The 72,089-nt window shown below is 39.5% G+C and overlaps 2 protein-coding genes across 5 annotated transcripts in view; one reads left to right on the top strand and one right to left on the bottom strand.

Annotated features, from left to right (window-relative positions):
• Positions 1-18,179: 18,179 nt before the first annotated feature.
• Positions 18,180-36,414, bottom strand: LOC110893318. The gene is made up of 4 exons (XM_022140431.1): positions 36,151-36,414; positions 35,292-36,048; positions 35,044-35,165; positions 18,180-18,260 (listed from the first exon to the last, which is right to left on the bottom strand). Exons 1-4 carry the CDS (start codon positions 36,412-36,414, stop codon positions 18,180-18,182), a joined length of 1,224 nt encoding a protein of 407 aa, XP_021996123.1.
• A 31,436-nt stretch (positions 36,415-67,850) lies between these two features.
• LOC110895636 (DAZ-associated protein 1) overlaps positions 67,851-72,089 on the top strand; it is a 4,391-nt gene continuing 152 nt past the window's right edge. The window contains exons 1-14 of one of the 4 annotated variants that reach the window (XM_022142953.2): positions 67,851-68,011; positions 68,147-68,263; positions 68,360-68,449; positions 69,584-69,649; positions 69,814-69,879; positions 69,985-70,070; positions 70,152-70,197; positions 70,319-70,373; positions 70,446-70,522; positions 70,644-70,788; positions 70,872-70,999; positions 71,503-71,607; positions 71,701-71,850; positions 71,926-72,089. The exon at positions 71,926-72,089 is cut by the window's right edge and continues 152 nt beyond it. In XM_022142953.2, the coding sequence (XP_021998645.1) occupies positions 68,243-68,263; positions 68,360-68,449; positions 69,584-69,649; positions 69,814-69,879; positions 69,985-70,070; positions 70,152-70,197; positions 70,319-70,373; positions 70,446-70,522; positions 70,644-70,788; positions 70,872-70,999; positions 71,503-71,607; positions 71,701-71,850; positions 71,926-72,089 (1,199 nt within the window). In that variant the 5' untranslated portion in view covers positions 67,851-68,011; positions 68,147-68,242. Of the gene's footprint in view, positions 68,066-68,146; positions 68,264-68,359; positions 68,450-69,583; positions 69,650-69,813; positions 69,880-69,984; positions 70,071-70,151; positions 70,198-70,318; positions 70,374-70,445; positions 70,523-70,643; positions 70,789-70,871; positions 71,000-71,502; positions 71,608-71,700; positions 71,851-71,925 lie in introns of all 4 variants that reach the window. The other 3 variants (XM_022142951.2, XM_022142952.2, XM_022142954.2) reach the window with 3 other exon arrangements.

Raw genomic sequence — 72,089 nt, forward strand, 5'->3', positions numbered from 1 at the left:
GCCGATCCCTCTGTGGAAGTGGGAGAGTATAGCTATGGATTTCATAACTAAGCTTCTACACACGTCATCAGGTCACGACAGCATCTGGGTTGTTGTTGACCGTTTGACCAAATCAGCCCACTTTTTGCCAATACGAGAAGACTACAAGGTAGAACGATTAGCCCGAATCTACACCGATGAGATCATTTTTAATCATGGTATGCCTCGCGACGTCATCTCTGACCGTGATGCTCGATTTACCTCATGATTGTGGGAAATGTTTCAAGCGGCTCTTGGTACTACGCTTAACCTAAGTACCGCATTCCATCCTCAAACCGACGGTCAGACAGAAAGAACGATCCGTACTCTTGAAGACATGCTCCGTTCATGTGTCATAGATTTCGGTGGTAATTGGGATAAATACCTGTCGTTAGTCGAATTCCCATATAACAACAGTTATCATACCAATATACAAATGGCACCATTCGAGGCTTTATACGGAAGAAGATGTCGATCGCCTATTGTATGGCACGAGATCGGTCACTCGCAATTAACCGGTCCTGAGCTATTACAAGAAACGACTGACAAAGTCCTCCAAATTCGAAACAATTTGTTGAAAGCTCGAAGTAGACAGAAAAGTTACGCCGATAGACGACGCAAGCCCCTTGAATTTGACGTTGGCGACTACGTACTCCTAAAGGTATCACCTTGGAAGAGTGTGGTCAGATTCGGCAAGAAAGGGAAACTAGCGCCTCGATATGTTGGACCTTTTAAGATTCTGGAAAGGATCGGAAAAGTCGCCTACAGACTCGAACTACCGGAGGAACTTAGTAATGTCCACCCGACTTTTCATGTGTCAAACCTCCAAAAGTGCCTAGCTGAGCATGATTTAATTGTACCTCTCGACGACCTCCAATTAAATGAAACACTACACTTCGTGGAGAAGCCTGTCAAAATCATGGATCGCCAAACCAAGCAGCTCAGACGCTCGCGCATTCCTATTGTGAAAGTCCGATGGGAAGGCAAACGAGGCGCAGAGTTCACTTGGGAACTCGAAAGCGACATGAAGGCGAAGTACCCGCAGTTGTTAGTCACGGCTTCGACCTAATTTCGGGATGGAATTCCCTAAACAAGGGGAGGCTGTAACACCCTGTGTTTCGAAAGTCAAAGTCAAAGTCAAAGTCATGATTGAAGGCAAAGGAAGAAAAGATCGCTAATTGCAATCTGTCACTCCTTGCTCTAATCCTGTTTTGACTTCTTTGACTTAAAGTAGTCTAATTTACCGCTTACGTTAGTTGTATTATGTGGAGTATCTATTAATAATCGAATTTTATTTGCTATATTTATCGCTAATTATCGCATGGCTAAACGCTTTATCGCTTATCGCAATCGCGCTCGCAACTCGAAATACGCATATTGGTTACTGTTATACGTGTGTGTGTGCTTTATGTGTTACTTGTGCATGTTTATTTATGTTATGTGTGGTAATCAATCGAAACGTAATCAAATCGCAATCAAAACGCAATCGAACTCAATCGAAATCAAATTATGATAATTAGTGGAGAAGAGACAGCGCACGATATGAATAGTTGGGATTAAAAGTAATTTGAATAGGAAACTCTATCGTATTCACATCGCTCGAAATCTAAATATCAAAAATCGTCGCGCCGCATACTCGAACCAGATGCCAGCCGGCCGGATTGCCATCCGGTCGAGATGCCATCCGACCGGAACGCCACCCGGGTGAGATGTCATCCGACCGACCCATCCCTTTCCTCTTTTGGAATCCTATAAATACCCATGTCACTTTCATCCTTTCTACTTTTGGAAATTCTCTGACCAAACAACCCGTGCTCCTCACCTTTTCTTCGATTTCTCTCAAATCCGGTAAGATCTCGTCCTAAATCTTACTTCCTTAACCTACACGCACTCCTACACTTTCTATCTTTTAAATCTTAACTTTTAACCGTGAAATCACTAGATTTGAAGTGTTCTAGGATGATGTCATCATGGTGTTCTTGGGAACTTCATGTTTTAGCTTCAATCCACCAAGAACAACTTAGATCTAGTCGATTTCCACACAAACAAACAAAGATCTTGCATAGATCTGAACATATTCATGGTGAAAAAGGATTGAAAGATGGTTTCTAACTTTCTTTCAACTCTTTTACACTCAAGGCACTCAAAACCGATAGAATCGGATCTCGTTCTAACCTCTACTTGTTCTTAGTGATGTGTTGGCTCAAGATCTGGATTCTATCCATGAGACCACCGATTTCGGGTTAATCAAGAATGACCGTCTTGAACCAGTTAACTGGTGGAACTTGGGTGATTCCTGTTTGGTCAGGTTACCGGGGTCGAGATGGGGTTCTGTTGGTTACCATGTTGTCAAAGCGTCTCGATAAAACGTCAAGCAATCAAAACGGCTAAGTGAAAGACGAACAGAATGACCAGCACGGAGTGCTATCCGACCGGACTACTGTCCGAATGGACAGCCATCCGAGCGAATGGCCATCCGAACGGCTGACACTTTAGGTCCCACACTTAATAAATTTTATCTGAAGTTGAGTATTGAACGAATTGCTATCCGACCGGACCACCATTCGACCGGATTACTCTTCGGATCATGAGATACTTGACTTTAACAATTAAACGATTTTCAAACTTGTTCAATGCACTAAGGATGCCACCCGACCGGACTGTTGTCCGATCGAGTGACAACCTGCTGTGACCTTGTTCTCACTGAAGTGTCAACCTGACGGATTGCTGTCCGATCGACCGACCTGAAGGGTAAAGATACTTCAATGTTTTCAAATGCTACAACAAAAACTTCAAAAGTCAAGCCATCATACACGAACACATCTTTCTCAAAGGAAGAAACAATCCACTTGAACAGTCATCCGACCGGACTACCATCCGATCGGATCACTGTCCGACCGGATTGTCACTACACGATCGGTTGTCCGACCGGATTACCATCCGACCAAACAGCTATCTGACCCACAAACACTTACATCGTTTTACGCGTCTCTTATCGTTATGCTATCGTCCTGATCAGGCTAACCCTACTCTCAAGCGCTCCCTTCAATCCATCAACCGCTGTGAGTATACTCGATCCCTTTTTGATTTACGCACTTTTGGGTGTTACATACGTTACTTAATCTAAATCACAATCAAACACACTACACAATACTTTTAAACGCTAACCGTTACCGCATGTTATACGTGATTTAATGAATGCTTGTTTGTTATGTTTACACATGGAATGTTGTCTACCTGCCTTAACGACGATAGTACTATAGTTTGGACTCAGCACCCGTTCACACGGGGGTTGTTAAGGAGAATTATTTGCATGGATTACAGTGGTGATCATGTATTACGAGCTGCCTTGGGCAGTCAACCCGCAGTCATTGGTATCGATAGGTTCATGTCGATAACTAACATGCTTTGTTTTCCTCTGTGTACGTGCTGGTTATGCGTAAACTATTTCGAACTCTATATGCTATTATCAAACTTGTATACCCGCCTTTACACTATGTGTATTGACTTAATTTTAACGTATGTGACAGGTGTTTAGGATGCTTATCTGCTAGGAAAGCGAGGCTAGAATAAGGTCCTAGAGGCCAACAAATAGTTGTCTGTACTTATTAAAATCTGAGTTATCGGAACATGTTATTGTTTTTTAGATGTCAAAGTCTGTAATAACTTTGTCACTTGATGGGTTACGGTATGGGACGTGATATTTAAACTATCTGGTAAATTAGTTGTTATGGAATTTCTCTTGAACAATCTGTTTCGCTCAGTGTCGCGCCCCTGTGTTTCCGCCATCGGTTGGGGTGGGACAATGACCTCCTTTTTCTCCATAGATGGTGACGTGTTTTCCGCTCGGAGATGTTAACTTTATCTCCTTACGAAAACACACGACCTTTGCGTGGTGCTGAGATAGCCAATCCATCCCAACAACTACTTGAAACTCCCCCATCGACATAGGGATTAGATCTATCAAGTATTCCTCATCATCGATGCTTAATTTGCAGCCTCGACAAACATCACAAACTATAAAACTTTTGTTGTCCCCTATTTCAACTTCTAAGGGCACAGATAATTTCGTCAATACAAATGAAGGATGTCGAATAAATCCATGTGAAATGAAGGATTTATTCGCACCCGTATCAAATAATACACGTGCAGGAATTGAGTTTATTGCGAATATACCTGAGACCACAACGGGTTTTGTTTTCACTTCAGCCGCTGTAAGTTGGAAGGACCTAGCCTTCGCCTTCAGAGCTTCTGTTGGAGATTCTTTAGCGTCTTTCTTTCCAACTAAGTCTGGGCATTCAGACTTTTTGTGGCCGGGCTGATAACATTTATAGCAAACGGAAACCTTTCCTGGACATAATGATGCGGTGTGTCCCGTCTTCCCACATATAGGACACGACTTGTCTTTGAAGCGGCACTCACCCTTGTGCCCCTTTCCACACACCTTGCAACTCGGCAACCCGCCTTTCACATCCGCCTTCTTTCCCGATTCAACAATTCGAGCTTTCTTTGTTGGTCTTGGATTCACATCTTGTGCCCTTCGCTCGCCCCTCTCAATTTGTTTCTTCAACTCAATTTCCCGCTCCAGGGCGGTGTTGATAATTTCCGTGAGGGTTTCATACTTTGAGGGATTCATGAACTCCCGGTATTCAACACTCAGCATGTTGTAATAGTAGTATATCTTCTGCTCTTCCGTGGTGACTAACTCGTCACAGAATCTCAGCTTATCTATAAAGATACCCGTGATCTTATCGATTGTTTCACCCTTTTGTCTTAGCTGGATGAATTCTTCCTTGCTCCTGTTAATAACCGCTTTGGGACTATGGTGTTTAAGGAACGGCATCTTAAACTCATCCCAAGTCATAACCCTCGCCGCTTCGGCTCCTGTTTCCTTCTTTTTATTGTCCCACCAATCTTTGGCTTGACCCCTCAACTAACCCGTTCCGTAAGCAACAAAGTCATTTATGTCACAATGAGTCCTTTCAAACACTCCTTCAACATCGCTTAACCATCTCTGGCATATTATCGGGTCGACCTCCCCGTTGTAGATTGGCGGTTTACACGCCATGAATTCTTTGTACGAACATCCTTTGCGTTCTCCCGATTTCTCTTTCATAAGGTTGACACTATCTTCCAACCTTTTGACTCGTTCTTCGACTAGTGACAACACCGTGTTTTGTATTTTGTCTATAGACCCGGATAGACTACCTTCAATTGCCTTCCCCACTTCTTCGGCACTTATCTCTTTCATTTGTTCGGTGCTTGTCGGCACCGGATCATCATCGTTTCTTTCCGTCATCTTGAAACTGAAATGTTTACATTAATCATTAAACATTTCATTTATAACATAGCTTTATTTGCTTTGGTTTAGCCAAGTTCGTAACTTTCTTTAACCGTTCACAATTGGTGCACTTTCTGGGTTTGAGTGTGTTAACACGCTCTTCCCATGCACATTTATTCGCATCTCATTTCTTACATCAGATAGGATCTACTAAAATAATTAATTAATTCTTACCGGATGATTGATCAAGCTTGAACCGAACACTTTGTTGACAACCTTGAGCTCTGATTACCAACTTCTAATAACCGTCTAATTTCATATGAATTTAATATAATAAACATGATTCTTTCATAAAACAAGTGTGTTCATACATCACAAGATCAAAATCAAAGTTTAAGGCGATTACATATTAGCCCTTTACCAACTAGATTGTAGATTTCAAAACATGATTAATAAAACCAGTTTACATCACAAACATTGTCTAAACATAGTAATATTAACGCGGAAGCTTGCAAATTAGTGTTCGGTTCTTCAAAAACTCACTTGACCGCCATCCGGAAAGGCCCCTTGTCACCTAAGGTTTTAAGATGTTAGTTTTGACATTTATATGGAGTGTATAAACAAGTTCCAACCTCAAATCATGAAAAATAAAATAAAATTTCAGTTTCTGTCCTGTCGCGTGTCGCGAAGGACCTTCGTGTGGCGCGGCGTTCCTCGCGTGTCGCGCCAGACCCTAGCGGTCATGTCGCGTTGCGCGGGGGAAACGGTTTTCCAGCAGATGCAGGTTTTTGACCTGCATTTCCTGCCAGCTCCGGAAATTCAGTTTGTTGACTTCAATTAACCATAACTTTTGACTCGTAAGTCCGTTTTGAGTGATTCTTTTTCCTATACGTTTGTAAATTCATTACCGACGTACCTATAATGATTATCATACCGAAAATTTGATTTAAGGGCCGAACGACTAAAAATCACAATGCAAATATTCGACCCACTCTAGCTTCTCTCAGTTTGCTACCGTTTTACTAGTAAGCCCATGGCGCCTTATACCCAACATCCGGGGCTTATCATCACCCGCATTTCCTTACCAATCCCATGGCTTTATGCTATTGTGATCGGTATCGCCATCACTAAATATTAAAACGCTAACACTACAATTTACACCATTATTCGACCCGTTGGCTCATCTTATGGAATCCTCCAATGTAATGACTACCAGACGGTTTCTCATCAATTCTTAATCTACTTATCCAAATAACGAACATAGTCGCTACAATCAACACAACTTCTATTCTACAATATGACCTTACATAATTTAACAACAATTCACTTAATGTAACGAGTCAAGTTACATACCTTTAAAGCAAGCCCTTCAAACGCAAGTCACCACCGGCTTATCCGCTCGACGCTCCGGTATCCTTTCCTATAGAGTTCAACCATGGCATGTTTAGAACTCTTTTCAAATCATATATCGCATAATTTGCCGAAACATAACAATTATGCGGTTTAACTTTAAATTTCAGTTTTAAGCCTTCTTTGAGGCAATTATACAAACACTTTAAGGGCGGCAATTTACATGATGTATTAGCAAGTGCATCACTTGTCATATAGCCCTATATTTTCATTAATCAACTACCTTACATGAATATTAGCCTCTAGGATTCTGAAATTGCTTCATACATGTCAAATTTCACTAGAACCACCCCCAGTTTCCTAGGGTTTATCAAGTTCTACTCCATCCACTAACCACCTATAATGGTGTTTATGAACTTTGTTAGAATTAAGTATGATTTCAACATATATTTGTCTAGGGTTTACTCCTAGACACTTCAATGTTCCTATTTCATCTACATATCATTCATGCATCTACAGATTTCGAATTCCCTAAATTCATGAGAATTTCAAGTAGAGAATTTTTATCAAAATTTGCATACCTTATGATCTCCTTGCAATGGGGATCACTAATCTATGCTCGATTTTCATTTTGGACTTGATTTGAACCTTCAAATCTGGGGTTTTGACAAGAACTAGGGTTTTGGGGAGCTTGGGATCGCCCCCTGCTTCTGATCGATTTCCAGAACAAAACACAAGTGTGTGTTTTGTTTTTAATAAATTGATTTTATTATAATTAATTTCCAATTAGACACTTTTAGTCCCCCTAATTTCTATTAGTTCATATTTAAGTGTTTCTAACCCACTTTTAAGTTAACACAAGACTTATAACTAACTGGGTTATTTCGTCCTAGTTAGTTTGTTCTTGTTTATTTAATACTTTATAATTTTAATATAAAGTTTTATATTTTCGGGATGTTACACGAAAGTATCACGAAAAGCCAAAAAGAGTACGTTCTCTTAAATTAAATCTACAAGTAGATTTAAATAACCAGATTAGAAAAGCACAAGAATCAGTAATCAAGGATGATACTGAGAAATTAAAAGGAATGATCAAGGAATTAGAACAAGGAACAAATGGAATATGGAGATTCCATAAGAAAAGAATGTGGATACCTAAATTAGGAAACCTACGCCACCGTATATTAGAAGAAGCCCATAATTCTAAATATACGATGCATCCTGGAAGTGATAAGATGTATCAGGATTTAAGAAAGAATTTTGGGTGGAAAGGAATGAAAAAAGGATTTAGCAGCTTATGTTGCCAAGTGTCTAACCTGTTCACATATTAAAGCTGAACATCAGAAACCCTCAGGTTTGCTGTAGCAGTTAGAAATGCTAGTTTGGAAATGGGAATTGATAACAATGGATTTTGTAACCAAATTACCCAAAACAAGAAAAGGTAACGATACAATCTGGGTGATTGTAGACAGGCTAACTAAGTCAGCTCATTTCCTACCGATGAAGGAAACTTTCAGTATGGAACAGTTAGCTAAGTTATATGTAAATGAAATAGTTTCATTACATGGAATTCTTTTATCAATTGTTTCTGATAGAGATAGTCGTTTTACTTCTCATTTTTGGACAAGTTTCTAAAAAGCGATGGGAACCAAGCTAAATCTAAGCACCGCTTATCATCCTCAAATGGACGGACAAAGCGAAAGGACAATTCAGACAATGGAAGATATGCTTAGAGCTTGTGTAATTGATTTCGGAGGAAATTGGGACGATCACTTACCATTGATAGAGATTTCCTACAACAACAACTATCATACCAGCATCAATGCTGCACCATTCGAAGCACTTTATGGACGAAAGTGCCGAACTCCAGTATGTTGGGCAGAAATTGGAGAAAAACAATTATCTGGACCAGAAATAGTACAAGAAACAACGGACAAGATTATTCAAGTCAAGGAAAGACTGAAAGCAGCACGCGATCGACAGAAAAGTTATGCCGATAACAAACGAAAGCCATTGGAATTTCATGTAGGAGATAAAGTGTTATTAAAGGTCTCTCCTTGGAAAGGAGTGGTAAGATTCATCAAAAGGGGAAAGCTAAGCCCTAGGTATGTTGGACCTTTTGAGATTATTAGAAGAATAGGACCTGTAGCCTATCAGCTACAACTGCCAGAGGAAATGGCAGGAATACATGATGTATTTCATGTATGTAATCTCAAAAAGTGCTTAGCTGATGAATCACTAGTAGTGCCTCTTAAAGACATAGAGGTGAGCGAAAAGCTTAAGTTTGTAGAGAGGCCTCTACAAATTGAAGACAAGAAAGTCAAGAATCTCAAACATAAGAGATTGGCTCTAGTCAAAGTGAAATGGGATTCTAAGAGAGGACCAGAATACACGTGGGAGCTTGAATCAGAGATGCAGCGGAAATATCCACACGTGTTCCAGTAGACCTCGAGGACGAGTTCTAAAACAAGGTGAGGAGGATATAATAACCCTCCTAAAATATTTTCGACATCCCTAAAATATTTAGAGTGCCCCTATACGTCCTAAAATACACCCCGTATACGAAACCGGTCCCGAATTCCTTTATATAATTAAAAATAAAATAAAAATCAAGTTTTATTGGGCGCTCGCGGGCCGCGAAGACGTTGTCTTCGGGCTACGCTGGGCGCGACAGCTAGTCCATCAAGCGAGTTCCGGAGCTACCACGTGGCAGCATCGTGTCAAAACTAGGATCGACGAATCAGCAAGCCTATAGCCTACACCCCTACATCGCGGCCCGCAGAGGCAAAGCCTTTGGCTTACGCGGGGCGCGACGAAGTACCTAATCAACCCTATAAATGGATTCGATCGGCCTCAGTCCCAACTCGCTCGCTCAACTTTTCAATTCTCTCTCTAATTTCTGTAGTGTAGCCACTATACCCAGGCATTATACCCCCCTAATTAACGAAGTTCTGCCTCGTTGTAAGTATCATAACCCCCGGTTACGTATTAGATACGCTGCCCGATTGATCTAGTGCTCCGTAATGGCTGTCGAGGTTCTGCCCGACGTAGTCGTTGGAGTTCTGTCTCGGGAAGGGTATAACTAATGTAAATATTGGGTTATTAGACTAACGCGTGTACATTGTTTAATTAATAGATTATAACCAGGAAAATCACAGGAAAAACCCTAAAGTTGCAATGTGGGTAATCTCCTTTTTGAAAACCTTTTTGCAAACTGTTTTTATAAACCTCAAATGTTTACATTATATTAAACAGTGATTGAGTATTTGTATTCTACGGTATGACTAATTTTTGTCAAGTGTTTTATTTATAACATTTTTCATTTTAACCCCTCTATCTTTCAAAACATGGCATTTATTTCATTTTACATACTAACTTGGTTACTTCATGTGCACATATGCTTTAAACTTTCCATAGTTTATAAAACTTTAATAATGGTAGAAATCTATGTTTATTGTGACAACTCGAACTTTTGACTTTCACTTTGTATTTAATGCACGTTGACCTTGACCGTTAACTTTGACTGTGTAGTTGTTTGACTGATTGACTGGTAATCATGCATGCTATGTTTTATTGAAACATGTTATGATTGTGCACATATGTGGCTTATTGTTATGAGAATAACATGGATTATTGTAAAACACTTAGAGCGTTTCACCAACAAACATCTCAACGAATCAGAATTTTGATTCGCCAAGAACCATTCGACGAAACAGGAAACCTGTTTCGCCAATCCTGTTTCGCCAGCCCACTTTTAACGAAACAAAGCTTGTTTCGCCGGCCCATCTGATTCGCCAAAGCCCATTACGGGCCCAAATCGTCTGTATGTGTTTAAAACGTGGAACGACTTCCTGTTTCACAACTTTGGCAAAACTGAAACCCTAGAGCTCCTGTGCACTGACGGCAATTGGTTTTTAGAGACCTCCTAGCGATTAACCCGTCTTTCTCTCCACTCGGTTAGTCGTTTATGTGTTCATGATTTCTTGATTCATGTTATATCTATGCTTGGTTCCTGGATCATATATGAATATATGTTTATGGTAATCCCGGATTAGTAACGTATGATTTATCGGTTACAACCTATGTATATGTATATTGTTAATGATGAACTAGATTTCATGATGCTTAGGAACAATATTTGAATGTTGTTTGTGTTATGATAATCGATTTGTGGTACACGTAAGTTAGGGTTCATGCTAGACATTAAAACCGTGATGAGTACGTTATTGATTTGATAATGATCGTTGAATGAATTCTCTAAGATCCGTGCATAACAATCTGTGGTTAGTGTTGATCCGTTGATGGCATGACGGCTGCTAGAATAATTAGGGTTTTCTGTGATGATTGCGTAACTGACATGTTGACCTAACTGCTGCTTAACGAATGTGAATGTTTGACGAATTGGAAGTCTTGGCGAAACAGAATGTGTTTCGCCAAGGATGTCGACGAATTAGAAGTTGTGTTTCGCCAAAAGATGTTTGGCAAATTAGAAGTTGTGTTTCGCCAAAGGACGGTCAACGAAATAGAACCCCTATTTCGCCAAAGGGTAGTTGACGAAACACAAGTGTTTCGTCAAACCTGTGTTTCGCCAATTAATGTGTTTCGCCAACCTCTGTTTCGCCAACTTGGAAAACCTGCACAGTAAACTGATTTAATTCTGTTAAGTGTTGAGTGAGTTAACTAACTGATGTTAAACACTATGCATGACTTGTGTGATGTTGATTAGTGATGTGTACTACTTGGTGATCATTGATTATGCTTATACGTGAACTGTATGAATTCAAACTGATTGTGTACATGCATACTCTAGGACGTGATTGATTTACTTTGAGCACTTACTTAGCATACCGAGCAAACCAAGGTGAGTTCACACAGCCAAGGCATGGGATTCCCGGGTTGGGAATTGGGTTGGATTATTTGAAATGGATGATTACTCGTACCTACGCTATTGCTAGACTATAGACCATCGTCCTCAGGATAGTCAGGACACTTACGTAAAACCTACGTAAACTAGTATCTACCATTGTCTCCCGGGTCGGGAGGACACTTACGTAAAACCTACGTAAACTAATACCTACTACTGTCTTCCGGGTCGGAAGGACACTTACGTAAATCCTACGTAAACCCCACGCGTACCACTGTCCTCGGGGAAGGGCACTCACGTAAATCCTACGTGACCTTGTACGTATTCCTGTTCTCGGATTAAGAAGAACACATGGTTGCAAATAGTCTAGTAAGTACCATAATGAGAAACCCTCAATAGTAAAGATAAACGTGGGAATCCCCCACTAGTAATATTTATATACAAGGCAATGGGAAACCCCCACCATTAGTACATACATGTATGGGAAGCCCCCAACTAGATGAACATACTCATTACTATTACGAACTTATTTTCTGTGAACTCGCTCAACTAGTTGTTGACTCTCTGTTGCATGCCTTGCAGGACCTTAGGAATCATATGGAGCTTGCACAAGGAGGAGCGGGTCGTTGTGGAGTACAGATCATGAACACTATGTTTAACGTTTCGAATATTCGAACTTATGATTTACTTTGGATTTACATTATATGCTTCCGCTATTGATACTATGTTTGATTTAGAACATCAATTATATTGATTTGGGTTTTACGAACTATCCTATTTATATTATGCTATGTTCAATATGATTGATGGCTTGATCCTGGTCATGTCACGCCTCCAAGCGGTGGTACTCCGTGTGTGGGATTTTGGGGGTGTGACATTTATCATTTCTTTTCGTCAAATATTGCGATTAAAACATTGTAATATATCTTACAAAATTTGGGGTGTTACAAGTCTACCCCCCTTAAAGAAGGTGTCGTCCCCGAAACCTTTCTCATCCTTAGTAGACCAATACTACTCTTACCTTTCCATCTGTTCATTCACGATGCTCACTACAACATGAATACATTCGGGATCTTGGTCAAAAGTTTGTTTCATAGCTAAGCATGATTGTATGCATTGTCCTCACGTTCTTAAATTATGTAAGTTACTTTCATAATCACATAAAACTCAGAATCTGACCCAGAGCTCTTATTAGTGTCATTCTCATTGTATGATGCTAGATCCTAGCAAACATCCTTACTAGCGATTCATTCATTGAATTCATTCAATATGCATACTAATGCAAAACCGTACTCGAGGTTATATCCAGGTTTTTACTCGCACAAACCTAAATTTACGGTTCGTTTCTATCTTTCAAATTTAGCATAATACATTCATACATTTACTAATCATACTAAATCGATTTATTCCATTTTACTCATACCTCATATATGATCTTTCATTTTGTTCACTATGAGCCATCCTAAACATTCCATTACTATCATTACTTCTGATTACTTTTAAGCTCATAGGAGGGGTCGATATATTACCATATGCGTACTATAATCATTCAAGGACTTATTATTACAACTAAAATCACCCTTCTTAAACTTACTTATCCATACTTAAATCACGAAGACTAAGCATTATTTCCATGGTTACTATTGTTATTTATGCCATGCGTATCTTTTCTACAATGTCTTGTTCAAATGAACATGGCCAACAAGCCGAGCATCAAAGTTAGCATTTCTTAACGATACTTGCCGTCTCTTATATTTTATCAGAATTTCCACAGTTACGAGCATTCAAGTTTAATACCACCCGACGATCATTACGAACATCTTGAAATTCACTCCACATTTTGCATTACGGTTTGTATATATACATTCTATTCTAACACATCCATCTCCAGTCGAGTCATAACCTCCTATTAAAGTTACAACCCTTTTTATACATACCTGACGGAAGTAGATTCCATTGATCGTTATCCATACCTTACGATGATCATTCCTTTCCGATTAGTGACTTTGCGTGTCCATTCATCAAACTCACCTATGAGTATAAACTTAACAAATCAACACATTAACTATCGAGTCCAAATAGCGATCGCCATCTGACCCGTATGACCCATTTATGCCTTCGACCATTCTTGTATGCAACACATTTGCATAATTATATTCATACATACATATATGAAAGTTTAAACGTAATTTGGATCATACCACTTAAGGAATATTTACTTGTTTGGTCCGTAATTACTTATGTATTCGAATATTTTCATTCTCATCATTCTTTCGTTCATTTGCCTTACATTTACTTATATGACTTGTTTGACGCAAGCATGGTCAAGCTATCGACTTATTCTATGTAGACTGGTTTCGTCTTTTATATCTTAAATCTGTTTCGTGGATTCGAACACATTATTCATACCTTTCGTACCTTCTATGTTTTGAATCCGTCTCGCGGATTCAAACATTGCATTCATATCTTTCATTCATTGAATCCGTCTCGCGGATTCAAACATTTCATTCATGCCTTTCATTCCTTGAATCTGTCTCACTGATTCAAGCATTGCATTCATATCTTTCATTCCTTGAATCCGTCTCGCGGATTCAAACATTTCATTCAGACATTGTTGATCCATACTTTCTTACAGATTCAACATTCCTCATTCTTATCACTCACATTTTTCACTCTTACATAGTACTCTTAATCTCCCGAGAGTCTTACTACCCATTTCACCCACACGTCTACCTGCTACCTAATTCTATCGAACATACCTGTAACAATTATCACGGTCTCACGAACGTCATACGTTTCTTGTGTACTGGCCAGGTACACATTCCACTTACTAGTTTCGTATCTTCGCGTAATCGCCACCTTATGTCCGAAGAATTTAGTTTCGGCACGTGTAACATTTTCAAAACTTATTTACCATGTCGTTATTATATTTCGTTTAAAAATTTTCTTTCACTTGCTTAATTATACCATTTCACACGCCCACACGTTAGGTTTACGTACCTGGGGTCAATGTGACAACCCTCACAATTACAGGTACTGTACAAATTAATCAATTCTAATTATGTGCTTAATGATTGTTCTTGATTACAACTGACACTTTAAACTACTTACTGATTTATGTTACATACATACATGTGCATCACTTTACATACAGTCGCTCCATTTATCTCATACAGACTCATAGTGACAAACCTGATGCACAAAGCATAGTTAGCACAGTGAGTGGATAACTCAGTCACACGCTGACAATACCAGCACATAGACAGACACTATATTGAGGCCAGTATGGGCCAGGGATAAAGTACTACACCAGTACGGAGTGTAGGGAAGTGAGGACCATAGGACTGTGTCACTAGGTGATAGATTGAGTGCCGGAAAGTGCCTAAAACTCATTTTAAGTACAGAATTATGCATTTTCAGTAACAATTCAGCTTTTAACACACTCATATTATACAGAGTATTGACTAAATGGTCCTGAACACTTTCCTAAGTGTTGGAATTAATTTCGTTACAAAAAGATGCATAAAAGACACTATGTGGTACAATTAAACGCTTTAACGGAACGATACGTAACCGAACAACCAGACATTACCCAGGACACCAAAATATTGTCAGAAATATTATTTTATCATTCTTAATTATTTACGGTCACAAAAATCCCCACACACTATAGAAACATGGCATACACCCACTATTCTTGAAAATACCCTTAACCTTCTAATTAATTACCTACTAATTACCAAAATTTTTCATTTTACCCCCCCCCCAACCGAAATCAGCCCCAAGGGACCCACCCACATGCTTCAAATCTCCAAATTGATTTAATCCATTATTTTATGAGATCTTGCTTGTTGAGATAACCAAGATGTGTAAGAGCATCTATATATGTATGGCCACTTAAGATCTCTCATCATTACAAATCCTACACTCTCTCACATGCTCTCTCTCTCTCCCTATTTCGGTTCCCCCTAGCTGATTTCACCATCACCACCACTTAATCACCTTCATCTTCTTCATACTCAAGTTCCATTCAAGCTACAAAGGTGATTCAAGGAGGTTGCATCTTGTGGAACTTCAAAAGGGCTTTGTTCTTGCTTGTTCATCATCTTTTTCTCATTATCTTCTTCAATTAGATTCATCCCTAGCTTTAAGCTAGTAGTAAGTCCTTGCTAAACCTTTGATCATCTTGTTTTGTAGTTTGATGTGTAGTATAATGCTATTTACAAGAACATTGAATGGAGTAAAACAATAAATAAACATGCTGATTCACATTTTCAGCCGACTTCAACAGGCTGTAACTGGACCGTTTTAAATCAAAAAACTGATTTTCTAAAGCCTAATATATGCATTTTGGAATAACCGAACAAATGGCACTGGAATCATAATTTTTCGAGGTCGTTTACTATTTTTAAAGATTGTTTTTGGACAGCAGCTCAAGCTACATTTTTACTGCAGAAAAAGTGTGTTGTTTTCGGAGTAATAACTTGAAACCTGAGTAGAATCAACTCATGGAATTTTTACAGGAGATGGTCACCGTTGTCAGGATGATCCTCCAACTGGAATTTCATCAATTGGACTTACGGTTAATTTTTAGTGAATTATTCCGTAAACTGCAATTAGAAAGTAACAAATCTGATTGCAGTCAGGTAAATAAATTTCTATAAAATATTGGTAACAAACTGGACCATGATATTTTTACACAATAAAATTTGGATCGTATGAGTCATTCTGTAAAAATTTGGGAATTTTTGGAAAAGGCTAACTATTTTATAAAAATCCTTGAAAACAGTCCAGTTTTGGGTGATGAAGCTGAAATAAAGTAAGTAATGCTTTGTATGTCTATATGTCGGTTTGATTATTGAAAATGAACTACGGGATATACGTAAAAGAAAATGATATGCTATGAAGCATGGACACCCCTATTTACAAAGGAGACTATGACGAAATTTTCCGAAAATCCTAACACTTAATAAATATTTTTGAGACGGGTGTTTACTAGTATACTTTAGATTTTGTTTTCAAAGATAAAACTCGTCATAATAGTTATCACAAAATACAAAGTATCGGAGGTTGGTTTCATACATGAATATGGTTAAATATATATTCTCTAAAAGGGACTTAAAAATATATTTCCGGCATCCCATCCTTGGGAAGGAAACGCGTATATAAGATACTTTAGAAGTATTGATACTAGAATATGGAATGAACAAATATTCTAACACGACATATGATTAAGTTGAAATATTAATTATTTTGACAAATAATTATCACTCGAAATAATATAAGAAACGTAACTCAAAAACATAAATACTGAGACAAGGCACGACCCGTTCGTCTAATAGACGTTAGACCATTGTAGGTAGTCGTGTTTGATGAGGATATTTGGGTTACAAGTACCGAAGACACAATACAGTGAGTTCATGTCCCCCTTTTCTCTTAACTATTTTCAGTTTTACACCTCGGGGGTGAAATACATGTTACAGACATTTACAGACATTTATTTACATGGTATGGTTAGCTTAAGGAGGGTTTTTATTACGCGAACATGTGAGTGGTGGGCATGACACTTAAGGCCATTAATCCTCGTTGTAGGACCGAGGGACATTAGTGATAGATCTATTTGGGTGTAGCGAGCCCCACTCCTGAGTCCGCTGAGTGGACCATGAGATGACTAAGTGCCCGACGCATAAATCTGCTAGGTTTGAGTCTTCCTGCATCACTTCACACTTATCATTGGCTTTGCAACCCAATGGTGGTTTCTTTTTCCTTATTGCTACATACCAGGGATTTTCATACATACAGACACATTACAAAGGTTTATACATACTCAATTACACATGAACTCACTCAACTTTTGTTGATTTTTCAAACTACATGTATTTCAGGGAATTAGTAAATGGATCTGGCGGGCGTTGGAGTTTTTAAGCTGCGTTGTGAATAAAGATGTCATCCAAGTCATTAGGGCTTAGGAGGCGTATCTTAATCCTGGACGAGATACGTGGTCCTAAACTCGGGGTTGTTTTAAAATCTTTTGTTGAGTCTTTTTGAACTCCTTAAAACATGTTATGGTTTGTAACTTGAATTTGGTCTCGTCATTTCAGACAATTATGTTGTACTACTTTTAAACTTAAATTAATGGATGTACACCTACTAGTTTTATCATATAGTGTTTTTATGATCATATGCAATGGTATTAAGAAGTCACACCAATAATCACGCTTCCGCAAAAGTCAGGGTGTGACAGTCAATTCGTCTCATTACTTGCCTTGAGGCCGGTCCTAGACCGCATTCACGGATCATCCCTTCCAAACAATCGCGCTTACCCTTCACATAACATACTATTAGTTTCCTTCAAATACATAATCTAATACATACTTACACTCACTTTTGCCTTTAGGCCTCGATCGAGTCTTAGATTGTACGGGTTCTTGGTCACGAGAGCACACCGGTTTGAGTTCAAGTATTTACCTCCTTCTACTTGATTCTCTCAAACCAGGGCTCTGATACCAACTTGTTAGACCCTAATACGTATTTGACAAAAAGTCGCAGCGGAAATTCGTGCCATAAATTTCTTTCATTACAAACATCTTGACCTACTTGAAAGTTCATTTTAATATGTATCTTTTACAAAAATAAAGTATAAGTCCTGCTTACTAAAGTACATACTCAAATATTCCCGTACAATCTATCTTGTGACTTGATATTTGATCTATATTCCTCGTGATAACCGCCCGTGATTCGTACAACCTGCACTCACCACATACATTCATAACATTAGTACACAATACATAAACAAGATTCAATCTCGTACACTTCCCATTTCGTTATCTTTCTAACTTTAAGCATTTCATCTACGTATCCATATCCTGGTGAGGCTTCAATAATGTACCTGCATTACTTTTCATTCTCAAGGCACACTATTAATAACGTATTACTCGGCATATCTAAATCATGCATACATACATTCTTACATGCATACATACACATCTACATACGTACATACCTTCCTATATCTCTACATACATGCATACGCTCATACGTACCTTCATATATACCAAAATATACATCTACATACGCACATACATTACTACGTCTCTACATACGTACATATGCACATACGTATCTTCACATATACATAAATACACATCTATATACGTACATTCATTACTACGTCTCTACTTACTTGCATACACTCATACGTGCCTTCATATATACTTAAATACACGTCTACATATGTGCATACACTCTTACGTACATGTTCAAGATCTTACATACCTCTTATATATCCATACATTAATTACATGGTACTTAGACTTAGATTTTTAGCCCATAAACGTCAAAGGAACGATCAAAATCATGTTTGGGAGGCCCGCCATGGTCCACGGATAATAGACTGAAGCCTACTATACCCAAATCAACTTAGATAACATTTTTCTGGTTTTTGAACATGGGGAGGCCGTCGGCGACGGCCCTTGCAAGTGCTCGTAGCCCAAAACTTCCGTAGACAGTCAAATAGCCCGTCAGCCAAAAACTGACTTTCCAGAGCCCGTCGGCGACGCCCCCATGCCCGTCGGCGACGCCCTCTAGATTTTGCATTTTTCTGCAGCTCCGTTTCGTCGTTCGTACGCACTAAAACGCGCATAACTTTTGAACCGTTTACCCGTTTAACCTCCCGTTTCTTCCTACATGCTTGTAAATTCACATTCTTTCATATGAACTTGAAATCCAACATCCGGTTTAAGGAAAATATTCACTTAAGCTCTCGGCTTTATATACCCGCTTTCACTTATTCGACCCGTTCATGTTTTCGTCAAACTACTCATTCGTTTTAACCCAAAACTTACTTAAACGTTATAACTATAATACTTTTACATTATCCGTACTTCTGCTTACCCATTAGCGTACTTATGCACCATCCTACTCGTTACCCGGTTATCATACCGTAGACATTTCTTATTCTTCATTCCATTATATCATCAAGACCTCATTTTTGACCCGTTACATCTACTTAGCGAAAATCATTGGTTTCATACAACCCATCCATTATTTGACTCAATTATCATACTTAATTAACTAGCACATAACTCTACTTAAACAACTAAGAAGTGATTGCGGAAATCACTTACCTTAAGCGTTCGTGTTCAAGCTTGCTTCCTCGCCTCCTCTTGACCCGTTAGCATTCCGTTCTTAAGTCCATGCTAATGTGATCCCTATCATTTCATGTCATTACAATCACATTATGGTTAGCACAAATGCTCATTCATACTAACATTCATTTCCTTCCATTCATACATTACTTGCATTTTTATTAACCAAATACCACATACATAAGGCATAGACTAAAAGTTACCTTGTTCCACATTCACGCAACTCAATCATCATCGTACACGACATGTAGATCACCTAGTATATAACACATTACTTCTCTACTATTATAATTATGTCCGAAAGGATAACCATGTTATTCATTCATTGATATTAGAAACGCTTATGGGATCAACATTCTTGGTTCATGCATACAATTAGCCCTCAATTCCCCTTTCAATTTGATGAATTTAGGCTGATTAGGGTTTTGTTCTTCCCCTGCCCTTTCTCTCGATCGCACACCCTCCACCAAACACTGACTAATTTTTGTCAAGTGTTTTATTTCTAACATTTTTCATTTTAACCCCTCTATGTTTCAAAACATGGCATTTATTTCATTTTGCATACTAACTTGGTTAACTTCATGTGCATATATGCTTTAAACTTTCCATAGTTTATAAAACTTTAATAATGGTAGAAATCTATGTTTATCATTTCTTTTCCTCAAATATTGCGATTAAAACATTGTAATATATCTTACGAAATTTGGGGTGTTACAAAACATATCCCAGCTGAAGCCTTCAGGTAATCTTTCATCATCCTGATTGACTAAACAGACTTTGCTTTCTGGTGATATGTAGTCGTTCCAGTTAAAATCCACCAAACATGCTCTCTTTGAATCATCGATTCTTCTACCATGAGCCACCTGTGGTTCTTGTTGTTGTTGTTGACCAACTTGCTGATAAATGGCTTTCCGGTAGTAATCGTCTTTTCCGAACGGATCCTGAGCTCCACTAGCTTCCTTGTTCTTGCACTCCCTCTTGAAATGACCTTTCTCCCTGCATCAAAAAAAAGTAACTTTAGATTTATCAAAACCTAAAGTAGAAACATGTGCATCAAGAAAGTCATTTCTCCTAGTAATAAGCTTGAATTTTTCAGCTCGTCTAAGAACACTGGCTAGACACCATTTGATATCCATTAGTTCCATCTCTTCGGCGTCTATCTGATCGTAATCCTCCTTTGTGAGCATAGGATTCCCGATCCGTCCTGCAACTAGACCTTCATACGAGAGAAGCACAGAACCAAGTAATGCCATGTGATCTTTCGTGACTTCTTCCGAAAAACTTTGACCATCAGGAAGATTTAGAGTGATGTTGCATTGAATCACACAACCATTTCCTGTTTTTGAGCTTTGATTCTGAGAACTTTCTGATGAACTCTTGGGATTAATACTCGGATATGAAGAGAATTCACTGCTTTTGTTTGAACTCTGATCAACCTTTTCCGTTGAATCAACTCTTGGGATTAACACTCGGATATGAAGAGAATTCACTGCTTTTGTTTGAACTCTGATTAACCTTTTCCGTTGAATCCCCAGAACTAAATGCAGTCTGTATTTTTGGACTTTTCTCAGCTTCCGGAACACTACCTTTGTAGTACATCTTTACATCCTGTTGACCACTTGGACTGTTCATCCTTGCGATCTTTTGCTGTTCCAGATCCTGACTTTCAATCTTTTCAATAAACTGAGAAATCGTTAACCCATCATAAACCCCGGTATTTTTTAGAATCATCAAGTAAGTTCCCCATTCAATCTGCGGTAACGCATCAGCTAACTTGTCTACCCACTCTTCAGGCTCTTTTGTTATACTTAGCATTGACATGGATCGCACCAAGTGGCAGTATCGTTCAATCAGCTTCTTCGTATCTTCTCCCGATAAACTACTGAACAGATCAAACTCTTTCTTGAGCAACGCTTTCTTGCTCTTAATAATGTTCTCACTACCCTCAAACTTGACTTTAAGTGCATCCCAAATCGATTTTGAAGTTTTGTCATGCTGAAGCAATATGAAGATATCTTCTTTGATGGCTTGCTGAAGCAGACTGATCATCATCTTTTCAGCTTTGTACATATCACGCTCTTTGTCATTGAATTCAGAAATTGTTTTCACAACTTGCAACTCAGTACGTGGCAACACATATTTCTTCAAAATACACTCCCATGACCTAAGATGGTTTGCCTGAACCCAGTTTTCGGATCTGTCTTTCCACCCGTAGTACTCTTTGATACTCATCAGTTTCGGTGGCTTTTGTAACGTTCTGATCTCGTTTTCCAAGTTCATGTTCTGAGCAATGGAAGCCGGAGTAGTTGGGGATGAAGCGAACGCGTTGTAGAATTCTTCACTCATGATTACGTATCACGTTTTTCAAAAACTGTTACTTTGGAGCGGAATAGCAAAGTATATTTTTGGAGCGAAATAGCAAACAACCCTTTTGGAGCGGAATTAACCAGATAACAAATTAGAGCGAAATCACAATTTACTCTTCTCGAGCGATATAACTGAAGGTAGTTTGGAGCGAAATCACAATGTTCACTGGAGCGGAATCAGAAGTTAGATACTCTGGAGCGAAATCAAAACAATCTCTAGAGCGGAATCAATCTCTAATTTGGAGTGGAATCACAGAAATGATATCCTGGAGCGGAATCAGACAATAATTTGGAGCGAAATCACACTTGTTCGAGCGGAATCAGAAATGGTCCATTCGAGCGGAATCAGTTCGGGTCCATTTTGGTCCATTTTTAGTCCGAATTTTAATGTGAAACTTTCAAGGGTTTGTCTATATGTCTTTTTACACAGTCTTTGAAAGATTTGTCCGATTTTGTCCGTTAAATCTCGTTCTGATGAAGAAAGAAGGTGTAGAAGTAAGAAATTTCGATGAAATCCAGCTAATCTCTGCAGAACTCCTCCTCCTGAGCTCTGATACCAATTGTAGGATCGTGCGATTGACCCGAATGAGTCGTTCAGAGGAGTTTTACTCTGTTTCAGGTGCGGAAAACAAGAAACAAAGGTAGAAACAGCTTGCAATTCACTTAAATCACTAATTGTATTAATCTGACGCTGTTTACAATCAAATCTCACACCAGCGGCACTTCGGCATGGAAAACATGAACTTCGTTACTGATTTCGCTCCAGGTGACCTATTTATAGGGTCCTGATTCCGCCCGAAACGTCCAAGTGTCAATTGGAGCGGAATCAGAACATTGTGATTCCGCTCGAAAATGTGACTAAACCATTTGGAGCGAAATCAACCTTTGGAGCGAAATCAGCTTGTTAAACTTACAAACTTTCCTATTTTCTCGAAATACGAGCCTTGAACTATACAATCTAATCTAAGACTCGATACAAGACGAAGTCGACAGATGTATGCACCAACAATAACTTTGTCTCGTTGCATCAAAACGCATCCGAGTCCCGATAGCGAGGCATCCGAATAAACCACCAAGTCTTCGACCCTGTCCGGCAATGTTAATACCGGAGCTTGAGTTAACTTCTCTTTTAGCGTTTGAAACGCTCTTTCTTGTTCGACACCCCAATTAAACTTTTCTTCCTTCCGGGTTAACTTAGTTAACGGTGATGCAATCATGGAGAAGTCTTGAATAAATCTCCTGTAATATCCCGCGAGCCCTAAGAAACTTCTAATTTTCGAGGGGTTCTTTGGGGGATTCCACCTCGACACGGCCTCAATCTTCGACGGGTCTACTAGTATTCCGTTGGCACTTATGATGTGGCCGAGGAATTGCACCTCTCGTAACCAAAAGGCGCACTTTGAAAACTTCACATACAGTCTTTCTCGTCTGAGTGTCTCTAACACCTCTTGTAAGTGATGCGCATGTTCAGCTTCACTTTTTGAGTATACCAGAATATCGTCAATAAACACGATTACCGATTTATCCAACATCGGCTTGCAAACCCGGTTCATGAGATCCATGAAAGCCGCGGGTGCATTTCTCAGCCCGAATGACATCACGAGGAACTCATAATGTCCGTATCTCGTGCGGAAAGCCGTCTTCGGTAGATCCTCCTCCTTGACCCTTAGTTGGTGATACCCCGATCTAAGGTCAATCTTTGAAAACTAGTTCGCACCTTGTAATTGGTCGAATAGATCGTCTATTCTCAGAAGCGGGTATCGATTCTTTACCATGAGTTTATTTAACTCTCGGTAATCGATACACATACGCATGCTTCCGTCTTTCTTTTTCACGAATAGCACGGGTGCGCCCCAAGGAGACACACTCGGCCTTATGAATCCTTTATCCAGCAAGTCTTGAATATGCGACATTAATTCTTGTAGTTCCGATGGTGCAAGTCGGTATGGTGCTTTTGCTACGGGTTTCGTGCCCGGAACCAATTCGATTCCGAACTCTACCTCCCGCTTGGGCAGTATCCCCGGTAGATCTTCCGGAAACACATCTTCGAAATCACGTACCACCGGTACGTCTCCTATCTTCGGTGACTCTTTCTCGGGCTCATTCGCATATATCATAAACGCCTTACATCCACCTTCATGAGCTTGTAAGCTTTCAACATCAAGCATATTATAGGTGTAACACCCCGTGTTTCGAAAGTCAAAGTCAAAGTCAAGATTGAAGGCAAAGGAAGAAAAGATCGCTAATTGCAATCTGTCACTCCTTGCTCTAATCCTATTTTGACTTCTTTGACTTAAAGTAGTCTAATTTACCGTTTATGTTAGTTGTATTATGTGGAGTATCTATTAATAATCGAAGTTTATTTGCTATATTTATAGCTAATTATCGCATGGCTAATCGCTTTATCGCTTATCGCAATCGCGCTCGCAACTCGAAATATGCCTATTGGTTACTGTTATACGTGTGTGTGTGCTTTATGTGTTACTTGTGCATGTTTATTTATGTTATGTGTGGTAATCAATCGAAACGCAATCAAATCGCAATCGAAGTCGAATTATGATAATTAGTGGAGAAGAGACAGCGTGCGATATGAATAGTTGGGATTAAAAGTAATTTGAATAGGAAACTCTATCGTATTCGCGTCGCTCAAAATTGAAATCAAAATATCAAAAATCGTCGCACCGCATACTCGAACCAGAAGCCAGCCGGCCGGATTGCCATCCGACCGGGCTGCCATCCGGTCGAGATGCCATCCGACCGGAACGCCACCCGGGTGAGATGTCATCCGACCGACCCATCCCTTTCCTCTTTTGGAATCCTATAAATACCCATGCCACTTTCATCCTTTCTACTTTTGGAAACTCTCTGACCGAACAACCCGTGCTCCTCACCTTTTCTTCGATTTCTCTTAAATCCGGTAAGATCTCATCCTAAATCTTGTACTTCCTTAACCTACACGCACTCCTACACCTTTCTGTCTTTTAAATCTTAACTTTTAACCGTCGAATCACTAGATTTGAGGTGTTCTAGGATGATGTCATCATGGTGTTCTTGGGAACTTCATGTTTTGGCTTCAATCCACCAAGAACAACTTAGATCTACTCGATTTCCACACAAACAAACGAAGATCTTGCATAGATCTAAACATATTCATCGTGAAAAAGGATTGAAAGATGGTTTCTAACTTTCTTTCAACTCTTTTACACTCAAGGCAGTCAAAACCGATAGAATCGGATCTCGTTCAAACCTCTACTTGTTCTTATTGATGTGTTGGCTCAAGATCTGGATTCTATCCACGAGACCACCGATTTCGGGTTAATCAAGAACGGCCGTCTTGAACCGGTTAACTGGTGGAACTTGGGTGATTCCTGTTCGGTCAGGTTACCGGGGTCAAGATGGGGTTCTGTTGGTTACCACGTTGTCAAAGCGTCTCGATAAAACTTCAAGCAATCAAAACGACCAAGTGAAAGACGAACGGAACGACCAGCATGGAGTGCTATCCGACCGGACTACTGTCCGAACGGACAGCCATCCGAGCGACTGGCCATCCGAACGGCTGACACTTTAGGTCCCATACTTAACAAATTTTATCTGAAGTTGAGTATTGAACGAATTGCTATCCGACCGAACCACCATTCGACCGGATTACTCTTCGGATCATGAGATACTTGACTTTAACACTTAAACGCTAACCGTTACCGCATGTTATACGTGACTTAATGAATGCTTGTTTATTATGTTTACACATGGAATGCTGTCTACCTGCCTTAACGACAATAATACTATAGTTTGGACTCAGCACCCGTTCACACGGGGGTTGTTAAGGACAATTATTTGTGTGGATTACAGTGGTGATCATGTATTACGAACTGCCTTGGGCAGTCAACTCGCAGTCATTGGTATCGATAGGTTCATGTCGATAACTAACATGCTTCGTTTTCCTCTGTGTACGTGCTGGTTATGCGTAAACTATTTCGAACTCTATAAGCTATTATCAAACTTGTATACTCGCATTTACACTATGTGTATTGACTTTATTTTAAAGTATGTGACAGGTGTTTAGGATGCTTATCTGCTAGGAAAGCGAGGCTAGAATAAGGTCCTAGAGGCCAACAAATAGTTGTCTGTACTTATTAAAATCTGAGTTGTCGGAACATGTTATTGTTTTTGAGATGTCGAAGTCTGTAATAACTTTGTTACTTGATGGGTTACGGTATGGGACGTGATATTTAAACTATCTGGTAAATTAGTTGTTATGGAATTTCTCTTGAACAATCTGTTTCGCTCAGTGTCGCGCCCTGGTGTTTCCGCCATCGGTTGGGGTGTGACAAATTGGTATCAGAGCCATAACTATAGGGAATTAGGCAAGACTCGACCTAGTCCGGGCCGATGTCTTAGAGACCTAGTCTATAGTTAGGAAGCAACAGACCGACTTGTACAAACCCTTAAAGGTTTGGTACGAGCTTATGTGCTATATCTCGCCATTCTCGCTTACACTACACTATCACTGCACAATTATTCAAAACCAAACGAGTAATTTGATCGAGATTAGGTGTGAAAACCACAAACTCTCGATTAAATTGCTTATTGATCTGTATTTATCTATAAAACGCGAGAATTCGCGTTGAATCAGGAGTGAAATCCATACTTTAACGCGGATTTTCGTCGCTATTTTTAACCAAAATCAGAAACCAGGTTGTTAAGCCAGGGGTGAAACCCGAACCTTAACGACCTATTCCGCTCAATTTAGCTTTACAAAACTCCCACCAAAGTTTTGATGGATTCCAAGGACTCGAGTGCTTAAAACAACCGAAAGGATGAGCGCCATTCACCGCATGACGGTGATAGAGCACAGTCTATTAGGTCAACAAGGACTTATGGTACATCCTTGAGAATAGTCGAATCACTTTGGTTAGTCGATGTCTATCTAGCCGCAGACAATCCATTTCTCGATTTTTATGTGTTTCGATTCTGAGCCCGCAACTGCTGACTCTGATAATTCATCGATTTTATGTGTTTGTATGTAGTTACCTGCTTATGTGTTTAAATTTTGGAGAATTATTCGATTTTTGCTTTCACTCCGATCGACACGCACAGACTACACTACACATCCATCTCAAATCGATGATCGCTTATGCTATACTATACGCTATGTGAATCTCAATCGTTATTCTCGAACAAACAAGGACTTTGAATAATAGAGGTAGTTAGAATACTCTGTGTGCTTCTAGGAGAACTCTGTGATTACATGCGTATGTGCTTCTGTGCTTCTGTGCCCTACGTGCTTATGAGTTTATGTGCATACGTATCTCTATGTGAATCTATGATTATATGCCTATGTGTTTAGGTGATACATGTCTTATTGTGTTCCTAAGCTTTTTAGTTAGAAGTAGACGTGTGAGGTGAGATTCGATTATGATGTGTCTGAGACCTATGACGATGTCTGTTGCAGACAATGTCAAGTGGACCATCATCGGGACCTCGATTCGCGCGACTCACTGACCAAGAAAAGAGGGACAAACGTCTTGCTGCCATCCTCGCTAAACAAATCGCCAAGGCTGTGAGTGAAATTTATGAAAACGTGAGCAAATCGTCCGAGGAGTCTAGAACTGACGCTCCCAAAGTTGCTCCCAAGACTGCTTTCAGCTTCAAGCAATTCAAGGCATGCGGTCCGAAGGAATTCATTGGAGAAGTTGGCCCAACAGCTATGTTTCAATGGTTCGATTCCATCGAAGTCACTCTCCGCCAGAGCGGATGTCCTGAAAATCTCCGTACCCTAAACGCTACCGGCGTCTTCCAGTCCCGCGCTCTAGACTGGTGGACGGCCGAGAGAAACAAACGAGGGAATGATGCAGCTTATGAGCTAACTTGGGAAGAGTTGAAAGCCATCATGATGGATGAGTTCTGCCCTCCCCATGAACGCCAAAAGCTGGAGGACGAGTTCTGGAATATCAAACAGAAGGAAGGTGACAACGCTGCCCTGACTGCTCGCTTTAAGCAGCTCAGCATCATCTGCCCCGATCAAGTCAAGATGCCAGACATGGCAATCAAGAAGTACATCCGAGCTTTACCCGACTGTGTTGCGGATTTTGTGCATGCCACGAAAACAGCATCAATCGAAGAAACTTACTTGCTTGCCGCTGAAATCAACGACAAGCGAGTAAAAGCTGGTTTTTGGGATAAGCCTTCAAAGTCTCTGCATCAAGCTACCACCGCACCAACCGCCGAAACCGCCACTGCTCAACCGTCAAAGTCCTCACGTCGCAGGAAGAAGAACAACAACAGCATCTCCAACAACAAGAACTGTGCTATCACCACCACTGCTGCACCTCTTCAAGCCGTACCGGCTCAGAGCAGTCTCATCACCGACCAGCACCAGTTACTCATGCACCGCCAGCAAAGCGTGCATACACAGGCCCCCACCCTGCTTGCCCGACATGCTCATATCATCATCCGGTGGGTCTTGCATGTCGTTTCTGCGCTCACTGCAATATGTACGGTCACTTTACTGCTAACTGCCGTACTGGTTCTCGTCAAGCCCCAGTTCAAACCACTGCTCATTAAGCTCTGCTCCCAGCCCCGCAAGGCCAACACGCGGCTCAGGCACCCGCAATCAACGCCCGAGTCTGCTTCGCATGTGGTGATCCCAACCACTTTGCGAACATGTGCCCGAACAGTGTGGTGAAACAAGAGCCCCAGCAGCAGCAACAACACCAGCAGCAGCAGCCTCAACAGCAGCAACAAGCCGCACGCGCCAGAACCTTCAAAATCAATGTGCGCCAAGCCCAGGCTGACAACAACGTGGTCAATGGTACGTTCCTTGTGAATGGTATTTATGCTTCATGTTTGTTTGATACTGGAGCCGATAACTGCTTTATATCGCTTGAATTCGAGAAGCTCCTTAGTCGTAAGCGCTCCCAACTCTCCTCGACATTTGATGTTGAAGTCGCTACCGGAAGAACTGTCGTCGTTAGTTTTGTTCTTCGTGATTGTACTCTTGAGCTCAACAATCACATCTTCCCAATCGACCTTATTCCGATGCAAATCGGAAGTTTTGACGTCATAGTAGGCATGGTCTTCCTTCGCGAAAACCATGCTGAAGTTGTGTGTTTCGATAAGATGATTTGATTCTCGCTAGCGAATGGTGATTTATTGTGTGTCTATGGTGAAACTGCTTCGAAAGGTCTCAAGCTCATGTCGTGTGTCCAAGCTAGCAAGTATCTACGCAAGGAATACAGAGCTTTCCTGGCTAACATTGTAGTAGCGGAGAAGGAAAAGAAAGGAAAGACCAAAGTTAAAGACGTTCCTGTAGTCCGTGAATTTTCTCAGGTGTTCCCTGATGATCCTCCTGGACTTCCGCCAAGTCGTGATATCGACTTTCGTATCGACCTTATTCCTGGAGCCAACCCTGTTGCCAAAGCTCCATACTGACTCGCACCGTCTGAAATGCGTGAACTCTCAAACCAACTCCAGGAGTTACTTGAGAAAGGCTTTATTCGCCCGAGCACCTCTCCTTGGGGCGCGCCTGTCCTTTTCGTTAAAAAGAAGGATGGGTCGTTCAGGATGTGCATCGACTATCGGGAGTTGAATAAGTTAACTATCAAGAACCGCTATCCCCTGCCCCACATCGATGATTTGTTTGACCAACTGCAAGGTGCTACGCGTTTCTCGAAGATCGATTTACGCTCAGGCTATCATCAACTACGCATTCAGGAGGAAGATATACCCAAAACCGCTTTTCGCACTCGTTACGGCCATTATGAGTTCGTTGTTATGCCTTTTGGTTTAACCAACGCACCCCCAGTTTTCATGGATCTGATGAATCGTGTGTGTAAGCCATTTCTAGACCGTTTCGTCATCGTGTTCATCGACGATGTCTTGATCTATTCCAAATCGAAAGCCGAACACGCGCAACATCTACGTTTGGTTCTCGAGCTACTCTAGGGGAATCAACTCTATGCCAAGTTCTCCAAGTGTGAATTCTGGCTAGAGGAGGTTCAGTTTCTGGGTCACATTGTCAATAGTCAAGGTATTCATGTCGACCACGCGAAGATTGATGTAGTCAAGAGCTGGATTACGCCAAAGAACCCGTCTGAGGTCCGTTCTTTTCTCGGACTAGCGGGCTATTATCGACGATTTATTGAAGGATTATCTAAAATCGCTGTACCGCTTACCGCTCTTACGCATAAAGACAAACCTTTTGTTTGGGGAACCGAACAAGAGTCTGCTTTCCAAAACCTCAAGCACATGCTTTGCAATGCTCCTGTTCTCACATTGCTCGATGGAAACGACGACTTCATTGTCTATTGTGATGCTTCCAACCTGGGTCTTGGTTGTGTTCTTATGCAACGAGACAAGGTTATAGCTTACGCATCTCGTCAGCTCAAAATCCACGAGAAGGACTATACAACCCATGACCTCGAGCTAGGCACGGTTGTTTTTGCGTTAAAGATTTGGCGACACTACCTGTATGGTAGCAAGTGTACGATCTTCACTGATCACAGGATTCTACAACAAATCTTTGATCAGAAAGAACTTAATATGTGTCAACACTGATGGGTAGAACTTCTCAACGATTACGACTGTGAGATTCGTTACCACCCAGGCAAGGCAAATGTCGTAGCCGACGCTCTCAACAGACGGATTTATTTGCTCAGCATTCGTAATACCCAAGCCCAACACGATCTCAAAACCCTCATCCGCGAAGCCCAACACGATCTCGAAAAACTCATCCGCGAAGCCCAGCATGCCTGTTTCAATGAACGCACTTTGAAGAAGGAAAGAATCTATCACAATGGAGCTCAGCTTGTAAGTAAATCGAATGGGATCTTCCATTTTCTGGACCGAATCTGGATCCCTAAGCGGACCGAATTGTGAAAGATCTTAATGGACGAAGCCCACAAATCCCGATATTCTATTCATCCCGGTGCCAATAAAATGTACCAGGATCTTCGCTACAAGTACTGTTGGCCGGGCATGAAAAGGGATATTGCTCTCTACGTCGGAAAATGCCTGACTTGTGCAAGGGTCAAGGCTGAACATCAAAGACCCTTTGGCTTACTCGAACAACCGCCGATCCCTCTGTGGAAGTGGGAGAGTATAGCTATGGATTTCATAACTAAGCTTCTACACACGTCATCAGGTCACGACAGCATCTGGGTTGTTGTTGACCGTTTGACCAAATCAGCCCACTTTTTGCCAATACGAGAAGACTACAAGGTAGAACGATTAGCCCGAATCTACACCGATGAGATCATTTTTAATCATGGTATGCCTCGCGACATCATCTCTGACCGTGATGCTCGATTTACCTCATGATTGTGGGAAATGTTTCAAGCGGCTCTTGGTACTACGCTTAACCTAAGTACCGCATTCCATCCTCAAACCGACGGTCAGACAGAAAGAACGATCCGTACTCTTGAAGACATGCTCCATTCATGTGTCATAGATTTCGGTGGTAATTGGGATAAATACCTGTCGTTAGTCGAATTCCCGTATAACAACAGTTATCATACCAGTATACAAATGGCACCATTCGAGGCTTTATACGGAAGAAGATGTCGATCGCCTATTGTATGGCACGAGATCGGTCACTCGCAATTAACCGGTCCTGAGCTATTACAAGAAACGACTGACAAAGTCCTCCAAATTCGAAACAATTTGTTGAAAGCTCGAAGTAGACAGAAAAGTTACGCCGATAGACGACGCAAGCCCCTTGAATTTGACGTTGGCGACTACGTACTCCTAAAGGTATCACCTTGGAAGGGTGTGGTCAGATTCGGCAAGAAAGGGAAACTAGCGCCTCGATATGTTGGACCTTTTAAGATTTTGGAAAGGATCGGAAAAGTCGCCTACAGACTCGAACTACCGGAGGAACTTAGTAATGTCCACCCGACTTTTCATGTGTCAAACCTCCAAAAGTGCCTAGCTGAGCATGATTTAATTGTACCTCTCGACGACCTCCAATTAAATGAAACACTACACTTCATGGAGAAGCCTGTCAAAATCATGGATCGCCAAACCAAGCAGCTCAGACGCTCGCGCATTCCTATTGTGAAAGTCCGATGGGAAGGCAAACGAGGCGCAGAGTTCACTTGGGAACTCGAAAGCGACATGAAGGCGAAGTACCCGCAGTTGTTCGTCACGGCTTCGACCTAATTTCGGGATGGAATTCCCTAAACAAGGGGAGGCTGTAACACCCCGTGTTTCGAAAGTCAAAGTCAAAGTCATGATTGAAGGCAAAGGAAGAAAAGATCGCTAATTGCAATCTGTCACTCCTTGCTCTAATCCTGTTTTGACTTCTTTGACTTAAAGTAGTCTAATTTACCGCTTACGTTAGTTGTATTATGTGGAGTATCTATTAATAATCGAAGTTTATTTGCTATATTTATCGCTAATTATCGCATGGCTAATCGCTTTATCGCTTATCGCAATCGCGCTCGCAACTCGAAATACGCATATTGGTTACTGTTATACGTGTATGTGTGCTTTATGTGTTACTTGTGCATGTTTATTTATGTTATGTGTGGTAATCAATCGAAACGCAATCAAATCGCGATCGAAACGCAATCGAACACAATCGAAATCAAATTATGATAATTAGTGGAGAAGAGACAGCGCACGATATGAATAGTTGGGATTAAAAGTAATTTGAATAGGAAACTCTATCGTATTCACATCGCTCGAAATCTAAATATCAAAAATCGTCGCGCCGCATACTCGAACCAGATGCCAGCCGGCCGGATTGCCATCCGGTCGAGATGCCATCCGACCGGAACGCCACCCGGGTGAGATGTCATCCGACCGACCCATCCCTTTCCTCTTTTGGAATCCTATAAATACCCATGTCACTTTCATCCTTTCTACTTTTGGAAATTCTCTGACCAAACAACCCGTGCTCCTCACCTTTTCTTCGATTTCTCTCAAATCCGGTAAGATCTCGTCCTAAATCTTACTTCCTTAACCTACACGCACTCCTACACCTTTCTATCTTTTAAATCTTAACTTTTAACCGTGAAATCACTAGATTTGAGGTGTTCTAGGATGATGTCATCATGGTGTTCTTGGGAACTTCATGTTTTAGCTTCAATCCACCAAGAACAACTTAGATCTAGTCGATTTCCACACAAACAAACAAAGATCTTGCATAGATCTGAACATATTCATGGTGAAAAAGGATTGAAAGATGGTTTCTAACTTTCTTTCAACTCTTTTACACTCAAGGCACTCAAAACCGATAGAATCGGATCTCGTTCTAACCTCTACTTGTTCTTAGTGATGTGTTGGCTCAAGATCTGGATTCTATCCATGAGACCACCGATTTCGGGTTAATCAAGAATGACCGTCTTGAACCGGTTAACTGGTGGAACTTGGGTGATTCCTGTTTGGTCAGGTTACCGGGGTCGAGATGGGGTTCTGTTGGTTACCATGTTGTCAAAGCGTCTCGATAAAACGTCAAGCAATCAAAACGGCTAAGTGAAATACGAACAGAACGACCAGCACGGAGTGCTATCCGACCGGACTACTGTCCGAATGGACAGCCATCCGAGCGAATGGCCATCCGAACGGCTGACACTTTAGGTCCCACACTTAATAAATTTTATCTGAATTTGAGTATTGAACGAATTGCTATCCGACCGGACCACCATTCGACCGGATTACTCTTCGGATCATGAGATACTTGACTTTAACAATTAAACGATTTTCAAACTTGTTCAATGCACTAAGGATGCCACCCGACCGGACTGTTGTCCGATCGAGTGACAACCTGCTGTGACCTTGTTCTCACTGAAGTGTCAGCCTGACGGATTGCTGTCCGATCGACCGACCTGAAGGGTAAAGATACTTCAATGTTTTCAAATGCTACAACAAAAACTTCAAAAGTCAAGCCATCATACACGAACACATCTTTCTCAAAGGAAGAAACAATCCACTTGAACAGTCATCCGACCGGACTACCATCCGATCGGATCACTGTCCGACCGGATTGTCACTGCACGATCGGTTGTCCGACCGGATTACCATCCGACCAAACAGCTATCTGACCCACAAACACTTACATCGTTTTACGCGTCTCTTATCACTATGCAATCGTCCTGATCAGGCTAACCCTACTCTCAAGCGCTCCCTTCAATCCATCAACCGCTGTGAGTATACTCGATCCCTTTTTGATTTACGCACTTTTGGGTGTTACATACGTTACTTAATCTAAATCACAATCAAACACACTACACAATACTTTTAAACGCTAACCGTTACCGCATGTTATACGTGATTTAATGAATGCTTGTTTGTTATGTTTACACATGGAATGTTGTCTACCTGCCTTAACGACGATAGTACTATAGTTTGGACTCAGCACCCGTTCACACGGGGGTTGTTAAGGAGAATTATTTGCATGGATTACAGTGGTGATCATGTATTACGAACTGCCTTGGGCAGTCAACCCGCAGTCATTGGTATCGATAGGTTCATGTCAATAACTAACATGCTTTGTTTTCCTCTGTGTACGTGCTGGTTATGCGTAAACTATTTCGAACTCTATATGCTATTATCAAACTTGTATACCCACCTTTACACTATGTGTATTGACTTAATTTTAACGTATGTGACAGTTGTTTAGGATGCTTATCTGCTAGGAAAGCGAGGCTAGAATAAGGTCCTAGAGGCCAACAAATAGTTGTCTGTACTTATTAAAATCTGAGTTGTCGGAACATGTTATTGTTTTTTAGATGTCAAAGTCTGTAATAACTTTGTCACTTGATGGGTTACGGTATGGGACGTGATATTTAAACTATCTGGTAAATTAGTTGTTATGGAATTTCTCTTGAACAATCTGTTTCGCTCAGTGTCGCGCCCCTGTGTTTCCGCCATCGGTTGGGGTGGGACAATAGGGTTACCTCCTTTTTCTCCATAGATGGTGACGTGTTTTCCGCTCGGAGATGTTAACTTTATCTCCTTACGAAAACACACGACCTTTGCGTGGTGCTGAGATAGCCAATCCATCCCAACAACTACTTGAAACTCCCCCATCGACATAGGGATTAGATCTATCAAGTATTCCTCATCATCGATGCTTAATTTGCAGCCTCGACAAACATCACAAACTATAAAACTTTTGTTGTCCCATATTTCAACTTCTAAGGGCACAGATAATTTCGTCAATACAAATGAAGGATGTCGAATAAATCCATGTGAAATGAAGGATTTATTCGCACCCGTATCAAATAATACACGTGCAGGAATTGAGTTTATTGCGAATATACCTGAGACCACAACGGGTTTTGTTTTCACTTCAGCCGCTGTAAGTTGGAAGGACCTAGCCTTCGCCTTCAGAGCTTCTGTTGGAGATTCTTTAGCGTCTTTCTTTCCAACTAAGTCTGGGCATTCAGACTTTTTGTGGCCGGGCTGATAACATTTATAGCAAACGGAAACCTTTCCCGGACATAATGATGCGGTGTGTCCCGTCTTCCCACATATAGGACACGACTTGTCTTTGAAGCGGCACTCACCCTTGTGCCCCTTTCCACACACCTTGCAACTCGGCAACCCGCCTTTCACATCCGCCTTCTTTCCCGATTCAACAATTCGAGCTTTCTTTGTTGGTCTTGGATTCACATCTTGTGCCCTTCGCTCGCCCCTCTCAATTTGTTTCTTCAACTCAATTTCCCGCTCCAGGGCGGTGTTGATAATTTCCGTGAGGGTTTCATACTTTGAGGGAGTCATGAACTCCCGGTATTCAACACTCAGCATGTTGTAATAGTAGTATATCTTCTGCTCTTCCGTGGTGACCAACTCGTCACAGAATCTCAGCTTATCTATAAAGATACCCGTGATCTTATCGATTGTTTCACCCTTTTGTCTTAGCTGGATGAATTCTTCCTTGCTCCTGTTAATAACCGCTTTGGGACTATGGTGTTTAAGGAACGGCATCTTAAACTCATCCCAAGTCATAACCCTCGCCGCTTCGGCTCCTGTTTCCTTCTTTTTATTATCCCACCAATCTTTGGCTTGACCCCTCAACTAACCCGTTCCGTAAGCAACAAAGTCATTTATGTCACAATGAGTCCTTTCAAACACTCCTTCAACATCGCTTAACCATCTCTGGCATATTATCGGGTCGACCTCCCCGTTGTAGATTGGCGGTTTACACGCCATGAATTCTTTGTACGAACATCCTTTGCGTTCTCCCGATTTCTCTTTCATAAGGTTGACACTATCTTCCAACCTTTTGACTCGTTCTTCGACTAGTGACAACACCGTGTTTTGTATTTTGTCTATAAACCCGGATAGACTACCTTCAATTGCCTTCCCCACTTCTTCGGCACTTATCTCTTTCATTTGTTCGGTGCTTGTCGGCACCGGATCATCATCGTTTCTTTCCGTCATCTTGAAACTGAAATGTTTACATTAATCATTAAACATTTCATTTATAACATAGCTTTATTTGCTTTGGTTTAGCCAAGTTCGTAACTTTCTTTAACCGTTCACAATTGGTGCACTTTCTGGGTTTGAGTGTGTTAACACGCTCTTCCCATGCACATTTATTCGCATCTCATTTCTTACATCAGATAGGATCTACTAAAATAATTAATTAATTCTTACCGGATGATTGATCAAGCTTGAACCGAACACTTTGTTGACAACCTTGAGCTCTGATTACCAACTTCTAACAACCGTCTAATTTCATATGAATTTAATATAATAAACATGATTCTTTCATAAAACAAGTGTGTTCATACATCACAAGATCAAAATCAAAGTTTAAGGCGATTACATACTAGCCCTTTACCAACTAGATTGTAGATTTCAAAACATGATTAATAAAACCAGTTTACATCACAAACATTGTCTAAACATAGTAATATTAACGCGGAAGCTTGCAAATTAGTGTTCGGTTCTTCAAAAACTCACTTGACCGCCATCCGGAAAGGCCCCTTGTCACCTAAGGTTTTAAGATGTTAGTTTTGACATTTATATGGAGTGTATAAACAAGTTCCAACCTCAAATCATGAAAAATAAAATAAAATTTCAGTTTCTGTCCTGTCGCGTGTCGCGAAGGACCTTCGCGTGGCGCGACGTTCCTCGCGTGTCGCGCCAGACCCTAGCGGTCATGTCGCGTTGCGCGGGGGAAACGGTTTTCCAGCAGATGCAGGTTTTTGACCTGCATTTCCTGCCAGCTCCGGAAATTCAGTTTGTTGACTTCAATTAACCATAACTTTTGACTCGTAAGTCTGTTTTGAGTGATTCTTTTTCCTATACGTTTGTAAATTCATTACCGACGTACCTATAATGATTATCATACCGAAAATTTGATTTAAGGGCCGAACGACTAAAAATCACAATGCAAATATTCGACCCACTCTAGCTTCTCTCAGTTTGCTACCGTTTTACTAGTAAGCCCATGGCGCCTTATACCCAACATCCGGGGCTTATCATCACCCGCATTTCCTTACCAATCCCATGGCTTTATGCTATTGTGATCGGTATCGCCATCACTAAATATTAAAACGCTAACACTACAATTTACACCATTATTCGACCCGTTGGCTCATCTTATGGAATCCTCCAATGTAATGACTACCAGACGGTTTCTCATCAATTCTTAATCTACTTATCCAAATAACGAACATAGTCGCTACAATCAACACAACTTCTATTCTACAATATGACCTTACATAATTTAACAACAATTCACTTAATGTAACGAGTCAAGTTACATACCTTTAAAGCAAGCCCTTCAAACGCAAGTCACCACCGGCTTATCCGCTCGACGCTCCGGTATCCTTTCCTATAGAGTTCAACCATGGCATGTTTAGAACTCTTTTCAAATCATATATCGCATAATTTGCCGAAACATAACAATTATGCGGTTTAACTTTAAATTTCAGTTTTAAGCCTTCTTTGAGGCAATTATACAAACACTTTAAGGGCGGCAATTTACATGATGTATTAGCAAGTGCATCACTTGTCATATAGCCCTATATTTTCATTAATCAACTACCTTACATGAATATTAGCCTCTAGGATTCTGAAATTGCTTCATACATGTCAAATTTCACTAGAACCACCCCCAGTTTCCTAGGGTTTATCAAGTTCTACTCCATCCACTAACCACCTATAATGGTGTTTATGAACTTTGTTAGAATTAAGTATGATTTCAACATATATTTGTCTAGGGTTTACTCCTAGACACTTCAATGTTCCTATTTCATCTACATATCATTCATGCATCTACAGATTTCGAATTCCCTAAATTCATGAGAATTTCAAGTAGAGAATTTTTATCAAAATTTGCATACCTTATGATCTCCTTGCAATGGGGATCACTAATCTATGCTCGATTTTCATTTTGGACTTGATTTGAACCTTCAAATCTGAGGTTTTGACAAGAACTAGGGTTTTGGGGAGCTTGGGATCGCCCCCTGCTTCTGATCGATTTCCAGAACAAAACACAAGTGTGTGTTTTGTTTTTAATAAATTGATTTTATTATAATTAATTTCCAATTAGACACTTTTAGTCCCCCTAATTTCTATTAGTTCATATTTAAGTGTTTCTAACCCACTTTTAAGTTAACACAAGACTTATAACTAACTGGGTTATTTCGTCCTAGTTAGTTTGTTCTTGTTTATTTAATACTTTATAATTTTAATATAAAGTTTTATATTTTCGGGATGTTACACGAAAGTATCACGAAAAGCCAAAAAGAGTACGTTCTCTTAAATTAAATCTACAAGTAGATTTAAATAACCAGATTAGAAAAGCACAAGAATCAGTAATCAAGAATGATACTGAGAAATTAAAAGGAATGATCAAGGAATTAGAACAAGGAACAAATGGAATATGGAGATTCCATAAGAAAAGAATGTGGATACCTAAATTAGGAAACCTACGCCACCGTATATTAGAAGAAGCCCATAATTCTAAATATACGATGCATCCTGGAAGTGATAAGATGTATCAGGATTTAAGAAAGAATTTTTGGTGGAAAGGAATGAAAAAAGGATTTAGCAGCTTATGTTGCCAAGTGTCTAACCTGTTCACATATTAAAGCTGAACATCAGAAACCCTCAGGTTTGCTGTAGCAGTTAGAAATGCTAGTTTGGAAATGGGAATTGATAACAATGGATTTTGTAACCAAATTACCCAAAACAAGAAAAGGTAACGATACAATCTGGGTGATTGTAGACAGGCTAACTAAGTCAGCTCATTTCCTACCGATGAAGGAAACTTTCAGTATGGAACAGTTAGCTAAGTTATATGTAAATGAAATAGTTTCATTACATGGAATTCTTTTATCAATTGTTTCTGATAGAGATAGTCGTTTTACTTCTCATTTTTGGACAAGTTTCCAAAAAGCGATGGGAACCAAGCTAAATCTAAGCACCGCTTATCATCCTCAAATGGACGGACAAAGCGAAAGGACAATTCAGACAATGGAAGATATGCTTAGAGCTTGTGTAATTGATTTCGGAGGAAATTGGGACGATCACTTACCATTGATAGAGATTTCCTACAACAACAACTATCATACCAGCATCAATGCTGCACCATTCGAAGCACTTTATGGACGAAAGTGCCGAACTCCAGTATGTTGGGCAGAAATTGGAGAAAAACAATTATCTGGACCAGAAATAGTACAAGAAACAACGGACAAGATTATTCAAGTCAAGGAAAGACTGAAAGCAGCACGCGATCGACAGAAAAGTTATGCCGATAACAAACGAAAGCCATTGGAATTTCATGTAGGAGATAAAGTGTTATTAAAGGTCTCTCCTTGGAAAGGAGTGGTAAGATTCATCAAAAGGGGAAAGCTAAGCCCTAGGTATGTTGGACCTTTTGAGATTATTAGAAGAATAGAACCTGTAGCCTATCAGCTACAACTGCCAGAGGAAATGGCAGGAATACATGATGTATTTCATGTATGTAATCTAAAAAAGTGCTTAGCTGATGAATCACTAGTAGTGCCTCTTAAAGACATAGAGGTGAGCGAAAAGCTTAAGTTTGTAGAGAGGCCTCTACAAATTGAAGACAAGAAAGTCAAGAATCTCAAACATAAGAGATTGGCTCTAGTCAAAGTGAAATGGGATTCTAAGAGAGGACCAGAATACACGTGGGAGCTTGAATCAGAGATGCAGAGGAAATATCCACACGTGTTCCAGTAGACCTCGAGGACGAGTTCTAAAACAAGGTGAGGAGGATATAATAACCCTCCTAAAATATTTTCGACATCCCTAAAATATTTAGAGTGCCCCTATACGTCCTAAAATACACCCCGTATACGAAACCGGTCCCGAATACCTTTATATAATTAAAAATAAAATAAAAATCAAGTTTTATTGGGCGCTAGCGGGCCGCGAAGACCTTGTCTTCGGGCTACGCTGGGCGCGACAGCTAGTCCATCAGGCGAGTTCCGGAGCTACCACGTGGCAGCATCGTGTCAAAACTAGGATCGACGAATCAGCAAGCCTATAGCCTACACCCCTACATCGCGGCCCGCAGAGGCAAAGCCTTTGGCTTACGCGGGGCGCGACGAAGTACCTAATCAACCCTATAAATGGATTCGATCGGCCTCAGTCCCAACTCGCTCGCTCAACTTTTCAATTCTCTCTCTAATTTCTGTAGTGTAGCCACTATACCCAGGCATTATACCCCCCCTAATTAACGAAGTTCTGCCTCGTTGTAAGTATCATAACCCCCGGTTACGTATTAGATACGCTGCCCGATTGATCTAGTGCTCCGTAATGGCTGTCGAGGTTCTGCCCGACGTAGTCGTTGGAGTTCTGTCTCGGGAAGGGTATAACTAATGTAAATATTGGGTTATTATACTAACGCGTGTACATTGTTTAATTAATAGATTATAACCAGGAAAATCACAGGAAAAACCCTAAAGTTGCAATGTGAGTAATCTCCTTTTTGAAAACCTTTTTGCAAACTGTTTTTATAAACCTCAAATGTTTACATTATATTAAACAGTGATTGAGTATTTGTATTCTACAATTATCGTCGGTATGTTGGGGTTTTGTATACAAAATTTGTTACTACACTGTGAGTAGTAACATTACCCCCAGTCAGGATTGACAGTACCGTCCGTGGTAATTAAGGTAGAAAAATTGTGAGTTCAGGATCGGATAGTAAATGATCACTAGATCTGCGATGAATTTGATTTAATGTGCGGAATCCGTTAAATCAAACCGTAATCGTGTGCGAAAACGTTAATAACTATCGTTTTATTCCGTAACAAACGACAACCGGACAGAGTTTCGACTCGATCTACACACTAGACACTCGTAATCTAGAGGACGTGAAGAAACCGAGAGTGTTTTGATGTAGATGATGAAGATCTGATGAACTTGTGCTTGACGGTTATGAATGGTTATGAACTGTGTGTTCTCTGATATGTGTGTTTCCTGAGATGGATTGGATAGCTATATATATAGGTGAAGCATGTTAGTGATGTTGGATCGGATGGCTATCCGATCGGATAGCCATCCGATCGAGATGCTGTTGACTTCCAATCCGATCGAGTGGCTTTGTTATATCTTGATTCCATGCACGTGATATTATAAATCTGATTATAATCAGATTTCCATGCATGTTGGTTATGATGTCATCATTTAGTCATGATGACATCATGACTGATCTTGTTCAGATTCTTCGCATCGTGTCGTACCATATACTGACTTGACATTCCCTAACGACACCTAGTGAAACCTCTGTCCGGTATATTACAGACTCAAGACTTTAAACGTTACAAATACTGACAGATTTCTAACTATGGACATACAAAATGCACTAACAAACTCCCCCTTGGACATTGCTTAGAAATCTGCGAAGTTTAATCTTGATCTGCCTCGGATTGCATAATCAAGCAAACAAAGTAAAACTGTAAGCTCCCCCTTGAATAATGCTCTGAATCTTAGATTTGACAATTAATCTTGCTCCCCCTTTCATTTAGCTTCCTATCAAATCTTATCATTATTCAAATGTTCAGATTTAACTGGTGAGAGTTTTCTAAACATATAAATGTCTATTATCATATTTGACTTTTAAGTATGATCAAATTCAGTAACCCTCACAGATGATCAAGTTCAACTTAATGACCTTGATTATCCAACTTATCGATTTTTTTTTTAATTTTTCATTTTGAAATTCAAGTTTCAAATTAATGAACTTGTTTATGTTCAGCATCTTCAGATTTTGAAATCCAGCTTTCCATCATCGGTTGCCGAAACATAACGTGAAACAAAATCTTTTTGTATTTTACAAAGTTTATGCTAAAACACTCCGAAAATCTTTTTGAAATTTTTCTTTAATGAAAAGCAGTAAAGAAATATTTACAGACAATATTTTTGTTTGAGTTCGTATCAGAGGATCATATCAGTTTTTGACAAATCACTAGCACCGTTGAGCTATAAACACTTTAAGTTCTAAACGATTCACTTAGATTGTCAGTATACTTATCCACTTAAATTTTCACACAAAGTTCAACTAATTCGAGATACGATTTAGTGTTTTAAGAACTTAACATATACGTGTGTCCCACCTCAGAATATACTCCCGTATCAAGATTCCCTAGGTTCAGTCTTATAGGTGAGTATACCATATTGATATATGTACTCTGGGTTAGTGCGAGACCTTGAGAGCTCAGGTATGAACTTCCGTTCAGTCAAGGAGATGAATGCTCGACTTTGAGGTGTATCCCCCTTGGGGATCTTCTTTACAACTGCACTTGAATTACATCTTTCGATATTTTTACATTTTTATGCAGAGGGTAAGTTTTTAAAGCGCATAAAGTATTATACGAAGTCTAGGCCATTGCTTCCGCAATATCGGAAGACAAGGTATAATACCCCAGATATCAAACAGTATAAAGACCTAGTATCTCAGAATCAAGCAATCTCTCAAACAAGATTTCGGGGGTTACCCATATATCCGAGAGATGTTCTGTGACAACCCTCACTAAACCAGGTATCCGTACGTCTTAATTAACTACTAATTGTTGCTTAATTACTGTGCTTAACTGAGATTCCTGATGAACTGCTACTTGACTGTTGATACTTATACATATCTGCATCATACTTTGATTTCCGTCACTACATTATTTACTTACTGAACTCTAGTGACAAACATGATGCACAAAAGCACAGTAGCATTTGAACGGATAACCTATTGAACATGTTGATATAGCCAGCATCAGGCAAACACTGCCTCTAAAGGCCTATATGAGCCAGAAATATTTTACTACACCCATAGTGTGTGTAGGGATACAAAGGTTGTATAACTGCGTCTCTAGGAATAAGATGTAATGATTGGATGTGCCTAAAACGTACTCTAAGCACGAAACACGGCACTTTTATCAGCATACTAGCTTCTAGCTAACTAATAAAGTGCCAAAACATGAGGAAATATTCCTGACACTTTGCAGAATAAATTGTGTCGCTAAAAATATTACTTACGACGCTTAAAAGATTACTTAAGCACTTTAACGAATTACTATCCAACCGAACAACCGGACTATACCCGGAACATGAAAATATTGCCAAAAGTATTGTTAGTCTTTTTCTGAGCCAGTTAGGGTCCCTGATTACCCTAACACCCGTCTTATAACGCATCATGCAACTAACGGAGTTAACCCCTAAAGTTAACCCACTTAACATAACTAATCACTAACTAATCGATTGAAAACGAACCGGATACCCCCCCCCCCTCAATGGGATCGGCCAACAAGGTGTAACCAAGAGAGTACAAAGTTGATTATTAAATTGATTTTTGTGGATATCTAGATGACATACTAACCAAAGGATCATGGCACAAGTTTTGTCTATAAATACTACCCCTTAATACATGAGATTATAACCATCCAACACACCAACAAACTCTCCCCCTTGCCCTCTCCCAAGCTCTCGGCCGAAAACCCCCACCCCCACACATCCATTGTCGAGCTTTGATCAACCCATTCCAAGAATCTACAAGGCTTTCGGGTCACGTATTAGGAAGCTTGAAGCAAGCGGAAGTGGAAGGACCTCGTTTCTTAGCTTTTATCCACCGCATTTTCGACTAGATTCTTCCCTAGCCCCGAGCTAGAGGTATAATGTTTAAAACTCACTCTCGAACGTATCTAAAGTGGTTAATATGAGTTATAACGATTAAAAGTCGGAATCATGCGTTTTGAATCTCTAAAGTCTACTAAAACTTGAATTTTGTTGGTTAAAAGCTCATAACATGTGTAAAAGTTGTAGTAATTGAATATGTTGATTGTTGAGGCCCGATCTACGTTGTGGTGGCTCTTATCATCGTTTAACCCGACTTTGTTAAGATCATAGATCTTGACATAAGCTTGTTTCTGTCGGTACGAGGGTTAAAAGGTGAAACTCCACCACACGAGAAACATGAACTTGTGTAAAAGTATTATTACTAGTAAAATGGTGTTTAAAACTAGCGGATCTACGTATCTGCAAGTGGTATTTTCGTAGAACCAAGTGTCGAGAAATCATGTTTTATAAAAGTCGGGTGACATACTAACCAAGGTGATTTTACAAACCACAAGTGTATAAACACTTGTGAAATAAGAAGTTTCGACAAAATAACAATCTTTGAGAAAGATGACGGGAAGTTGTAAAGGATGATTTATTCTAAAAACGGGGTTTTTACAAGATTAAACTATTTTATACATAGATCCACCAAATATAACGAGATCTACACAATAGTTTTCAGAAAAACTACAAGTTCATGTAATAATGCGATTTTACATACTTGTCGACTAGTTTGATGTGTTGAAAACTAGTTGATGTGTTGGAAATTGATTGGTTGATTTAAAGAAGTGTTGAAGTGATTTTGTAAAAGAAATGATACGCTTGAAAGCGTGGCCACCTCCAGTTACAGGGGAAACTCTGGCGAAATTTTTCTAAAACTAACACTTAGAATTATTTACAAGTGTTAGACTACTTTTGACATATTTTCAAAAATAATTCGCCATGACTTTATTTACAAATATTCGGAGGTGGGATTTTCACAAAACTAAACGTGATAAATATATATTCGGTAAATATATTTTTCACCACACTGTTTATGATTATTTTGTGAAAATACATAAATATTATTTTTAGAGTGAAAATAATATTTACAAACGTTGACGAACCCAAAATAATACAAACGCTTACACGACAAACATATAAGTTACAACGGTAATTACTATTACCACTTAATCGTTAAAACGTAACTTACGCATTATGCGGAAATATTCATAAACGCGCACTTTGTCAACGTGTTATTTTGGAAAGTAATATGAGAAGAGAAAATATGATATTTTTGAGAAAAATATTTATATTTTGGAATGAGAAGTAAAAATATATTAAGTGGGACTTAATGAGATGATACAAATACACATGTATTAAATCCCCCATCCTTGGGAAGGAAATTAAATTACCAAGTACATACAAGGAACGGTTGTCTAACTGTTTCCCCAAAAACTTAAACTATAAAGCTAAGGCACGGCCATCCGTCTAATAGAATTAGCACATGTAGGTCGTTGCACAGCTGTTGGACATTTGGAGTACTTGGTATAGCGACGCACTGACTGTGAGTTCATGTCCCCCCTTTTCTCTTAACTCTTTTCAGTTTTATAAACTGCGGGGGTGAAATACATGTTACTATGATTATGAAATACTTGATACATGGTATGGTTAGCGTAAGGAGGGTTATTACTTAGATCATGTGAGTGGGTAGGCGGAAACTGGAGGCCATTAATCCTCATTGTAGGACCGAGGGACGTAAGCGGTAGATCTATCTGGGTGTAGCGAGCCCAACTCCAGGTCCAGCATAACGGACCTTGGGGTGACTTTGTGCCCGACGCGAAATCCGCTAGGTTTGAGTCTTCCTACTTGCACTTCACACATATCAATGGACTTGCAAACCATTGGTGATCTCTTTTTCCTTATTTGCTACATACCAGGATTTTTGATAAATACAAAGGTTTATTTACTCACTTTCGCATGAACTCGCTCAACATTATTGTTGATTTTTCAACTTACATGTATTTCAGGGAAGTAAAGATCTGGCACGGTATGGCATGTTTTCCGCTGCATAAGTCACCAGGGTCATCCAGGGTTCGGGGAATGTGACTCTTTCCTGGACAAGTCACAGTCCTTGAATCATGTTTATGTTATGTTTGGGTTTGTAATGTTTAGACAAGTTTATGGTTGTTGGGTGTTAACCCGTTAAGACAATGTTTTGATTTTATTTTAATGGATGATCTTGCATATTTTTAATTCATATAGCTTGTTATGATTAAGCTATGGTATTAAGAAGTCACACCAAATTAACCACGCTTCCGCAAAGCCAGGGTGTGACAGCTTGGTATCAGAGCTCTGATCATAGCGAACTAGGATTCCTTCTTGAGTCTAGACTATGATCACTAGGGCTCTCACGAAAACATTTTTACTGCATAGCACTTAAGTCCAGATCCAAAACGTTTTTATAAACAAATGTTGAGCATATTTTATTTATTATTTTTAGGCTCAGTCTGGGAGGCTGAGGCTCGGTCTGGGAGACTGAGGCTCGGTCTGGGAGGCCGAGGCTCGATCTAATGGATCGAGGTAGTTGTCTAGTGGGACTAGGGAGTGAGTCTGGGAGGCTGGGAGAATTGACTAGTGGGACTAGGGAGTCAGTCTGGGAGGCTGGGAAAAGTTTGCTAGTGGGACTAGGGAGTCAGTCTGGGAGGCTGGGAAAGTTGGCTAGTGGGACTAGGAAGGACAGTCTGGGAGGCTGGGAGGCTAGTGGGACTAGGAGGATTATGTGATTATTATTTGGTAACTTATGTGATTACCTGATTGTTTAACCGATTATTTGTGCATAATTGTGTTTATGTTACTGACATCATGAGTCACCCGTGCCATGCGACATGTTTATGCGTATGTGATTCGGATACCACCGGACCTTTACCCATAGTATCTGACGACATTATATCCTCAGAGCACGAGGTGCATACCTCCGATTACACGAGCACTGATGACGATGACTTCCAGCCCTTCGCTCTGCCCGAGGGTGCTGATGAGCCTATTGATGGCGCTCCTGCTGAGTATCTTCCCCTGGTAGTGATTCCAGCTCCTATACCTCTTGCTTCGTATCCAGCATACGACTTACTACCCGACGCCGAGGCTGACGGCGATGTCGATCTCTTTGAGGACGAGCCTTTTGAGGACGAGATTCCTGATGCAGCCCCTCTTCCCGCTGGCGATCTTTTGATGATCGCTGGTGCTCCTGTTGAGGACTCGCCCGCCCATTCACCGGTCCCAGACTCCTTTGAGTCTGTGGCATCTGCACCATCTCACGAGGTGAGCGCACAGCATTTCGCACATGACTCGGACCCCGACCAGGCATCTTCTGCCGCACCCATTCCGAGCTTTGCATTCGAGCACGATGATATTGAGGATTCGGATCCCATTTTCCCTCCGGGATTCGACCCGGATCACGACATTGAGTTTATCCCGATGGACCAGCTCGTGGAGGACCCCGCTGATCCAGTTGACCCTATTGATCCTGAGTTCGACTTCGATATGGCTTTTGATGACCATGAGCCTGCCTTGGCTCCTGAGCAGGCAGCTGCTCTAGATCCTATGCATGAGCATGACCTGGTACATGCTGGCGTTCCTGTTGAGCCCATTATAGCTGACCCGCCTGTTGGCGATCTTCCTGTTGATGATGTTCCTTTGTTAGTTGGTGATCATGTTGTTGCTATCGATCCTGTTGTTGATCCACCTTTTGTTGCTGATATACCAGTCGACCATCCTATTGCACCAGCTGACCCTGTCGTTGCTCCTCCATTTGATCCCATTCCGCTCGAGCCTGAGCACGCACTTTTTGCAGAGCACATGGATCCACCCGACGAGGACGCTTAGCACGGTTGGATACCTGCTGATGAGGACGTCCCACCTTTGCCCCCTCAGATCCCTGTTACACGATCTGTTGATTTCACTTTTCAGGTTCCACAGTTTGTACCTCCAGCGAGCCCATCCTTTTGGGCACGTACCGATGTCTATTCCCTTCATGCCTCAGATGTCATCTGTTCCACCCTCTACTTCATCATTTCATGTGGCGCCATTTGACCCCACCAGTGAGCCCTTGCTTTGGCCGACGCCATCAGCCATGCCACCTACTGATCCATATCATTCGTTTCATGTTGGACCCATTATAGAGGACGTTTTGATGTCCTTCGTTCATCAGCATGAGTCGCACACGCAGCGACTCCAGGAGCTCGAGAGAGCTCAGATGCCACCATGTTCATGCCATGGTCAGATACACTCCCCTCTTCAGCCAGGTCGATCTTTACCCCCAGATTTTGCTGCTCGTCTCTTTACCCTAGAGCAGCAGGTTGCTTCTGTTATTCGCACTCAGCAGGCTATGGAGGAGGATTGGCTTCTGTTACGCCGCTTGCTTTACCCTCACTTTCCCCCTCCTCCCCCGCCATCCGCATAGAGCTCATCATTGCTATATAGGTAGACGTTGGTGAGACGACCGCGATTGTGACTGCACAGCATTTCGGAGACCAGCTGATGATACTGACTTTTGTTGACACTTATTTGATGTACTTGATGTATTTGACACTGACATGATATAGTTTTTGGACAGGGATGATGTAGCCCCTGATTGATTGATGATTGTATGACACAGTGATGTACTGATACACTTACTACATTGTGGTCTCGATATATATGGCAATCGCGGTATTCTCACCATATCTGATTCACTTGATTGCTTACTTATATTCTTGTGACATGGGATGTTGGGACATGGGATGTCGTGTATATAATATTTGTGACATGGGATGTTGGGACATGGGATGTTGTGTATATAATACTTGTGACATGGGATGTTGGGACACGGGATGTTGTGTGTATAATAATCGTAACATGGGATGTTGTGTGTGATATATTGATAACATGAGATGTTATGTGCTATTACTATTACTATATACGTACGCTTTATTATGGCCTGACCGACGTATACATCTTTAGAAGATGCCGCCAAGACGTCAACCTCAGCCAATGCCTACTACTCAGGACGAACTACAGCAAGTCATTGCTGCTGCTATTGCTCAATATGCTGCCTCTCAAGGAGGAATGAGTGGAAGCAACTCCGGCAACACGGGCAACAACAACAATCCACCGCATGGGTGCACTTACAAGCAGTTCTTGGACTGCAAGCCCGTAAAGTTCGACGGCACAGGTGGTGCTGTTGCTTTCGTCCGCTGGGCTGAGAAAACCGAGTCCGTACTTCGCATGAGCAAATACGCGCTGGATCAACAAGTCACTTACATCTCAGGGCTATTTTTAGATGGAGCCCTATCATGGTGGAATCTACAAGTCCAAACACTTGGCGAAGCTGCTGCTTACGCACTGACGTGGACTGAGCTGAAAGAACTCATGCGCAAGAAGTACTGTTCTCGCGCTGAAATTCAGAGATTGGAGACCGAGTTTTGGCATCTAAAAATGGAAGGTTCTAAGATAGCTGAGTATGTTCAGAGGTTCCACGAGTTGTCGCATGTGGTACCCTACATGGTTACGCCTGAGTTCAAGAGGATTGAACGCTTCATTTGGGGATTGGCTCCTCAAATAATCAGCATGGTGACTTCCTCCAAACCTGCAACTATCACAGAAGCCATTGATTTGAGCGTGGCTCTCACCGAAGAGGCAATTCGGTTGAACAAGTTTGATGAAACTGAGCCCAAGAAAAAGGAGACTCATGTGGAGTCGTCAGGTGGGAATAAACGAAAGTTTTCGAATTTCAAGCAGGGCACCGGGATGGTGGTTAAGAAAGGGGAATCGAATGCGCCAGCTCAAGATTCAGCTGGTGGTAGGAAGAAAGGAAAGGGATATATGGGTGCACAACCCAAGTGCAACTCATGCCAACGCCATCACTCTGGCCGATGCGGGCCAAAAGTTTGTGAATCATGTGGGAAGACTGGTCATTCAAAGGATTCTTGTTGGGCTAATGCTGGCCGGGGAGGCCAAGGAGGATTTGGGAATAGGAACAACCGTGGTGGTGCTGGGAACCGCTCACAAGGAAACCAGGGAGGTGATGGGAACCGTGCTAATCATGCTAACCAAGCGGGCGCCATGAACCGTAATCAGGGAAACAATCAAGCTGGGAACAATGGTGGGAACGGGCAGAGGCCCGGATGTTTTAACTGCGGTGATGTTGGGCATTACAAAAGGAATTGCCCAGAATTAAACCAAGCACGCGGAAGAGTTTTCAACATAGAAGCACGGGAAGCGCGCCAGGATCCCAATGTTGTCACTGGTACGTTCCCTGTAAACCAACGCTATGCATCCGTTTTGTTTGATACTGGTGCCGATTACAGCTTCGTATCACTAGAATTTAAGAATATGCTTGGTTTAGCCGCTAGTAAGTTAGATATTCCGTACTCGATCGAATTAGCGAATGGGAAGTTAGTAGAAGCTAACGAGGTGATTCGAGGTTGCGTAATCGAGCTGGGAGAGCGTGAGTTTGCTCTCGATCTACTACCAGTCCAGTTGGGAAGCTTCGACGTGGTAGTAGGGATGGATTGGTTATCAAGTAACAAAGCAGAGATAGTTTGTCACGAGAAGATTATTCGTATCCCGACCGATGATGGTGAGGCCATTGTTGTTCATGGGGAGAAGCGTGAGACGCCGTTGAGGATGATTAGCTGCCTGAAAGCAAGGAAGTGTTTGCAGAAAGGATGTGTTGCCTTTCTGGCACACATTGTGGATAAAAAGGCTGCTGAGCCGAAGATCGAAGACATCCCTGTCATGAGTGAATACCCAGAAGTCTTTCCAGAAGACTTGCCTGGATTACCGCCTCAGAGACAAGTAGAGTTCCACATTGACTTAGTTCCAGGCGCCGCGCCTGTGGCTAAGGCACCTTACAGACTTGCTCCGTCTGAGATGCAAGAACTGTCGACACAACTTCAAGAGTTGTTAGACAAGGGATTTATCCGACCAAGCTTCTCGCCTTGGGGAGCTCCAGTTTTGTTTGTGAAGAAGAAGGACGGTAGTTTCCGTATGTGTATTGACTACAGAGAGTTGAACAAGCTGGCGATCAAGAATAGGTATCCCCTGCCAAGAATCGATGATCTGTTTGACCAACTTCAAGGTTCAAGCTTCTATTCAAAGATCGATCTTCGATCTGGATACCATCAGTTACGAATACAGGAGGAGAGTATCCCGAAGACAGCCTTCAGAACTCGATATGGACACTACGAGTTTCTCGTTATGCCGTTTGGTTTGACAAACGCACCTGCCGTATTCATGGATTTGATGAATCGAGTTTGCAAGCCGTACTTGGATAAGTTCGTGATTGTATTCATTGATGATATTTTAATTTATTCAAAGACGAAGGCTGAGCACGAGCAGCATCTTAGAGCCATTCTGGAGCTGCTGAAGAAAGAACAGCTGTATGCCAAGTTCTCTAAGTGTGAGTTTTGGCTACGAGAGGTGCAATTCCTTGGGCACGTGGTGAACGGTGATGGAATCCACGTGGATCCCACCAAGATCGAGGCGATCAAGGATTGGGAAACGCCAAAAACGCCAACCGAGATTCGGCAATTATTGGGTTTGGCTGGCTATTATCGAAGGTTCATCGAGAACTTTTCAAAGATCGCTCAACCATTGACGCTCCTCACGCAGAAGGAAAAGAAGTTTGATTGGGGAATCAAACAGGATGAAGCATTTCAGATATTGAAAGATAAGCTTTGTAACGCGCCAATCTTAGCTCTGCCAGAAGGTACAGATGATTTCGTGGTACACTGCGACGCTTCACGTCAAGGATTGGGTTGCGTGTTGATGCAACGCCAGAAGGCTATTGCTTACGTGTCACGCCAACTGAAAGTACACGAAAAGAACTATACCACGCACGATTTGGAGCTTGGCGCAGTGGTTTTCGCTTTGAAGATCTGGAGACACTACCTTTATGGTACGAAGTGCACAATCTTCACAGATCACAAGAGCCTCCAGCACATATTCAACCAGAAGGAGTTGAACATGAGGCAAAGACGATGGGTCGAGCTGTTGAATGACTACGACTGCGAGATTAAGTATCACCCAGGAAAGGCGAATGTGGTCGCCGATGCCCTAAGTCGTAAGGAGAGAATCAAGCCCATAAGGGTTAGGGCTTTGGAAATGATTATTCAAACCGATCTTTCCTCGCGCGTTCGTGCAGCGCAACAAGAAGCTCTCAAGGAAAGAAACCTTGAAGAAGAGTATCTCCGTGGGATGGAGAAGTTATTGGTACCAAACAGGGAAGGAACGTTGTGTTTTGAGAACAGGATTTGGGTTCCTTTGTTTGGTGGTTTAAGGAAGGTTATTTTCAATGAAGCTCACAAGCCACGGTACTCTATCCACCCTGGAGCGGATAAGATGTACCAGGATCTTAAAGATTATTATTGGTGGCCTAGGATGAAAGGCGATGTTGCAGTTTACGTGAGCAAATGTTTGACATGCGCCAAGGTTAAGGCGGAATACCAGAAGCCTTCAGGACTTCTGCAACAACCAGAGATTCCCAAGTGGAAGTGGGAACAAATCTCTATGGATTTTATTACGAAGTTGCCAAGAACGCCAAGAGGCCATGACACTATTTGGGTAATAGTGGACCGTTTAACGAAGTCAGCGCACTTCTTGCCTATCCGAGAAAAGGATAATACGAGCAAACTGGCCGAAATTTACATGAGAGAAATTGTTACACGCCATGGAGTACCTCTCTCGATTATCTCTGATAGAGACGGAAGGTTCGTGTCAAGGATATGGCAATCCTTCCAGGAAGCTTTTGGCTCAAAGTTGAATCTGAGCACTGCTTTTCACCCGCAGACCGACGGTCAAAGTGAGCGGACGATTCAGACGTTAGAAGACATGCTGAGAGCATGTGTGATGGATTTGGGCGGTAGCTGGGATAAGCATTTACCCCTGGTTGAGTTTTCATACAACAGCAGCTACCACACCAGTATTGGTGCCGCGCCGTTTGAAGCTTTATATGGGCGCAAGTGCAGATCGCCGCTTTGTTGGGCTGACGCAGGTGATAGACAATTGGTTGGTCCTGAAATGGTACAGGAAACCACAGATAAGATCGCGCAAATCCGAGACCGTATCAGCGCGGCTCGTGACAGGCAGAAAGCCTACGCGGATCGAAGCAGGAAACCTCTAGAGTTTGAGGTTGGTGAGATGGTTTTGTTGAAGGTATCACCCTGGAAGGGTGTGGCACGATTTGGGAAACGTGGAAAGTTGAACCCGAGGTATATTGGACCGTTCAAGATCTTGGAGAGAATCGGGTTAGTAGCATACAAGTTGGACCTACCTGCCGAACTAAATGGTGTTCACGATACATTTCATGTATCCAATCTGAAGAAAAGTCCAACACAAGATAACGTTGCCATTCCTACTGACGAATTTCATGTTGATGACACGCTCCACTTCGTTGAAGAACCTGTTGAGGTCACGGATTGGAAAGTAAACAAGACCCGCCGGAGCAGTGTCAAGCTCGTCAAAGTTCGTTGGAATGCTAGACATGGTCCTGAATTCACCTGTGAGCGTGAGGACCGAATGAAAGAGAAATACCCCCACTTATTTCCTGAGAACCCTGCTTCTACAAGCAGAACTTAAAATTTCGGGACGAAATTTTTCTAACGGGGGGAGAATGTGACAACCCTCACTAAACCAGGTATCCGTACGTCTTAATTAACTATTAATTGTCGCTTAATTACTGTGCTTAACTGAGATTCCTGATGAACTGCTACTTGACTGTTGATACTTGTACATATCTGCATCATACTTTGATTTCCGTCACTACATTATTTACTTACTGAACTCTAGTGACAAACATGATGCACAAAAGCACAGTAGCATTTGAACGGATAACCTATTGAACATGCTGATATAGCCAGCATCAGGCAAACACTGCCTCTAAAGGCCTATATGAGCCAGAAATATTTTACTACACCCATAGTGTGTGTAGGGATACAAGGGTTGTATAACTGCGTCTCTAGGAATAAGATGTAATGATTGGATGTGCCTAAAACGTACTCTAAGCATGAAACACAACACTTTTATCAGCATACTAGCTTCTAGCTAACTAATAAAGTGCCAAAACATGAGGAAATATTCCTGACACTTTGCAGAATAAATTGTGTCGCTAAAAATATTACTTACGACGCTTAAAAGATTACTTAAGCACTTTAACGAATTACTATCCAACCGAACAACCGGACTATACCCGGAACATGAAAATATTGCCAAAAGTATTGTTAGTCTTTTTCTGAGCCAGTTAGGGTCCCTGATTACCCTAACACCCGTCTTATAACGCATCATGCAACTAACGGAGTTAACCCCTAAAGTTAACCCACTTAACATAACTAATCACTAACTAATCGATTGAAAACGAACCGGATACCCCCCCCCCCTCAATGGGATCGGCCAACAAGGTGTAACCAAGAGAGTACAAAGTTGATTATTAAATTGATTTTTGTGGATATCTAGATGACATACTAACCAAAGGATCATGGCACAAGTTTTGTCTATAAATACTACCCCTTAATACATGAGATTATAACCATCCAACACACCAACAAACTCTCTCCCTTGCCCTCTCCCAAGCTCTCGGCCGAGAACCCCCACCCCCACACATCCATTGTCGAGCTTTGATCAACCCATTCCAAGAATCTACAAGGCTTTCGGGTCACGTATTAGGAAGCTTGAAGCAAGCGGAAGTGGAAGGACCTCGTTTCTTAGCTTTTATCCACCGCATTTTCGACTAGATTGTTCCCTAGCCCCGAGCTAGAGGTATAATGTTTAAAACTCACTCTCGAACGTATCTAAAGTGGTTAATATGAGTTATAACGATTAAAAGTCGGAATCATGCGTTTTGAATCTCTAAAGTCTACTAAAACTTGAATTTTGTTGGTTAAAAGCTCATAACATGTGTAAAAGTTGTAGTAATTGAATATGTTGATTGTTGAGGCCCGATCTACGTTGTGGTGGCTCTTATCATCGTTTAACCCGACTTTGTTAAGATCATAGATCTTGACATAAGCTTGTTTCTGTCGGTACGAGGGTTAAAAGGTGAAACTCCACCACACGAGAAACATGAACTTGTGTAAAAGTATTATTACTAGTAAAATGGTGTTTAAAACTAGCGGATCTACGTATCTGCAAGTGGTATTTTCGTAGAACCAAGTGTCGAGAAAATCATGTTTTATAAAAGTCGGGTGACATACTAACCAAAGTGATTTTACAAACCACAAGTGTATAAACACTTGTGAAATAAGAAGTTTCGACAAAATAACAATCTTTGAGAAAGATGACGGGAAGTTGTAAAGGATGATTTATTCTAAAAACGGGGTTTTTACAAGATTAAACTATTTTATACATAGATCCACCAAATATAACGTGATCTACACAATAGTTTTCAGAAAAACTACAAGTTCATGTAATAATGCGATTTTACATACTTGTCGACTAGTTTGATGTGTTGAAAACTAGTTGATGTGTTGGAAATTGATTGGTTGATTTAAAGAAGTGTTGAAGTGATTTTGTAAAAGAAAATGATACGCTTGAAAGCGTGGCCACCTCCAGTTACAGGGGAAACTCTGGCGAAATTTTTCTAAAATCTAACACTTAGAATTATTTACAAGTGTTAGACTACTTTTGACATATTTTCAAAAATAATTCGCCATGACTTTATTTACAAATATTCGGAGGTGGGATTTTCACAAAACTAAACGTGATAAATATATATTCGGTAAATATATTTTTCACCACACTGTTTATGATTATTTTGTGAAAATACATAAATATTATTTTTAGAGTGAAAATAATATTTACAAACGTTGACGAACCCAAAATAATACAAACGCTTACACGACAAACATATAAGTTACAACGGTAATTACTATTACCACTTAATCGTTAAAACGTAACTTACGCATTATGCGGAAATATTCATAAACACGCACTTTGTCAACGTGTTATTTTGGAAAGTAATATGAGAAGAGAAAATATGATATTTTTGAGAAAAATATTTATATTTTGGAATGAGAAGTAAAAATATATTAAGTGGGACTTAATGAGATGATACAAATACACATGTATTAAATCCCCCATCCTTGAGAAGGAAATTAAATTACCAAGTACATACAAGGAACGGTTGTCTAACTGTTTCCCCAAAAACTTAAACTATAAAGCTAAGGCACGGCCATCCGTCTAATAGAATTAGCACATGTAGGTCGTTGCACAGCTGTTGGACATTTGGAGTACTTGGTATAGCGACGCACTGACTGTGAGTTCATGTCCCCCCCTTTTCTCTTAACTCTTTTCAGTTTTATAAACTGCGGGGGTGAAATACATGTTACTATGATTATGAAATACTTGATACATGGTATGGTTAGCGTAAGGAGGGTTATTACTTAGATCATGTGAGTGGGTAGGCGGAAACTGGAGGCCATTAATCCTCATTGTAGGACCGAGGGACGTAAGCGGTAGATCTATCTGGGTGTAGCGAGCCCAACTCCAGGTCCAGCATAACGGACCTTGGGGTGACTTTGTGCCCGACGCGAAATCCGCTAGGTTTGAGTCTTCCTACTTGCACTTCACACATATCAATGGACTTGCAAACCATTGGTGATCTCTTTTTCCTTATTTGCTACATACCAGGATTTTTGATAAATACAAAGGTTTATTTACTCACTTTCGCATGAACTCGCTCAACATTATTGTTGATTTTTCAACTTACATGTATTTCAGGGAAGTAAAGATCTGGCACGGTATGGCATGTTTTCCGCTGCATAAGTCACCAGGGTCATCCAGGGTTCGGGGAATGTGACTCTTTCCTGGACAAGTCACAGTCCTTGAATCATGTTTATGTTATGTTTGGGTTTGTAATGTTTAGACAAGTTTATGGTTGTTGGGTGTTAACCCGTTAAGACAATGTTTTGATTTTATTTTAATGGATGATCTTGCATATTTTTAATTCATATAGCTTGTTATGATTAAGCTATGGTATTAAGAAGTCACACCAAATTAACCACGCTTCCGCAAAGCCAGGGTGTGACATGTTCCCCACGAAATAAGCAAGTATTGATATTTAGGTTTATATCTCGAAATCAATCTACTAAATGTGTAAAAACCTACTGGCATCTCATCAGTGGGATCGTTTATCACATATTTAACATTCCAATTCTTTAGCATGCTGTGATTGTCTACTGATATACTATCATTTCCTTTTTTTACACAAAAAACTCATTTTGAATTTTATCATGTTTTTTGACTTTTTCAAATTTTCAAATGTTTATGTATTTTCAAAATTTTTACTCCCCCTAAAATCCAAAACATTTAATAAAGTTTGACAAACCAATGTAGATAGCTTCATCTCGCCATCCATTTCTGCTTCACATTCTCTGTTTAGCTCACATGCACCCCCATGATTTACAAACCACTTGATTATACCTTTTTGAAATCGTTTTTCAATCTAATTTTATCATGTGTTTGTTCAGCCGTGAGGGTTTCGGCGTATTCCTTTTAAATTTTCAAAAAAAATTTAACAATTTAAACCAAACACTTCTTGTTTTTAATCACCGGTTTTCTCCTTGTGTGCCAGGTTGTTCTGTTATTCATGTTGACCTTGAATTGGCCCCTGAACACCTGCACAAGCAAATGAATTTGATTAGTTTGAACTGGAACCCAATCCATACTGGATTTAGGTTTACCAAATTCATCAACATATGACATGAACGACCTTTCACAATTTCTTTTATATTCAAACACTTTTATAAAAATTTTATCTGAAAATTTAACTTTCTTTGATTTTTAACCGTTTGATTAACCAATTTTTCTTTCTTTATTCTCTCTTTTGTCCTCAGATTTGAATCTGATGAATTCGTTTTACTTGACTGATCATTCTTTGGAGAGTAAAGCGATTCATCAGAATTGTTATCTGGCTCATCGGTTGTATCCGATGACAAAATCTTTTCTAGATACTCTCTCGCTTTCTTTCTTTTCTTTCTCAGTCTATCTTTCTGTCCTTGTGATAATTTCACTTTCTGTTCTTTGGGCTTTTCTTCAATTTTGACTGTTTTCTTCACCATTCTATGAGATTCAGCCCTCGGTCTTCTCTTTGATCTCATTGGGCAATCTCTGGCAATATGACCTCTGATGTGACATTCATAGCATCTTTTCATCTCAAATCTCTGACTCTGGCAGTTAACAGTAATGTGTCCTTCAAAACCACATTTGTAACACGCCCTGTTATCGTACCATTCTCGACTTTCAAACCAAACACTTAGATCGTAACATTGATTTGCCTTGTGGTAATCATTACTTCTTCTTTTTTCTATCATCATAATGATTTGTCTCTGAAGAATCTTCCTTCCATCTTCTCCTGTAAGTTTGATTTGACTTTTGAGTACCGTGGTCAAACCTGCACCACTTATTATCAACTTTTTGTGAGTTTTGATTTTCAAATTTTTGTGAATGTTTGTTTTTATAGTGATTTGATGATTGAACTGATGATCTTTTCTTTTGAACATTTTTTGAATTTCTAAAATTCTTAACATTTTGTTTTTGTTCCTCATTTTGCTTAGAAGTTGAACATTCCCCTTTTTCAGCAAATTGTGGAACAGATTCTTTAAATTTTTCTTTTAGTTTCAAAAATATATTCTTTTTATCATTTTCATCATCAAATTCATCATCACAATCTTCAATTATGACTTCATCATAATTTGTGACATCGTCACTTATTGGAGTTTTCACTGAGGGAGTTTTGTTTTTCGTGTTATCAGGTACAACCGTTTTTGTTTTGCCCTTTCCTGACGGTTTACACCCAATACCACGGTTACACAATTCATATTCATCCTCCCCAGTTTCTTCATTTTTATTGATCGGTTTTGAAACTATATTATCAAGCATTAAAGACGAATCAACAAAACCTTTTAATTTCTTTTCTAAGTCTTCAGTTTTCTTTCTTGCAATCTCAACATCTTGTTCAAGTTGTGTGATTTTTTCAAGATGCGAGTTTATTGTATTTTGTTTTTCAAAATCATTTTTATTTAAAAATGATTTTTCATTTTCTAAAATTTTTATTTAATTTTTCAAATCATTTTCTAATTTTATAAAATTTTTGTTTTCTAATGTCAAACTTTCCACATCTCTCAACAGTTTGACATTTTCAGATGTTGATTTTTCACAATTTGAGCACACGGGTTCAGAACTTGAAGTTTTATTTGTTGATGCACTTGATTCTTTGATTTCACCGTTTTGTGACAACTCAGTTGACTCATCTTGTTTAGATTTTTCTTGGTGAGCATTATCAACATGTTTTTTCTCAGATTCTTCATTCTTTGGAATTGACTCTATCTTGAATGTACCTGCAGAAAAAATTTTAATAAAATCAAGAGGATTCAGATTTTCGTCTATATAACAATCCCTCTTAATATCATATTTCATAACATATTTTGCTTTAAAACATATATTGATTCTTCTGCTTATTTCAAGAACCACATCCAAACTTATTTTATCTAGATTTTTTTCTATTTCTTTTATCAAATCTTTCTTTCCTTTTAATTTCCATTTCGTGTTTTTCAAGCTTATTGACAAACTCACTTAGATAAAACTTGAGAATCTAGAATCCTTTTTTAGTTCAATAAAAAATTCATCCCACTCTAAAGGTAAAGCTTCTGCAAATTTTGATATTTGTTCAGCACTTGACATTCTTATTTTGAACTCTTTTAAAGTATCAAGTATTATACTATACCGACTGTTTAACTCGTACAACGATTCATTTTCTTTACAGAGAAAATGTTCAAATCTTTAACCCAAGCATTCTTTTTGTCATCTTCTCTTATATCCCAACCCATACCAAACCAATCATTTATTCTTTTAAGCTTATTATTTTCCATTTCGTCAAACATTTTAACCACAATTTCTTTGTTAAATGACTTGGTTCAAAAATTGTTTTTAGCTCAAAGTCCACAAATTTTAACATCCACGAGCTCCACTAAACGTTTGTAACCAAGAAATTCACAATCTAGCGGCCCACTAATCAAACCCAATCACAAAGTCTTCTTGACAAACTTTCAGCCCAAAACTATTACTCACTTACTCACAGCCCAAATTCAAATCAAAAGCCCAATTCTTTCGGCCCAAAAACTTCTAGCTCAAAACGGATTCAAAAACTTTCAATCTTGGCCCAAAACACTACTTTTAAATTGTAGCCCACTAAAATTTCGACCCAATGGTGTAAAAAGTCAGCCCAATTTTGTTGATCTAATCTTGAATCCAAATGATATCTCGGGCCCAAACACAAACGAATTACACTATTACACTTGGTCAAAAATCACCTTTTGAATTATACAGCCCAAACAATCATCCCATTTAACTTTCTATGAAAATTTTTATTATTTTTATAAGTTTCAAATTTTCAACTCGGTAATTTTTTTTAAACCTGCAATGAAATGTCAACTCCAAATCACTTTAATGTCACTAAACCTTTCAGCTATCAGTCTATCACAATATCAAACCTTAAAAATCTTTTTTCGAACAGGACATTCAACAAATAACCCTACTAGAATCTTTCACAAGTATCAATTTCAATTTATTCTTTTCATTTTACCATTTTATTATTATAAAAACTCTCAACTTTTATATCTAAAACAAACTCACAAATAACCCAAATAGAGTATATTCAGCTGCTAAATATACTTTTCTCAACACCCAGCAAGTTTTAGCAACACAAACAACTATCGCTAATACCCTTTTTCTTCTCAAAACCCAGACAAATAAGATCTTCTTCTTCGTTACGAACAGAAAAGAGAAACCTGCAACTTCTCACAAAATATGTAATCTCAAACAATACTTGTTTCTGTCAACAACCAGTAACTTCAACTTTCTTTCCACCCGTGAATCAGATAGCAAAAAAAAAACATCAGCAAATTCTTTTTAGACCTAAGCAAAACTATGATTTCAATTTTGATTTAAACTCAACATTAGTTAGCTTTGCATATGAACATCATATAACATTCAGATTATTTTTCAGTCGTTTTTGTCTGTTTAACAAGTTCAGGATCCAATGTAAACTTTTCGGAATGCAAAACCTCAAAGCAAAAACAATCTGATTTCACTAATGTGATCTGAGTTTCACCAAAAATCAACTAAAACACTTCGAAAATTCAAACAACACACCAAAACACACTGAATCAAATCGAAAGTTGATCCAATCAGTCTGTATGTGATCTAAAACTAACAGAAATTTTCAAACTCAATCAGATATACACCGAAACAGTTCAATATCAACTGAAATCCAATTCGATATCACCGAAATGAACCGAAACTCAATCGAATCAGTCCGAAATTAATCACAACCACAAACTTGTCAACAGATTTAACAGAAATGATCGAACAGTTTATGATTCAACAAATTACTTCATAACGACAAACTACAATTGATTTAACAATTCAACAACAAACCTGCAAGTTATACTCTACTTTTTCTATTCGAAAATGATAACAACAAACAATTTGTAACTACAATCTTCTTTAACACGTAGATCTCAGATCAGAAACAACATGGATAATCAAATTCAGATCTGAAATTTCGAGTTCAATCTATGAATGTTATTCAGATTTCAACAAGAACACTAACACAACACCATCAATTTTTAGACCTGCAACAAAAAAAGTGATGTTTCTTAATGCGATTGAATCTGATTTCAGTTAGTTGTATACTTGACAACAATCCGTAATGATATTATCACATTAGAATCTATATTATAACTTTCGATTCGAAATTCACTGAAACAGATTAAAATCAATCAAAATGTTCAAAATATGATTCAAACAGATCAAAGTCACGTTGAAAACCAACCGGAAATCATTCGATTTCACCGAAACTTTGTCCGATTCAAACAACGATTACACGCAGAGCATCCGTAGCTCTGATACCAATTGTGAGTTCAGGATCGGATCGTAAATGATCACTAGATCTGCGATGAATTTGATTTAACGTGCGGAATCCGTTAAATCGAACCGTAACCGTGTGCGCGAAAACATTAATAACTATCGTTTTATTCCGTAACAAACGACAACCGGACAGAGTTTTGACTCGATCTACACACTAGACACTCGTAATCTAGAGGACGTGAAGAAACCGAGAGTGTTTTGATGTAGAAGATCTGATGAACTTGTGCTTGACGGTTATGAACAGTCATGAACTGTGTGTTCTCTGATATGTGTGTTCCCTGAGATGGATAGGATAGCTATATATATGTGAAACATGTTAGTAATGTTGGATCGGATGGCTATCCGATCGGATAGCCATCCGATCGAGATGCCGTTGACTTCCAATCCGATCGAGTGGCTTTGTTAAATCCTGATTCCATGCACGTGATATTATAAATCTGATTATAATCAGATTTCCATGCATGTTGGCTATGATGTCATCATTTAGTCATGATGACATCATGACTGATCTTGTTCAGATTCTTCGCATCGTGTAGTACCATATACTGACCTGACATTCCTTAACGACATCTAGTGAAACCTTTGTCCGGTATATTACAGACTCAAGACTTTAAACGTTACAAATACTGACAGATTTCTAACTATGGACATACAAAATGCACTAACAAAAATAAACAAATGTAATTGCGAGATCGCCCTCAATACTATAAAACTGATAAAACCTGTCTTGATTAAATTGGTATTCAATCACCAGTATTTTCCGCTGATAAAATGTTTTTAAATGCGTTTCAGGTAACAAAATGTGAAAGCCAAATAGAAGCCAGCTGGACAGCACCGAAGGCTTGGAAAAGTGGCTATAAAAGTTACCTAAATAAAGAAGATGTTTTTATTTAATAAAATAGGGTTTATCCTTATAAAATGTTTGTAATGGAAACTTGGGAATTTCCCATGTGTTTAATATTATAAAAATGTGGTATTTTACTCTGATAAATATTTCCTAACTACGGTCCTGATGTAATTTCCGCTGCCAAATAATGATAAACATCGATACCACTGATACTGGCCGCGACCGCCCGTTCTCAGGTGATAAGGGGACGGGGGTTGCGACAATCATCATCATCAAAATCGCCATCACCAACATTAATACCATCATCACCTTGAACCACATTATCTTCTTCATTGTATTCTTGGCCTAAAATTTAAAAAATGACAAGTCAAAGTATATAGTTTTTGAACTAAAAAATTATGCATCATCAATATTATTTAGTAATCAATTTATCAAAAAGAAAATACTAACCTTCGGATGGTTGTGTTTGTGAATCAAGGTTAATTGGGAGCTCTTCTTCGAGCATATTTTCTAAATCATCATAATTAAGCTCCGCTTCATTCTCATCTTCCACCATCCGAAATTCGTTTTTATCAATGGTTTGGTAATCAACCGGGTCATATGGCCTTTTGCTCTCATTTAGCCTAACAAGTTTAAATGTAAAATCTTTTATTCAAAATCAAAAACTAATAATAAGTAATGTTTGTGCTTATATCATACCTATTTTGTAGACGTAAGTTGTAATGGACATATACGAGATCACTTAGCCTTTATGCTCCAAGCAGTTCCTTCTTTTGGTGTGGATTCTCTCAAAAACACTCCAATTTTGTTCACATCTGGAAGAGGATGTGGTTTGACTTAAAATTCTTATGGCAAATTTTTGCAGCGCCAGTATATATCCACCGAACGTTTTCCACCACTCATCCAATCATACAATTAACATAAAAATATAATTTTGTTATAGTATATAAAACTAATATCGTAATTAAAATTTAAGTAGACTAACCGGGACGCTCATGCTTTACGAAAGATATAGCAATAGATCGACCAAAAGTACCCATTTTATCCCGAAATTTGGCCCAAGTGTGAAATAGTTATTTGCATACTTTCATCTAAACTCGATAACTTCTCAATCATATCAAGCACCCCTACCCATGCCTTTTCTTTTTCTTCACGGTTATCTTTTCATATTGAAATACCGGATTGAGCCAATAAGCCATTGCATGAAGACTTTTGCGTAACATCTTATCCCAACAAGCATCAATAATATCAACATACCTCTTATAATTACGTCTTTTCCTTTTAAACAACTCTTTGATTCCTTTCCTTATCCTAAGCATACCTTCATAAACGTAACCTAATAAAGGCTTTTCATCGGAATCACAGATACGCAAAAGTCTCAAGATAGGACTCATCACCTGAACTGTTATCAAACAATTATCTTAAAACTTATCATCTAAGATACTTGGTCTCACATCGCTAGCTTTAGTCACTTTCAACATCCTCTTGAAATCATTAGCGGTTACTAAAGCTTGCGAATCAAACTTATGATCATGTAAACTCTTTAATGCAATGAATGATGTGCCAGATCGGGTGGCCCCTGGACGGATAATTTCTGTCCAACCGGGTCTTTTTCTCAACCACTTTAAAGTCCACTTATGGTTGTTATGAAAACTGTAATCCGTGATGCAAGTTGGATAAAAGTAGACATGCATCATAGAGCTACATTGCTACCACTAAATCTGTATCATGTAGTTTTTCTTTACTTTGCCAAACAGATTTAATTGAAGGTTGAGTACGATCATTTATACCTCTTGAGAAATATGACTGTGCATTGTCGGATGTTGAAGAAGCTTTCCTTTTACCAAGACTTTTTTGTGTGCTACCCGTCTCAATCTCTGAAATTGTATTCGGTCCACTATTTTACCTTTTTGCGTACTCTCTTCAAAAAGAATTTTCATTTCAGACCTTACATCCGCCGGAACCCTTAAACACCCAACTACATTTCCTTTAACTCCAGCAAGGTGTTGTTTCATTCGGTTAATGCCCCCACCATGAAATGACTTGTTGCAAAATGTACAGATGCGCATCTTTTTCCCATGTTCATCTTGAGCTTCGGTAACATATTTCCATGTGATATCCGTCTTCGAGCGAACATTTGATTGGGCGGTCGACTCAGACTGGGGGTTAGTTTCCTCTTTTTCTTGTGAATCCATGCTCTACAATTTCTAAAAACATAAAGGACTTAATACATATATATATATATATATATATATATATATATATATATATATATATATATATATATATATATATATATATATATATAATGGGGATGGTTCAAATGAAAACCACTTTTAACGCGAAAACTCGAAAACTAACTAAAAAAAGCCTAAAAAACACACAAAAAAAATTTTTTTTTTTTTCAATTTTTTTAATAAAAATCGCTAGTTTTTATATATAAAAAAAAACTTTTTTTCAAAAAAAAAAAAAAAAAAAAAAAAATTTGTGTAGTGCACATGTGTAATAATACACATGTGTAGTACACAGACACATGTGCAGTATTACACATGTGCACTACACAAAAATTTTTTTTTTTTTTTTTTTTTTGAAATTTTTTTTTTTTTTAATAAAAAAACCTGCGAAAATTTGATTGAAAAAAAAAATTTTAAAAAAAAAAATTTTTTTGCATGTTTTTTTGGCTTTTTTTAATTAGTTTTCGAGTTTTCGCGTTAACTAGTGGTTTTCATTTGAACCTTCCCCTATATATATATATATATAAGGTTATTGTAAAAAAGACCAAAAGTGTGAGAAAGGTAAGAAAGAATCTCAACCATTAGATCTAAATTAATTGAAAAGGGTAAACAAGTAATTTTATCATTAATTCAATTAATTAAAAACTTCCCATAACCGCCACCTTAATTATAGGAAGTATATAACACCATTTAGCAAGTATATAACACCATTCAGCTAGTATATAACACCATTCAACATTCAGCAAGTATATAACACCATTCAGCAAGTATATAACACCATTCATTGACTAAACATCTGATCGAAACATATTTTTTCTCTATATAAGTATAGCAATATGGTACTCATATTAAAGATAAAAAAACGCTCGTTATTATGGTGTAATTTAAAAAAAAAGTTACGTATAAAAAGTTATTGACGTTTAAAAAAGACGGGGGGAAGTTACATGTGCATTACCTAATTTCTAGTGGGTTTAAAAGACTATATTGCCCTTAGATATTTCAAATCAATCCAAATTAATGAAAATATTTTACAATTTGGTCCCTATTGATCTCAACCATTAGATCAAAATCTAATGGCTGAGATTCTTTCTTACCCTTCTCACACTTTAGGCCTTTTTTTACAGGATCCTCTACCTATATATATATAACATCATAAACAATTTCAAAAACAAATAATTTTGAATTTCATCAATTAATTAACAATTTAGCATCATCAATTGACTAGATATGCATCATATATTCATAGACAAGCTTATTATACATTTAGAGACAAAATTATAAACAAATCCAAGAACATTACACACATGTGAATCAAGAAGAATTGAGAATTCGAGATGAATGAGGGCTGAATTGAACATATTCCGAGTTTAAGATGATCACTGATGAAGATGATGAATCGTTGATGAAGACAATCGCTGATGGAGATGATGAAGATAGAGTATGTGTCATACAGTATGTATGGAGGCATGTTTTTGTTTGTTGTAGACGAGAGATTCTAGGTTAAAGTGTTTTAGATTTAGGGTATTGAACAAAAAAAAATTATAATACAAAATCTCTGGTCCGACACTCGCTGTGAAATGTCGGCCCGACCGCCCGGATCTCGCCCCGACCACTGGCCCAATGTTGAAACGACCCAAATCACTGAACCGGCCCGCTGCAGCTTCCAGGTCCCGGCCGGACCGGTCCAACCGGTTGGTGCGGTCTGTGTTTAAAAACGTTGAAAAAAACTCATAATACCTCTGCAACCCAATTTCTATATCTTTTTCATCAGTCTCTCCTTTCTTTCTCTTCATGCCTTTACCACATTTTCACCGAAGCTGACCAATGTTGTTTTGATCTTCACTCAAGTTTTTTGATTATATGCCTTTGCATGCAACCATCACACCCTATATTACTTTCTTGAACCTTCATATAACTACCAAAGCCCCCAAGAACCATGATACATTTTCATTGGTTATCTCAATTCTCAAAAGCTCCCAGTTAAGTTTACAAACCAAATTAACTGTCTTACATAACCAAATACTGCACTATATGTTGACGAAAGCTTGAGGTAATGAAAATTGACCAACATAAACTTGCTTTCCGTTCATTGCATCTGGCAACTTCTTTAATAGGTATGGCCACACTACAATTTACTTTTATTTCACATTTATCCACGCACCGCAATTCAAAAAAAACATAGAGACATCGATATCCTTGATCGAGAGTAAAATGGGGTGTGGCCGAAAAACCTGAATGATCAATCCCCACTCTCAAAGGTGGGATGAAAGGCACACATATAGAAATGGGGGATTTTTAGTGTATCCTTTCACCAAAAGTCGTTCACCGTTTTCACAATTTGCTCTATTGTCCAAGTGGGGATGCTCGATGAAGAAAATAAATATGTTGTGGCTTGGGAAGTCAACAGTGAGGGGTTGGTCCTTTTTACTTAGGTGGCCCCTCCATTTTTTCTTTTACTTTAATAGTAAAAATATTTTGATCATTTCATAAGAATTAAACATAAGTGGTATTCCTATCTACTCTAAGGACCATATACAAGAGACCAATCATGCAGTAATCATTAGTCGTTAATCGGGTAGTGGGATGGAGACTAGTGATTAATCGGGGGGATTAATTGACGCTTAGTTGAGATTTTTACAACCATACAAGAAGGGACTATCGTGTAGTTCTTTATACAAAAAAAAAAAAAAAGCTACTTATCAAAGTGATGGAACCATAAGGGTGCAAGTAAACTTGTTTTTATAGTACAGGGTTTGAAATGTCACTTTCACCCTTGAAGATAATTAGGTATCGTATCACCCACAATCGCTTTTCCAAATAGAGGAGCGTAGCTGGAAGCGAGAGAGAGATATCCGAGAGTGGAGTGCGACCCGAGCGAGCGATCTGCGATTTAGGGTTTTGGTATTCCGAACAAAACTATATAATCAAGGTCAGGTTAGCGTGCATCAATCCGGTAATCGATCGTTTAATTATTCAATTCTAGGTATACATTTTTTCAGATCATAAAAATCGATGATAAAGACGATGAATTTGTGTGAGAAAGAGGCATGTGTATTGTGTGCAGGATTCGTGTGTGAGAGATTATTTGAGAGAGTGGAGTTTGGTGAGTGTCTTGTGTGTGATATTCTCCCTGTAAACCCTAATTTCTGGTTCTGCCATTATGTCTGAGAAGAAGCTTGTGGTAATTTTTATGTTCTGTTATCAAATTTATTATCTTTTTTTTTGTTGTTTTGTTGATAAATTAAGTATAACTTATGTTGTGGTGGTATTGTATTAGGTGTTGGGCATCCCATGGGATGTTGATACCGATGGCTTGAAAGATTACATGAGGAAATTTGGGGAATTGGAGGACTGTATTGTTATGAAGGTTAGTTTTTATAGAGTTATAACATGTATTGTAATGACTTTGTTAATGTGGAAATATGTTTAGTTTAATTAGTTTGAAACTAATTTAATTAAGACCTCAACCGAAAAGATTTGGAGTACATAGTATCATGGTTGTAAAAGTTGTTAGGTGCTAGTCGGCTGGTGGGGCACCGACTAGTTGATAATCAGATTGGGATTTTTATATGTAATTTCAGTTTTATATATATATTATATATACACATTATTATAGGTAAAAGTTTTAAGTAGACCGGTTTAACCCATCCTCGACCCATTTTTTAAGTATACAGGATCAATCGCCAGAATCTATATGGTTTGGTTGGAAACTGGCCAGAATTTACAGGTTTTGGCCAGCCGATTAGGACTGCCTACTGATTATTGATTAATGGATCGCTTAACGAAAAATTACTCAGTGACCGGCTGACTAGCGATTAATTTCCGAGTGCCGACTAGTCCTGATTTTTACATGATTGCATAGTATCTGTAGGAACTAGGATAGTTTAATCTTTCTGCATGTCAAATACATCTCACATGTGAAAAGGCACAGACCGCTGTTTGGTGACTAGCTTCATGCTTTTGAAGGATTATCTGATTATTTACTATCAATGTGTGTGTACACTGTTGACCATAAAAAAGCCTGTCGGACAAAGAAGGGTGTTATTACTTTTGGCTGGCATAAGCTGTGTCTGTGTCATTTGTAGGTATCCTGTTGGATATATTGTTATTGTGTTTGAGGTCTATATAATTGTGGACCTGCTCTTGTATATAGTATATAGTATAAGTATAACTTCTTGATGTGTTTTGTGTTTCATCATTTGTTGTCTAATTAGAATCTACACCCATCTCATGAGAGTAGCAAGAATTGCTTTTTGTGCCACACAACCTATATTCCTTGTTTTTTAGAAGATGTTCTGCCGAACTTTAAGTATCTGTTATGAATAAAAATTTCTTTCTTTCATATTGAAATGGGTCGAATGGCTGCTAAGTAAGAAAATCATTGATGATCAAATGGATAATGCTACTGAAGTTTACCAGACTCTAGCGCCCATGTTTGTACTCTGTAGGTGTATAAATATGTATACATTGACCAAAAGACTTTTGACTTATATAATTACAGGAGCGTTCAAGTGGCCGATCTCGTGGTTTTGGATATGTAACCTTCGCAGAAGTTGAAGATGCTAAGGTAATTCAACTCTCATATATGCAATTTCCCGAAAAGAAATTTCTGCAATTCAATTTTTCCATAACTATAAAAGATCAATAAATCTTTGTACTTGCTGCTATAATTCATATTACTTCTTTTGATGGTACATTTTTCATTTTACATGACTTTGCGCTTTGCCATAGGCTGCACTTTCAGCCGAGCACTTCCTCGGGAACAGAGCATTGGAAGTAAAAATAGCAACACCAAAGGTTGTTTACTTGTTTTCTACTAACTTTAACATCATGTCATGATGTCACTTTTGGCATGTGTCTGAAACTTTAATGATATTTATTTAAAAGTTGTTCCCTTCACAGGAAGAGATGAGATCATCTTCAAAGAAAATTACCCGTATTTTTGTTGCTAGAATCCCGCTCTCAGTCACAGAAGCCGCGTTTAGGAGGTGGTTTTTTAATTGTTATCATAAGTTGCTCAGAGTTTTATAATGACTTAACATGTATACAATTTCTTTTGTTTCTTGCAGCCATTTTGAGAAATATGGTGAGATATTGGATTTGTACATGCCCAAGGTACATAATCAGATGCTACAATCATATATTTTACATTTCTTACTTTTTGGGAAACATTTTACATCCTTTAATTAACTGATTAACGCTGATATTATTGAAACTTAATATCTGATTTCTGCAGGATCCAAGTACCAAGGGCCATCGTGGAATTGGTTTTATAACTTTTGCAAATGCTGGTAATTCACTTGAGACTGAATAATCATTTTGATATCTGGTAATTAATTAACTTGTTGAATCTTTCGTTACAGATTCTGTCGATGATCTCATGTCTGAAACCCATGAACTTGGAGGTTCAGATGTGGTGGTTGACAGAGCAACACCTAAGGTAACATGCGGCGTCCTTTTATGCAACTTATCGTCATTTAATCTTCACCAGTTCAATTATTTTTATGCCTTGAAACAATGAGCTTTCATAGCTGATAGTTTAATTTGATAATTGTTCTCAGGAAGACAATTTCCGACCAGTTAGCCGCATGCCGCCACCGCCGCCTCCGAGTGGCGGATATGGTGCTTATAATGCTTATGTTACAACTAGATATGCTGCACTGGGTGCTCCTACAGCATATGATTATCCAAGCTCTGTCTATGGAAGTACGCTCAGTTGATACATAGGGATGGTTATTTTGTTTATTTATTAATTATTTAAGTAACGGTCTTAATTACAATGTGGGCAGGAGGAGAATCTGCTAGGGGAATGGGCAAAAAGATTTTTATAGGACGGCTTCCTCAAGAAGCAAGTGTGGAAGATTTGCGCTTGTATTTTGGTAGGTTTGGACGTATTTTGGATGTGTATATCCCAAAGGTAATTTAGCCTCCCAATAATGGTTCGACTAATTTGTTTATTTTTACTTAGTGTAAAATGCCATTTTCATCTATGAGGTTTGGCTACTTTTGTGACTTTTGTCCGAAGGTTTGTTATTCCGCTTCTGGATTCAAAAGGTTTGAAATCTTACCATTTTCATCTGGCTCGTTAACTCCATCCCACTTTTCTCCGTTAAATCAGAGGTATTTCCGTCCTTTTTGCTAACTTAAAGGGCAATTCGGTTTTTTTTTTTCACTTCATGTAAAAAGACCGAATCGCCCTTTAAGTTAACAAAAAAGATGGAATATTATTGACTTAACCGAGAAAAATAGTTGGAGTTAGCAAGCCGGATGAAAATAGCAAGATTTTAAACCTTTTGGATCCAGATGCGGAAAAACAAACCTTTGGACGAAAGTCGCAAAACTGGCCAAACCTCGGGGACGAAAATGGGGTTTTACTCTTTTACTTATTTATACTTTAATTTAATTGCCTACTGAATGTAGGACCCTAAGAGATCTGGTCACAGGGGGTTTGGTTTTGTGACCTTTGCTGAGGATGGTGTTGCAGATCGTGTTTCACGAAGGTCACACGAGATTTGTGGACAACAGGTACTGAATATATTGGTTTTGAATTTGTAATATTATGTACACCTATTTAATCAGGCGAGTTGTTTTTTGTGATAAATGCTTGATGGATTACAGGTAGCAATAGATTCAGCTACACCTGTTGATGACGGTGGTTCAAGCGGAGGCAGCAGCCACTATTTGGACAACCCACCTGAACCAGCGTACGGAGGCTATGGCCCCATGCGAGCTTACGGCAGAATGTATGGAAGCTTGGATTTTGATGATGTAAGTATATTTCAAATGATGATGGTATGCTAATATTAATGAAGAAAATTAGTAATGTCAACAAATGTTTTGCAGTGGGGTTATGGTGGCATGAGCGGAAGCATGGGGCGTGTGGGAGGATTGGGACGGATGGGCGGCCTAGGTGGAGGTATGGGCGGTCTAGGTGGCGGCATGGGCAGCCTAGGTGGAAGCATGGGTGGGGGGAGACCTTCACGAACGGATTACAGGTATAGGCCGTA

This window comes from Helianthus annuus, chromosome 12, assembly GCF_002127325.2.
Source record: "Helianthus annuus cultivar XRQ/B chromosome 12, HanXRQr2.0-SUNRISE, whole genome shotgun sequence".
NCBI classification, from domain to species: domain Eukaryota; kingdom Viridiplantae; phylum Streptophyta; class Magnoliopsida; order Asterales; family Asteraceae; genus Helianthus; species Helianthus annuus.

Bases quoted from the DNA above. Each gene is read 5' to 3' on its own strand.
- LOC110893318 (XM_022140431.1), bottom strand. From the start codon at position 36,414: ATGACGGAAAGAAACGATGATGATCCGGTGCCGACAAGCACCGAACAA. The intron at 36,049-36,150 runs GTCGACCCGATA...GGAACGGGTTAG, and splicing joins CGCCAATCTACAACGGGGAG to TTGAGGGGTCAAGCCAAAGA. The intron at 18,261-35,043 runs GTAGTTGTTGGG...TGGTGAGTGCAG, and splicing joins TGTCGATGGGGGAGTTTCAA to GTTGTACGAATCACGGGCGG.